Genomic DNA, 72,089 nt, shown 5'->3' with positions numbered 1-72,089 from the left:
AGGGCAGCTCTGGTGGCTCAGTGGTTTAGTGCTGCTTCAGCCCAGGGCCTGATCCTGGAGACGCAGGATCGAGTCCCATGTCAGGCTTCCTGCATGGAACCTGCTTCTCCCTCTGCCTGTGTCTCTGCCTCTCTCTCTCTGTGTCTCTCATGAATAAATAAAATCTTTAAAAAAAAAAAAAAACACAATGAGATACCACCTCACACCAGTGAGAATGGGGAAAATTAACAAGGCAGGAAACCACAAATGTTGGAGAGGATGCGGAGAAAAGGGAACCCTCTTGCACTGTTGGTGGGAATGTGAACTGGTGCAGCCACTCTGGAAAACTGTGTGGAGGTTCCTCAAAGAGTTAAAAATAGACCTGCCCTACGACCCAGCAATTGTACTGCTGGGGATTTACACCAAAGATGCAGATGCAATGAAACGCCGGGACACCTGCATCCCGATGTATATAGCAGCAATGTCCACAATAGCCAAACTGTGGAAGAAGCCTTGGTGTCCATCGAAAGACTTTATGTCTTAAACAACAGCAATTTGTTTTCTCACTTTTCTGGAAGCTGGAAGTCGGAGATCAGGATATTAGCATGGTTGGGTTTGATGAGAGTGATCTTCTTGGCTCACAGGTTACCACCATCTCACTATAGCATCATATGCCTTCCCCCGGTATTTGTGCACAGAAAAAGAAAGATAAGGACACAAATACCATCAGATTAGGACCCCACTTTATGTTATTTGCCCTTAATTACTTCCTAAAAGCACTACCACCAAATACAGTCACCTTGGGGGTTAGGGCTTCAAAATATGAATTTTGAGAGGGCATAATTCAGCCCATAGCACACTCTCTATCACCTTATGTCAACAGTCTTATACTTGCAAAAAAATTTATATCTCCTATAATCCCCATAACTTTGTTCCATTGTGATTTGCTCCATTTTACAAATTGAGAAACTGAGGCCCAGAGAAGTCAATCCATTGGCCTAAGTTCATACAGTAAGATGCAGTCCAGAATTGAGCACATCTTCTATTTGGATTCTAGAGCTTTTTCCCAGTGTCCAAATGACCAAAGGTCCAATGACCCTTTGTATTGTTTATCTGGTAGTAATTGTCCTTATAAAGCATCTACAGACATTGTGAAAACAAATGACTTCTAACAAGGTCCTTAGAGAGACCTGTGAAAGTCTGACATCATAATTCTTATACTTGACCATCTAACACATTAGTGACTTAAACCCCATAGAATGGAAACAGTTTAATATGTCATCTGTTCTCATGTGCACCAGGACTACGGCTTGAGAGAGGATTCAGCTGTTCCCACAGTAAGCCATCAATTTCTACCAAAAAAAAGAATCATAAAGAAAGGAATAAATGATTATTCACGGTGCCAAGAGCACATGTATTTTGAACAAGAAAACATTATGTTACAGAATGTGAGAGAAAAAACCTAATGCAGATTCATTCAATGAGCTTTTCAATGAAATTTCTACAATGAAACACAAGAAATGCCATAACATGATATCAAGGATATAAAAAACAAAACTATTGTCTGTTGACAATGATATGCAATTCTAGATGATTCTGGGTATAAACGTAAAAACTTAACATGTAAAATATTTTTATAATTACATAAAGTCAAAAAAACTTTCATCACTTATGTTTGCTAGTAAGAATTGTTCATTTTTATAGGTGTGATGCCACCAGTGTTATTGTGGAAGAAGAATTATTTTAGAGATTCAAATGGAAGTAAATATTGAGAAATGTACTGTGATGGGTTATGGGCCTATAATGAACTTTCAAATCAAAAAATGGAGCAAGTAATGTATTAAGTCTCATTTATGTGTATGGTAGTTCATTACACTATTCTTTGTACTTTTATCTCTAAAGATTTTATGTTTTGAGATATGTTGAAAAATTTACAATAAGAGTAAGAAGACATTTAGTGACCAAAATCTTAGAACCAAAATATTAATAGTGCATTATTTAATAGAATATGACTACTCAGTATTTCATGAATGGCCCACATAAGAGGAACACAAGAGAAAAGATGTTCAGAGAAACACAACACATTTTTCTAATTTCAGCTCCTAGGAGTACTCATTGATCAGTATATCTGAAGCAAACCATAACTATTTTTAGAATAAAAAAAATAAGAATTTCATTTTGAGTTGGGCAGTTTGATTTCAATAGCCAGCATTATTATCCATTCTGATCCACAATAAATACAAAGATGTGCCTTCAGGAGAACTTCATCCACATGTAACTAACACTAAAAGCAAAATTTGTAAGGAAAGCACACAAGAGCACAGACACATTCTCTTTAAGCTTCAGTTTGAAAGACTTCTTGAAAGGTTAGAAATGTTCCCCCCTGAGGGTATTCCAAAAGCCAGAAGTAGCTTTTTGTCACTTGCTCTGAGATTTTTTCCCCCTAAGATGAAATACAGGAAGCTAATTCAGAGTAGCTAGTAAATTCAGTCATTTTAAGGGCCTCATGCTTCCCCCTTCTCTCTCTCTCTTTCAATTCTCACTCCTCCTCAGAAGTATAGCAGCCACATAGCAAAGAGGACCTTAGGGGGTAAGTGGAGCCTCCAGCCTACCTGAAGAGCTTTTATTCAAATAAAAGCTTCCCATTTTACCTCTCCTGTGAATGGTGTGAGTGTGTTTGAGAGCAGGAGGTGAGTATGCCAGGAAAACAAATCTGGTCACACACCCGGATTCTCCTTACCCCTGTCCCGTCTCTGGAGAATACCATCTTGCCTCTGGAAGTTATTAGTCACCATCACCTCCCACTTTGCAGATACCACAATTAATTCATTATTTTATTTGACAAGTAATTCTGCAATTGACCTCACAAGATTAGAGAATTTGGAAACACACTGAGTTAGAAAAGAGGCTAAACCTCACCTCATCGGAGGAAGACAAATGAGGTGTGCATAAGTGCAAAGGCACATCTGTGAGCTCTCTCACAAATTATCCCTGGGAGTTTAGAGGAGTAAATGCTACCCCCCAAATACTGAGTGGCTGGAGACAAATAAGCAGTGTGATCAGTTGACTGTCTCCCAGTTTTAGGAAAAATTGAAATTGTATATATAATATTTTCCTATTAACAAAGAAATAATTGTTTCTTTAAAAAAAATATTCACCGCTAACCCCATCCCTAGGAAATTGTACACAATTAGCACCTTGATCCATGATGCTTAGAGAGGTTCTCCCTGACAAACCTAGCTTGAAAAATGACCCAATCCATCACTATCAACCCCACTGTGAAAACTTTAGGTGGCAAAGGTCAGAAAATCCAAATCAGCTGGTTTAGGTAGGAAGGGATGTTAATCCAGAAGCTCGAATGATGTCTCTCTGAAATCTGCCATCCGTCACAATGGCTTCATTTGCCGATGCCCTGTGATAGAAAGATGGCTACCAGCAGCAAGAGGCAATCTCTTCCCAGATGTAGATCCCTGAAGTCATAAGCTCTCCTGTCTACCGGTTGCTTTCACCAAAGACCAAGTACTGGTTCCAGTTGGATTGTGTGGTCATCCATGAACAGACTACTTTGGTCAGGGCAACACTAAATACTGAGAAGTGGAGAAATGAGGAAGAATGCCTTTTTTGTCTCTATGAAGACAACACTAATCAAGTAGTGTTGCTTATGCTACAGTGTTGCAGACCACGCAGAGTATTTTTTAAATTTTTACTCACAACCTCCTAAATATACCAGGCCAGGGAAGAGGAGAGTGGTCATCTCCTCTTCCCAACCAATGATCAAATTTTGTTACTGATGAACATCTTGACTGGTTCCTTCTTCCCTCAGGGCAATGGTTTCCCTGTGTGGCTTCTTGGTCGCGTGGGATATAGACACTTGGCATCTATATTCAGCGGACTTTCAAGTTAGAATCCCCCACTCTGTCACCAATCTGTCTATCTCACTTCCTGGCTCTTTCTGCTTCAAACATCTCAACTCTTCCTCTTTAGCACCATCCAATATTGTGTCTATTCAGAGGGCCTTTTGAAAGACAGCATTTGGTTGACTTTCAGATCACTGTTTTACATATATATAGTGGAGGACAAGAAACTAAAGAGAGAGATTTGACTCTACCTGGAAATATGTAATTACACAAGAGAACACAGAGATGATGGGTCAGATAGTACTGAGAACTGATGGGTAAGACTGGAACCTCACTCTGTCATCTTGTTGCCTCCTATGGGTGCTATGTCTTCAACAGGCAAAGGAGTTTTGTGGTAAATTATAAGTGGACCAGTTTCTAAAGCAATATCTGAAGGCCTACATGTCATAATGGCCACTGGGATGGCAGAGTCACCTTTGTCTCTATGGAGATAAAGACAGAATCATCAACGAAGGCAGGGAAGAGCATAGACTCTAGAGTCAGTTTGCTTGGGTCTAAATCCACCACTCTGCAACTGGCTAACTATATAACCTAGAATACACTCTTAAATTTGAAAACCTTAAATGAACATAACCTTTACCTCTCTGTGCTCCATTTCCTCATATATACAAAGGAGATACATTAAAGCCACCTACCTCATGGGATAATTCCGAGGATAAAACAGAATAACACACACATGAAGGGCTTACCACAGTGGCTGGTACGTAAGCCCTCCAGCAATGTTTGCTACTATAATTAGCATCACTACCATTACCACTACCAAAAATTACATGGTGATTTGGAGTCAGACAATGTACGTTCAAAACCAAAATTCCATCTCTGACTGTATTATCTGAGGCAAGTTACTTAGACTCTGTAAGACTTAGTTTGCTTACCCATAAAATATGAACTGTTAATACCTAACAGGCAGAAGTAAAGATTCAGTTAAATAAACATATCACTTGGCTCTCCGATGTTGTCTACCATTTTGTGAATATGGCATGACATTTGAAGGTTTCTGATAAGCCCTCTCCTCCATTCCTCCACAGAGAAAAAAAATACCCATAACTGCCATTTCTAACCCAGGCATCTGGAATCTTGGAATTGGAAAAGTATTCCCCCAGCTGAAAGGCAGTATTTGCTATTAAATGTAAATGCCCTGAGGTGGCTAGGGAGGAGGGGGTATTCAGGCAACAGCTCAGCAGTTCAGGCAGCTCAGCAATTACTCCCCAAGGTGACAATTTTAGTCAGAATGAGTGAAGGTAAGAACACTGGACAGAGGGGCCGTAGAGCAATGTCAACAACACCTGGGGGAGCCTGGAAGGGGAAGAATGGCCTCAGAAGTGGAGATGAGTGCTCTCAAAAATGTTATTGACCTTTTCAGTTTGGTCAAGGATTCATGTCAGACAGCCCATTAGGCTCAGGGCCCAATGCAGGCTAGAGAGGCCAGATTATTCTATAGGTTCTGGGCCACAGCATCTCCACAACAGAACAAGCCAACTTCCAGTTTTGCAAATGTTTTCTCTAGATTTTGGGAAAAGTGGAACTTTCTGAAGAAATGTTGAAGCTATGTGTAAACACTCTCTTACGGTCCCAGCCTTCTAGTCTTTCCAAACAGTATTTTGATGATGATACAATTCTCCTCCTCAGATGTGGAGAAAGTGGAGAACTGAATCATTTCATAAGACCACAAAAGCACAGAGGAGGCAACAACTGTCTCAAAATAATGGGATGAGCCTAACTCAAAGAAATCCTCAACTTATTAGCCAAGTTTTCCTCTGTGGAGAGAGCCTCCCAAAGGAAATCTGGGGCACTCTCTTCCTGAAGCATGTTTTAAAATTCAACCAGACTCAATGATAGAGACCACAGGAAACTATTCTGTCCTTGCCAGGTGGAAGAGCAGAGAGCCGGACTGGTCTTGTCCAGCTCTCATTTCTCTGATAAGTGATCCCAGCTAGCTGGGTTGCTGCGCCAGGAGTGGAGGCAGAGAGAGCTGGTTGTTCACATGGACTTTCACTTTTAATAGGAGCAAGTTTAATCGGTTCCTCAGCTCAGCCCTCCTTTCAAGTCTCTGGAAACATCTCAAGGGAGAAAATAACACTAAGCAACACAGAAATCTTTTCTCTTCTCTGCAGGCATTTGTCACAGTGCCAATTCCTAAGTGCACAAACTTTTGGCAGAGCGGATCACTTTGATATACTTTTCCCAGGGTTCACAAAGAAAAGATAAACAAAGAACTTGTGACTTCAGGGGGAGCAAAGGTAACCAGGAGTTTATGAGGTAGCTCATCTTCTTTACATTTCTGGCAAAGGGGAAGGGACTGTCAATGAAAAGAAATCACCTTGTTAGTGGTTTCTGAGACTGCAGGTTTGGTGCCTGAGGGCATTTTCTGGGCTGGCTCCCTGGGTTTGCTATTTTCCACAGGTAAAGCAGAGGGCAGCTTCTGTCAACAAAGGTTGATGCTCCAAGGTTGTGTTTTGGTTGGCCCCTTTTTTTAAGGAAGGAAAAGTATTACTCATTTAAAACTGGTTCTCCAAAGGTATATGGACTTCCTTTCATGGTATTTCTCAATGAATTCAGCCAAATAGGAAAGTCAAAAATAGTTGATATTTTCTTTAGATTTTTGAAAACAAACAGGATATCAAAAAAACAGGAAGTCTCTAATTAGGACTTCTTCTTATCTAGGCCCCAACAGCTTTGGCAGTTGGGTTTATTTCTTCTAGTGTAAGAATTTTTATAGCCACGTTAAGACTCAAAATGTTAAGTACCAAATGGCATGGAGAGGAGGATGAGTTGAAATTTTAGCGATATTTTTTATTATACGCTTTCACTTTCTATAGTTATCAGACATATTTCCTTAGCAGTCAGCCTTGTATCACCGCACTGAATAAGACAGACTTTAAACAAATATAGTGACTATGTTTTGATAGTGTTCGTCTCTGGATATTTGCCAAGAATTTGAGACGTGAGAAATAAAAATTCATCTTCAGCTTTTAATGGAATTGAATTAGAGCCAAGAAAATATAGCACAAATCAAGTGTCTTCTCCAATGACGTTGTCCAATGATGACATAATTGGACCTGAGACTAGGAAGCCTCACAGGATCTCAGTTGTTATACTCACTAATTCCTTAGTCCATAGAACTACTTTCTTCCCACTCTGCCAATTTATGAAGAATCAGAACATTGCCTAGCCCAGAGAGAGTGGGGTAAGATATATCTCTATAGATAGAGGGTGCAGGAAAGGGAGGCTTAATTTCCCTGATCTAGTCTCTAGTGGCAAGGGGAGCAAGGTTGAAGAGGTATGCAGCCTGTCCCAGGCTGACCTTGTTTGACTGCATCCTGAAAAGGTCCAGTGTAGACCATGCTAGGTCCAGCTCTGCCAAGTTACGTAGTTGTGTGTGTGTGTGTGTGTGTGTGTGTGTGTGTTTTCCTATTGACTCCAAGTGATGACTTCTAAAAACTGACATTAGCCAAATACCTATTAGACTGATTCAAAACATCAAAGTATTCATTCACAGTAATAAATGTAACTCCCAAAGGCTCAAAGTGGTTCTTGAGTGTGATCAGATCATTCTCACCTCCAGAGGAAAAGTTGCATGGGAATCTAAATTACATTTAAGAGATGGTTTAGTGAGTGCAGTGTTAATGTAATGCTAACAGGTACTATCAAGGAGTGATGACCTGTGCCACCCAACTTCATTTCCAGGAATACTTCTCAAAAAGGACAAGAGGGACAATCTTTTGGTCAGTGTTGGCACACGATAAAGTAGTCTCCCAATCTCTTTTCAATTCAGGTAAATCACCATCATCCCTAAATGATAGAGCAATATTCAGATTACGGCAACATTGCCTGGTAACAACAATAACAAAACACCCTGATGACTTTGCCGGGACTCAGAAAGGAAGTCCGGGGCCCTTGACTGAGTTTGTGAGATACCCTGTATCTTCTGGATGGCAATTTGGAAGCACATTAACTTCACTGGCAATGCACAATTAGACTCCAGTCAGAGGGTTTACTTTTGCAGATGAGCAAACAACACGTTCACTCATGATGTTTTCTCTTCTAATATTTGCCTTGAGAAGTGATATTTTCTGACTTTGCTGCCAAATTTTGGATTGCATCCTGCTGTACCTGACTGCTGTATTCCATGCTTCCATGATACCAGCTAAGTGGCAGAGGCAAGATACTCTGTAGTCACAAATGCTTTTGGTGCTCACAGAACATCTTTCCCATCAAAATAATTTTTCTTCAATAATAAAAGGAAAAGGATGTTAGGGAACCTTCCATGTCTGACAAAGTAAAAGAGGTATTCTAGCCCAGTATTTATTCAAAGGATGGTATAAAAGGAGTTACACCATTAGCCAACACATTAAGGATTATAAGTAAGATTTTCATTTCGGGAATAATTCATTAAAGTCACAAGCATCATTTTTTTAAAGATTTTATTTATTTATTCATGAGAGACATACAGAAAGAGGCAGAGACATAGGAAGTGGGAGAAGCAGGCTCCCTGCTGGGAGCCTGATGCAGGACTTGATCCCAGGACGTCAGGATCACAATCTGAGCCAAAGGTGGATGCTCAACCACTGAGCCACCCAGGTGCCCAAAGGCACAAGCATAATAATAGAAATTCCCCCAATTTCCTGATCCTCTTTTTTTAGTGCCTAAAAGAGACTAGGGAATGTGAACAAAGAAAGAATTATTTTTCTTTTACTCTTTGAATGCATAAATTTGATCATAGTACTTTTTTCTACTCAATAATTATGATAGTAACAACTAATATTTATGGAGCACTTACTATTTTGCCCAAGCTATTAGACCAAGAACTAAAATAAATCTTCACAACTATATCACGAGTTAAGTATTATTATTAACCTAGCAGGCATTAGGGAGAGAAAATTGGACAAGTTGCTTCACTTCTCCATGTCTCAGGTTCACAAAACCTTGGAAGTGGCCGGGTATTGCTAAGCCCAGGGAATCTGACCATAAAGCCTACCTCCTTAACTACTAAGCAATGTGCCTTCTTAAAATTTCAAACTATAAATACTTGTGTAATTTGGCCTAACCCATTATATCCATTAGTATTGACTCTATAAACTTGATTACTATGCAGAAGCTGTTTCTTATTCCTTTTTCCTTCATGAGAAATAAGGCAAATGTAAAATTAGAACAACCTCCTGTTCTGTTTCTCAGTGAATGACTTTATTATCATCTCAGCCAATATTGAAATCCACATTTTAAAAAAAAATCTCCACCACCCACATTACCTTCATTGTTAATATTTATAACATGTGGGGAAAGGGTTTAGAACTCGACTTCATTGTTCCAACAAAAATTCAAAATCTTCCAAATTGGCTAAGGGGTCCTACATCTAAAAGGTCTACTCCTCAAGTGTGGGCCTCTTGCCAATGTGTCTGACAAACTGAGTCTCAAAATTTGAGAGCTATCAGAGCATCTTTGGCAGGTTAAAGAGAGTTCCAATGTCAAATGGACTCCTAGAATGGTATCTCCAAAAAATATAATTCTTTCACATTTGTATATAAGAATTTAACCAGATGTTCATTATGAGGAAAAACAGCCAAGTTAACTAAGCAAGGACCTATTTATACTCTACTATGAAAATTACCAAGTTTAACATAACTCAGAGGAACTCCGTTTACTTTCCGAAATATTTAGCAATAATCCTCCAACATTAGTGTTTAACTTTCTGAACATGGACCCGAAAACTTGATTTTTTGCTTATAAAAGTATGGAAGTCAGTCCTTTCTGACTCTCTAACTTTTCTGGGATGTTTCATGACACTGAAAATGCATCGATGACAGAGGGGATTAATCATTGTCCAATCATCACATTACCATAGGAAGTATCCTAATCAGTCAGTAAAATCCTTTTCTGATCTGGTTTCTCTTAGTATCTCAAAGGAGAACATCAAAAGAGGGTCCAATTTCAGGCATAAAGGTCCTCCTTTACTTCCCCATTAATCTCTCAAGGCCTAGATGCCCAGGAAACATGGACTTCCTCCTTTCCTTCAATTTTCCAAAGCCACACACAAGAGTATCAAGCTGTCCTACAACATAACCTTAGAAGACAATTCTACCTTGATATCTTCTTGCTCAGTGTTTATTCATTCCCTTCAGTTCCCCCATTTTCCTATCTCATTAAATTTGTATTTATCCTCTTATTTTCAAGTAATGATCCTATACTTCAGATATCTTCCATCTGTTTCAACCTCAGTCCTAGAGGGAGACACAGCCCCTTTAGAACAGACAAAAAAAAAAAAAAAAAAAAAAAAAAGTACATTAAAACCATTTCCCAGAAATAATCCCAAGATATTGGTTGATAAGTGTGACATCAATGTTTACTTAATTACTAGAGATTAAAATCTATTCTCCTCTGGGTTTCCACTTGATATTTCTTAAACATTTCCTATTTGTGAGGCTAGGATGTTGTTATGGGTATCAGTGGAATCCAAAGAGGAAAATTCTTCTAGTCATATTATTGGAAATAAAAAGCAACTCAAATACTTCAGCTCACCCACATAAAGCATGAACTATTGCTGAGGAAAACCTGATTGAGAAGTATCCTCATCCGATTACAGCAATTTGTCTAGTCAATCTCTCTGAAGGCTAAATGTTTCAACATTAGCAACACTGTTAAAGTGTTCTTAATTTAGATTATTTGAATCCTCCCCACCAAAAAGTAACTAAAAAAAAAATCTAAGCAGAATGACTCAACTCTTTATTTTAATTGAACAATTATTAAGTATAAGGATATGGCCACTTACGTCACCAATTACCATATGAACTAATTCCTGAAATCCTCATGGGACCTTACAAAACCAAAGTATCAGCCACACTGGTACCAGTGGTCACATTACTGATGGAGATGGCGCCTTGATACGAATCCCAGGGCCTTCACCCCTGGGCATCTACAGGCCCATAGTCATCTCCAGTCATCACAGCCATCAACAGCAATGCTGCTTTCAGAGATCCTACTCAGTGTCACCAGAGAAAAGAGATGTCACCCGAGAGCAGACATGTCATCAGAGGAAGAATTAAAAAATAACCAGTGCCACACAGTGGCCAAACAGTCTGGTTCACAGATCATATGTTCCAGCCATCCCTTAGAGAAATTACATGGGAAGAAGATAAGGGGGGTGGAGCTACCACATGGTAGGTGAAAGGACAGCCAGTAATGCTGTGTTGAAATTGTGACTTTGATCAAATTTTTTACCTTCAGACAGGCATGGACTGGAAAATGCACTGACCCTCTGTTCAGTTACCTATTGCTGAATAACAATTTGCCCCAATACTTTATGGCATAATACACTAACTGCCTTGCTAATTCTTATGATCCTGGGAATTGACAGGGCTCACCTGTGTGGTACTTCTGCTCCATGTGGTGTTGACTGGGCTGCAGCTACCTGGGGCTCAGCTGGACTGGGATGCCCAAGGTGCTTCTCAGGATGGACAACTGATACAGGTTCTAGACCAGGAGCTTGGCTAAGAGTGTGGAACAAAATGCTGTGGATGCAGCCTCTCCATGTGACTTGGGCTTCTTGTCAGTGTGGTAATTGGGTTTTGAGAGGGAAAAACCCATAGTTAGTGTTGGAAGAAAGGAGAAGCATAAGGAACCAGTCTTTTCAAAGGTGTAGAGCAAGAACTGACACAGTATCACTTCTTTTTTAAAAAAATTTTTATTTATTTATTCATGAGAGACACAGAGAGAGAGAAGCAGAGACACAGGCAGAGGGAGAAGCAGGCTCCATGCAGGGAGCCCGACGTGGGACTCAATCCCAGTTTCTAAGATCATGCCCTGGGCTGAAGGCGACGCTAAACCGCTGAGCCACCCGGGCTGCTCCATCACTTCTGACATATCCTGTTTGTTAAAGCAGTAACAGGTTTAGTCTGGCTCTAGAGAGGACAGAAATAGGCTTCTCCTCCTGATTTTGTGGCCATCTTGCTTCTGCAGAAGCTCTGCCCTTTAATTTGATTTCAAGAGAGGGTAAAGCAGCTGACAGAGAACTGGGTTGTCAGCACAGACACCTGGGATGGTGGTGGGATGAGGGAATGAAACAAACATCCTACCCATGGCTGCTCCCAGGATTCCTTCACATGTCTGAAACTCCGCTTTCCAGATTGGGCCTCAACCGCTGCATTTATACCATCCTCTCCACTGCTTGACATTATACTGCTGAATAAGAAACACCTCTGTCTGGTCAGGAAACCACAAATCTTTTTTATCTGTTCCACTTTGCATTTGATGTTTTATACTCCCAAGTGGCAAGGCCAGAGGAACTAGGGCATGTGCAAGCCTCAGAAGTATCATCAGTCTTCACATCAGATTCACCTGGAGAAGGGATTTCTTTGCTTTTTTTGTTTCTTAATCCCAGGATAGACTCCAGATCCAGAGAATTAGTGTCATGTACACACATACACACACACACATACACACACACACACATACAGATACACGCTCTTCAAGTGACTCAGTTCCTATTTTGGGGACAGCCACTCTTAAAAATGGTCATGTTTATTTTTATTTTATTTTTATTTTTTTAAATGGTCATGTTTAAAAGTTAAGTTAGTGTTTTAAAATTCTTTGCAGAGGGAAGGCTCTTCCATGGAAAACTAATAAATGCACAATTTTCCTTATAACAGACTCATTCACACATTGGTCCTACCTATGCCCTTGTGATTAAAGCTAACTAAGTCCCATTCTAAGTGCCTTATCTTTGCCACAATCTACTTCAAATACCATTGGACTAATGGTGGTGGAAAACCAAGGCACAAAGCCGCTGTGCACAACTGAGACAGGACTGCAGATTCCCCTGTGTGTGGTGGCACTGTGTGCTCTGCAGAGTCCCAGGCTGGTTAGTGCAGTTACCCAGGACGTAATTGCCGTACATTAGGGTCCATATCTAAGCATGAAAACTCTCGCAATGGCATCCCATTGTGTGACCTGAGGAATCCCCACTCACGTGGCTGCTGAACCTAGCACAGCAGCCACCAAGTGAACACCTGGCCAGTGCTGTGTGTGCCAGAAGAAAGGAGGCCGAGGCCCAGAAGAGAAGGACAAATCCTCTTTCCCATAAAGAGTATCTGCCATGTCTGATCGACCGCCTGGCATACCGAATGTTGAGTTGCCTCCAGAATCATGGCTCCTAAGAGCTAATGTGACCATAACATTTCTGTGCCTCAGTTGGCCAAGGAGCAAAATAATATCTGAGTCCTTGATTCCTCCTGGCGATGCTGTGAGGCAATTAGTGATACAATGCCTATAAAATCCTGGGAGGACAGTTGCTCAGAGAGCCATATGAAAATAAGGCATATCCTTAAGACTCGGGCAGAGCAGACCAACTGATGAGTTTCAAAGCCGTGTTCCAACTCATTGGAAGGATATGAAGGAACACACCTAAGACAGCCTCTCCAACAGGACACGCCAAGTCTAAAGAGTAAGCTCACTCTAGATGTGGACAATTTAGTTAAAAAAAAAAAAAAACACAATCATTTCTGCTAATCGGACTCTGTACTTACTGGGCAGACTATATTTTCTTGGACAGAAAGGCAGCAGCCAGCAAGGCTTCTTCCCCAGGCTGACAGCCGTTTCTATAAAGCCATGTGTTTTTTCAGAGCAGCCTATGGTGACATAGCAACCCAGACATATGGTGTCATTATTCAGCCGACACAAATTTGACACTTAAGTGAATTTATTATATTTTGCTTTGCTCCTGGTGCCTGAAAGGCTTTGCCACTGTCTCTTCATAGAGCTTGTCACAGATGTTGATGTATTTTCCTCCTCCATGGCCAGGTTTTACTGTGGAAACTGATACAACTTCACGATAGAATTTCTAGATGAATTATTCACGCATTGCATGCTTTCTGCACACAGGAGCTTGGAAGAAATCCATACTATTCAGTAAATGGGCTCTCTAGTCCTCTTTAACAGAGCATTCTCTTCTGTTTTAAACTGTTTCTATTATCATCTTTGTAATCATAATGTTTTGGATAAAGTATTTCATAGTTGATAGTTTGGTTAAAACATTCACAATATTTCACATTAATGTACAACAAAATTGCCCAGGCACTGAGATAAGACTGATCCATTCTAGCAACAATAAAGCATATGAGCCAAATTCTCATCTATGCAACTTTTACTTTACACACACACACACACACACACAACTGAAACTCTTTAGTCAACTCTATTTCCAATGATTTATAGAGCAATTCTTGAAATATCTCAATATTTGTTATTTTAGACAGAATAGGCCTCTTCTAATGCTAATACCATCTGTAGAGATGAGTTTTTAATTGAAAAGAATTTTCAACTTGATGGAAAAGAGTCAGATGAACTCATCACTGGCCTCTGAGAAAAGATTAATGAAACAAAAACATATCAAGCTTCTTTAATACCTGGAGAAGCCATAAGGATACCTCGAGTGACATTATGGGCCATAGTATATGGGAGTGAATAACTTTAACATGACACAGTAAGCCTGTGGAAGAATTAAGAGCTATAATTACAGTTTTTAAAGTATAGTGACCTATTGACCTTTCAGATTTAAGACTTTGCCTTAGGGTCATGTCTTGGCCTAGTTTTTGTTTTGTTTTATTTTGTTTCTTTGGGTTTTTTTATTCCCAACTGAAACAATTTCTCAATTTTTTTTCTGCAAAATTCCAAGTGGTTGAAAAGTTAAATTCTTCCTATCTTTGCTTTATTTTTAATTTAGTTAAATGCTTGGGAAACACATATTTTTAAATAAGAAACGTCTCCTTTTAGAATTTGCTTTCCATTCTAAGAGCAAGGACATCCTGAATTTTTCCTAGAACAGATGGCAAAAGAATTGCACCAAAGCACAAAGGAAGATGAAATCCTAGCTAATGATTATTATTATTTGAGAAAATTTAGACTAAGCACAGTAGATTTCATTTACTAAGCTTTGAGGCCCATCCATGCATAACTTCCCCCATTTGTTGTCTATGGCACAACACTTTTCCCAGTCTCTCAAAACCTCAACACTGGAGTCATCTTTGGCTGTAACAATGTACATCCCCATTACCAACCCCCCAAGTTCTTTTTTTTTAAGATTTTATTTATTTATTCATGAGAGATACAGAGAAAGGTAGAGACATAGGTAAAGGGAGAAGCAGGCCCCCCTCCCTCCACCTCCCTGGGGAGCCTGATGCAGGACTTGATCTCAGGACCCCAGGATCATGCCCTGAACCAAAGGCAGACACTCAACCACTGAGCCACCCAGTGCCCCACCCCCCAAGTTCTAATAGCTCTTTCTTTCTTTGAAAAGTGTCCTCTGTTCAGATCTTAGTTTTTCTCCACTCTGCCCCAAGTGCTCACTGTCTTTGTCCAGATATTCATGAAACCTGTTCCCATCTCATCTCCAGCCTCCAGAAACTTCCCTCACTGGAGTCTGTCCTGTATATCATTAACAAGATGAACTTCCTCATACATTATCTCATTATATCATCCTCTGCTTAAGAACCCATAATAGTTTCTATTACCTACTGAATATTTTTTAATTTAATATATATACTAACGTGCCAGGCTTGTTTTAAGCACTTAAAGAGATCAACTCATTTAATTTCCCTAATAACCCTGTGAGGTAGGAACTATAACTTACTCCCTTTTTATAGATGCAGACACTGAGGTGGAGAGAAGATCAACAATTTGCGAAAGGTCACATAGCCAGAGAGTGATAGAGTCGTGACTTGAGCCCAGTCTATACATTTAACCAATATGCTATGCCGCCTCCCCTGAGAATAATTAGTGTATACATAATGTTTTATATTTTTTAAACAGCTTTCATTTCTCATTTGACCCAACCTTCAGGCAGATGCTATTTATTCTTAAATCCATCTAATTTGATCTCTTTCTAGTAAAAGGACCTGTATGTAAGTGGACCACTCTTATGTGTACATATTTGCACTTCTTATACCTTTGCCGCTGAGGATTTTCTTGCCTGGGTTCCCTTGCCATTTTTTTTTCTCTTTTTCATGCATATATTAAATAATAGAGATTTATATATCATTGTGATATATAAATTTCTTGAAGATGTAGCTCAGTCCTCAGAGGAGGCTTTCCGACCCCACAGGAATCTCTTCTTCATTGCCCTCTGTCAGTGTGTGTTCATACCCAACTTGGCTATACTTTTCTTTTGAGAACCTTCTCAAACTCCCATTCTTCTCTGAAATCTCCTTTTAGTTTTCACAGTGAGATTGTGTAGCTGTGGCAACAGCGTTCTCACGACAACTCAGATGGTTGGCTCATCCCTCAATTATCACCTCTCCTGCGAACCTCCCCCACACATATACTATCAGATTATGAGCTCCTCAGAGGCATGTGCTACAAAACCTCTGCCTAGATCAGAACACAGTAGGGAGTCAATGTGAATTTTTTAATATATTAACATGTAGTACCCTTTTGCTATTTGCTGTATGTGCATGGTGTATGTACACACACACAAACATGTATAAGTTTTATTTTGCAGCAATATTGTAAATCCAATGAAAAGAGATCCTGCTTCTACCTTCCTTGCATTTCTCATCAAATCAAGTATGGGACATTACCATCAATCCCCACTAAATGCTTGCTGTATGAATGGGTAAGTTATTAAAATTACCCCAGGAAATGAAGATCTTTGGCTTGAATTGCCAAGTGTTAAAAATGGCACCACTCAAGAATATACAGTCAACCACACATTAAAAAGTACTAAGAATAACTCAATATTTCTTATACGGAACAGTTGCATTTTCTTCTGAGAATCCATATGTTAAAATCTCTCTCTGTATTTCCCACAAGAGCACTTAAATCCAAAACTCACAGTGTACCTGGCTTCAAACCAAGTACATTAGTTATTTTGGAATTGCAGAATTAATAGTCATTCTCCCACTTGCAGATCTACCTCAAATAAAATTGTATTTCATTTGGATTAAGAGTTGTAACTCATAAATTTAGCTACAGCAAGCTGCACCAACACAACTCTTTAGTGCTTATCCTATTGCTATGCTTAAAAAATAATACTAGCAATTATAATTATTAGCTATTATAAATGAAGAAGAAAATTATCTCCTCTTGATGCATAGAATGTGGATATGGAACTACATATTTGATTTATACTAAGAACCAATATCATATGGTTACATTATGCTTTATAGGTCAAAGGTCAGAACCACATACAAATTGAGGAAACCATTCTGGCAATTCAAAAGTAACACCCAGATACTTGAGAACATAGTCATGATAATGTAGTTATCAAATATCTCATAACTGTTAAAAACAGAATCAAACAATAGACTCATTCGAGGTCACTTTTATAAATCAGTAAATATGCTGTATAGGAAATATTATCTAAATATTTTGTTTAATAATGTACTATTTATATATAATACTAATCTCCATTATATCAGAAATGAAAAAGGGGAGGAAGGAATCAATATTTCAAGGATTCAAGGAAGCTCAACCTCAAACAGTATGTCATGACAATGAATAGAAAATCACAGATGCTGAGGATGCTGGAAGGGAGGGAGAAAGAGAAGAAAGAAATATATCCTCAAGCAGTCTTATCACTTCAGTTAGGTATAAAAAGAAAAGTCAAATAGCAGCATTCCTTTAAATAACAGGTCTAGATGAGATTCAAATAAATAATGTCACATTTATACATCACAGAACAGTTGATTTCTCACTTGTTTTCAGCCACTCCTATGGCACACAAAATGTGAGAGCCTCCCATTGCTGTTTAGAATGGAAGATGCCAATGGAGATAGGAATACATAATATCCGAGCAATCTGGTCAATACTGAAGACTTGGGTTTAATTGCTATGGTTCCTCTTTAAGAGTTGTTTCACATTTTATTGAAATCAGAACCAATGGACTTTATTTTTTATGTTTTAATATTTTGTTTAAATTCAATTTGCCAACATATAGTATAACACCCAGTAGAGCTAATGGATTTTAGTGACTCCATATTAGTGCAGAACTGGTTCAGCCATTTAAAAAAAATGTTTCCTCTTGGAAATGAGTATATGTCCACATATAAATGAATTGTCATTTATAAAAGAATTGTGAGGACCAGGCATGTGCACGTTTACTGAGCACCTCTTATGTAATGAGTAGTAGTAAGATGTGGGAAAAGCACTATGGGTGCAGAGAAAATTATTGTCCTCAGTCTCTCAAGCCCATAGAGAAAACAGGCAAATCAGATCAATTTTAAAATGATAGATAAATGCCTCAAATTCAGTATGTATAGAACACAGAGAGAATGCATCCAGCCCAAAGTGAGGAGCCTGGAAAGATTTCCTGAAAAAGCTGACATTTGGTCCATACTTGTAGGACAAGGGGACAACTTCATTTCCTGCATATGATCACTTTCAAGGTCAAATAAAAGGATGTAGAGGGTGTGGTTTTAGAACATATGCCTTATCAGGAATTAAGACTCAGATTCATTGTAAGCAAGTATTTCAATACAAAAACAATGTTACAGTTGTCCACTCTGCTTGCCCTGTACTAAGCCCTGCAAAGCGTACATAGAATAAGTGACAATGTTTACCTTCAGGGAGTCTATAATTTAATTAGACAGTGAAAATCATACTTGTGATAGCTAAATAACAAGATAGAGCAGTATTGGGTTATGTGCTAGGATCTCTAGCTTTCCCAAAGCAGAGTATGAATCATGTTGTATTCTTACTCAATCTTCTTTCCCATAATTTTTCCTGTTAATGATGTGTTTGCACAAGAGACAATACCCATGTACAATTCTTATAAAGTTTTTCCATTTGTTTGTATATAGATAAACATAACAACAAGAACAAGGTAATTATCCTAATAGATGGACATAGCAAGAAACCAAACTTGGGTTCACATTTCTCCATGTTTGTGGTAAATCCCATGTAGTCTTGCTTCATAAAGAAACAGACCTCAATTAGAGGCCAAGTTCTTTCTCAGGACTGAAGTCATCTTCGTGCATTTATACAAAGTTAGATATGAGGATGAGTCAAGAGAATCAACCACTATTTGAAGATTTGCCAAATCAGAGAACTAGATGGATGATTCAGTCATGCGGCTGTTTCTCCACTGATTCACAGTTGCGATTTGCTTGACTCCCCCGAACCTCAACTTTGCTGTCTATCAGATGGGTAAAATGACACCTACCAATCATTCCAGGTGGTTACAGATTAGAGAGAGGGGACAACACACATCCATTCTGAGAATGGGTTAAATCCCTGATTTGAAAAGTAATCGTAAAATATAAATGAATAAATAAATAAATAGATAGATAAATAAATAATCTTTAAATAAATAAATAAATAAATAAATAAATAAATAAATAAATAAATAAATAAATAAAAAGAAAAGTAATCGTAGTAGAAATGAGGTGACCACACAGAACAGACATGTATGCATGGAATGGACACAGCTGCCTGAAATACTATCCATACAGCAGCCTGGAGACTCTCAACCATCCCTGCACCACCACCCTTTTGGATTTGGGCTCATCTTAGCCCTCAGGAAGAACACTAGTAGTCCACCCACTGGCATGGAAGAAATGTTGATGTTCTCTGACACTTAATGGCCAGTCAATAAATAGTGATAATTGTATTCTCTTGCGAGATTATAAGTTCTTGGTTTTTATTTCTGAAATATAAAATGATTATAATATAAAACATCTACTCTTCTAAAACCCATATGGGCTGGAAGGGTACAAGTAGTGGTAGGAGTCACAAAACACTTTCTTCTTTAGTTTTCATACTCTCTCCCTCAGTTCGATTTCCCAGCTACCAGTCTGGAGTCCCTGCTGGATATCTTCAGGGAATGCACACTCAACCCCTCCTAGATTCCACATGGCACCCTTCCTGCTACTGTTTTTCCTACTACTGGCATAAGCATCAGACTGTGCTTGAGGCAATTAACTCTCCAAAACCACTCCAACTTCTCAAGTTCTCCATGCCCCAAGGAACATATACTACATCAAAGCTGCATCCTGCCAAAATTGTGGCTTTCTCAAGAGCTCATGATGATGCACCTATACCAGTGGTCTCCCTTCTGAAGTGGAAAGAATACCTCCTCTGATGGCTCTTGCCTCTGAGTCAACATGTGATCTACCTCCATCCCAGAGCTATGCACCCTACACAACCTGCTCAGGTCATACAGAGGCCTGCCTTCCTCATACACTTTGCTACTGAATCACAAAATGGTGCCACGTTATACTCACTAGAATCTCAGACATTAGAGTGAAAAATCTCTTACTGGCTTCACTTCGAATCTTACACGTGGGATTTAGCCCAATCCCCAAGAAAAACAAGGATGCATGGAAAACAAAGATGAGCAACACACACACAAAACTACTCCCTCGTTCTTATAGATCTTTGTTCTTCAACCTTTTCCCTGTTTTAGGATGACTCTTCCTTAGAATGACTCACTCATTCTCAGGAGGCCACTTGGACTTTTTTCAAATAATCCCAGCACATGACAAGCCTACTAGATATGCTGGAATCTCAGAGAGTATATAGTTGGGGTTTTAGCTGAGGCCCTTGCTGCAGCCATAAGCTAAAGATTTATAACTTACAATTTCTTGATAAATTACTTTCATATGAAACACAGTATTTGGAAGTAGAAGAGTATCTATTTTCCTAAAACTCTGTATTCCTTCTCCTCACATCTAGAAAGTATATACACACCAATTTATACACTTAAATTTAGTCACCTTCTGATATCTTCACCCTAACCAAAATTAAAGTGTATATTGATATAAGACCTTTGTCTCAGAAATTCCAATATTCTATAAATATGCTTAAGTTAAATATTTCTAGCCTACAGAATTTTTGCTTACATTTTCCCATGAATAAAACTTTGTTAATCAGTTAATAAAATATTTTCATTGTATTTGTGAGAATAATATAGCCCATGAAGAAAAGTTAATTAATGCATGCTAATGTATGTTAATTATTAACTTTGAGGATAATTCTTGACAATACACTAAATTAATCTTCAGATTATCATGTAACTTTCACACTCCAGAAAGCTGTTGGCAAGACATATGGAATAAAGTCAGAATCTTGCAATGGTGAGAGAGTGTATATCAATATCTTTTAAGTCTAATAAGAAATGTATTTCTAAGTTAAAGTATAAGTAGTATTACAATATCATTTCCTGCATACATAAATTGCTTAAAGCAGCACTCCTAAAAGTGTTTAAAAATGGTCTTTAACAATTTTAACTGGTTCCTAGGAGTGGCTTCATTAATCATTACTTTACTGAGGCAATTTATTTTTCATGCTGCTCCAGCAAATTCTCCAGTTGTCTTTAATCTTTCCCGGCATCTTCCATGATTGCTCCAACTAGACCTTATCTCTGAGGCTGTTTTGTTACTCCTCCTGTCAGACACAAAGCAGCACACCAACTGAGTGATTTCAACAGCTGAAAGAACTACCTGGCGAGAGCACATGTGAGAAGAAAAGTAGAAATAATCCTTGAGAACAATGGAGAAATTCTCTTTTGAGGAGATTTAACATACTTTCTATGAGCTCAAATATACTTGGAACAGATAAAAATCTATGTATATGGCATGTGTGTGTGAGAAAGATTTCAAGTAAATGACCCCTAGAGGCATAACACACATTCTGCTATGGCTTCAACAATATTTTCCAATTTGACTCACTCCTGGTGAGCTTTGCCATGAATTTTAATTGAATCTTCTCAACTCACATTTTGCAGTTTTTCTTTTCACACATAGCTAATAGCACTGGAATCAGACAGTTAAATTTTTGCTTAACCTTCAGTCATTTTGAAAGTAATTATATCTTTCAGGTCTACAAGAGTCTATTTCACTGTCAAAACATAATTCAAGTAAAAACCAACATGGTTTATAAATTTGCTTTTTTTATACATCAGTCTATATTAAGGAAAAACAAAATGTCAATGATACTTTTGGCATCTCATAATTCAATGCTTTATTGTGAGACACTGATACTGAAAAACAAGGAAAAGTGATTATCTGAGTGGAGAGGAAGCTATGAAGAGAGCTTACATAATAGTTAAATTGAATTGTCAAGAGAAGGGGCTTGAGTTTACTAGTCATATACAAGTGACCTAGAGTCAACAGCAATTCTCTGTTGCAATTCTAGGTGTTCATGTTTCAGAGATGAAATAACACACCCTTCCTTGGTATCTGGTCACTGGAATATCAAAAATGCCCAGAGTTCCTTGGGCCCTGTTTCCAGGCACCTCTCTTCTCAATGCACAAGGATTTTTGCACATCTGACCAAGACTTGAGGTCAGTCTTTAACATCTGGTCTTTTAAAGACCTTGTAAACAAGTATGAAGTTTTATTCTTTTGAATATCTAATTCCAAAGAGGGACCTCTAATATCTACTACTTTTAACCCAGAAGTGGAAATTTTCAAGCACAGCTGCTCCAGATTCCCTTCCAAAGCTTGGGCTGCCTGGTATTAAGTCTTGGATTCTTCAATTTCCTCTGACCAGAATAGAAAAAAAAGAAAGTCTTTGTCTTCTTCTTTTGTATTGTTCCCTATAACTAGTGTCTAGTCTTCCACTCAGTCACACAATGTCAGGGCACCAGAAGAATCATGAATTTTCCACGAAGGATCCCAATTTGACTGCTTTTCACCCGAGTTCTGAACTCAATGCTCTACACCACTTGGTCATCCAGATCTCAAGAGTGCTAATGTGTGGAGCCTCAACAATACATCTTCTGCTCTAAATGGCTACTTTGAAATAGCTGGAAAAGTTGGGGAGGCAGAGTCACTCTACCAAATTTGCTCCCTAGTCCAATAAATAGGGTGCAGTTGAGTAAAGCACTCTCAATATCAGCTACTCTTAAAAAAGACACCTATTTAATCAGTATAGTCCTCAAGGAAGAAAGCAATAACATAAATCCCAGGGCTTTGCACCAGGAGACCCATTTGTCATATCTCACATCACAGACGACCTTGGGTTTAGACTTGGACTTGATCCCCAAGTGAAGATGTCCATATAAACACTGTACTGTATGTATAAAATGTGAATTTATTAAATGTACCCATTTAAAACCTACTAGAAGCTTCCTGTAACCCTATTTGGGTGTTTCAAAATGTAAAGGGAAGAAAAAGTAAACCGCACCTACTACATGCCAAGCACCATTGTAAGCACTCAGTGCGTATTCAATCCCTTCATCTTCACAGCCATCCTGAGGCAAAGACCATATTATCCCCATCTTACAGATGAGTAAACTAAAGCATAGACCCATCCAAGTTCACACAACCAGAAAGAGGTGGCCTCCAGGTTCTAATCTAAACTATCTAGGTCTGGACTCCACGCTCCAAACCAGTATATTTCCTCCTACAGAAGTAGTTCTGAGAGGTCTTGACAGCCACCTGTCTTCTGATGCTTCACCCTGGCCCCAAGGCAGGGTATTCTCATGGCTCAGGCATTTCCCCTTGATGGATGTGGCTGTGAACGATGGGATGTTAATGACCTTCCTCCAAGCATGGTTTGATTATTGCTGGGCCCTGTTTCTGGATTTTAGGGTAAGCTATCTCAAATAATCATCTGGACAAGCAGTGGCCAACACACACAGCAGCTGCTCCTCGATTTTGTGGCTCCATGGTGTCTCCTCAAGCTCCCTACTGCTTGGCTGCCCCAATGCCATGACATCAGATGTAGACACTTTTTATCACTGGCTTATTTTCTCTCAGACCTAAAGAAGTTAGAGCCTAATTAGCATTAGTTGCCTTGCTTTATCTTATTTAGGGAGATATATTATCGTAAATATATGGGAATTTAAAAATATGCTTGAGAGATATCTTTGACCAGTACTAAATTATCTCTGATTTATATTTTCAGCCAAAACACACTATCTAAACCTAAACATATTCTGTCTTCTACTTCTTCTTTCCCAAGGTGTGAAAGTTGTAACTTGTTCTTTGAAAAATTACCTAAACATAGGCTGACACTTGGTCTCCTTTTCCCTCTTTCCTCAAGGCAAAATAATTACAAACAGAACTTTAAGCAATCTTGTATGCACTGGGAACTTGGTCTTGCTTTTTGGTATCAGCTTATTCAGAGGTTATTCCCTTTGAGAATAGCTAGTGGTTCTCTTGATACCAGCAACTCCAAACCTTTTCCTTTATCCAGAGTATGACACTGTCATTGAGTATAGTTTTGGACCACCATGTCTGCAGGTCATTTTAAACTGTTTTTAACATATCCTGTGACTGATGAGGAGTCAAACTTCATATATCAAGCAGTATTAAAAATACAGCTATTTCCAGTTGACATGTATCAAGAGATTTTTCTATGTTCATACCCTTTGACCAAGTAATTCTGCTTTGGGGACTCTATCCTAGGGAAAGAACCTGAAATAACAGAAAAAAAAAAACTTTATGCACAAAGACAGTCACCCAATTACCTAAACATCCTCCAAATATGGGAATGGCTAATAAACTATTCACTTAAAGGAAGAATTTATAGCCCTTGAAATATAGTTATGAAAATTTTACGACATGGAATATTTTTCTCAGGTTAAATGGAAAAGTAAGACAAAAGTTATATATACAAGTTAATCACCCTTATGTAAAAATCAGGAACCCCACTGAGCAAAAAAATAAGGACATAAAACATTAACTCCCAAAGAAAGTGATTTGGAGACCAGCTTTAAAGACTAGCAGGACTCCACTAAAAGGCAAGAAATAAATGCACTAGTCCCAGGCCAAGGGGCTATGGAAGAGCCTTTGGTCTTTCACACTCTCTTATATAAATTGGGACTCAATAAATAATCAATAAATAATGAGGGCATACATGTTCACTATTACCTAATACAATGCAGTATATGAAACTGCCGATATCTAAGCCTTGTGGCCAATAAAAACAGCAATTTCTTGTGGTTCAATTAAATATAGCCAATGAGCCTCTACCACTACATGTTGCTCAAGATCAGGATGAAATAATCTGTACCTCCCAACAGTCCGTCCGTCCCTCCCTCCCTCCCTCCCTCCTTCCCTCCCTCCCTCCTTCTATCTCTCTCACTTTCCCTCCCTCCCTTCCAGCCTTTAGTGGTCAAACAACTAGCCTGAAGAAAAATCCAACTGGATATTTGACACAATATTGCCAAAAAATAAAAATACCTGTAGCCGAATTTTTCCCATGTTGCTGTCATCATGGAAACATATTTTAGGGCTTAAACAGGAGAAGCTCATGATTCTTAAGCTTTCTTTGTATATCATTACATGAGACCTAGCAATAATGGTCACTAGATATAAGTCACTTCTAACACCTAGCCACCTAAAGAGAAGACTACCATATGTTTTAAAATTATAGTGGCTTTTCTATCATAAATAACCTTCCTTTTCAATATCCTGAGATCATACATCATAATCTTCCATTTTATTTGCTTCCATATATATAGTGTGGGAAATGTTGAGTGGAAGCTCCCTATTTTGCAAATAGATCCTTATTATTTCTATCCCTTTTTCTCATCACAATCCCCTTCTTTGCTCCCAGGCAATTAACAAACAGCAAACACTATGGGTCACCTGGTCAGGGATGGGACAATTGATGTCAGGAGGCTTGGAACAGATTCAAAGCAGTTGAGGTGTATTTTCAATATTACAGGCAGTTCTTTGTCAACAGTCTACTGACAAATATTTTTTGGCAGGTAATCCACTTTTTCTTATTTCTTTTTTCCTTCTTTAGTCCCTTTACTACAAAGAATAAATAACTGTATTTAACACCTTCATAAAATCCTCACTTACACCTTGGCCCTCTACACAGTCACAGTTGCTAAAACTAGGATCCAGAAAGGGGGTCCTTGCCTCACTCACTTTTTTAGATAGGAACCAAACTAGGAAAATTATTCATGAGAACTGCAAAAATGTAAGTTTCCCTCTGTTTATGATAAGGTCTTATAACCGAAAAAGAATAACAAACAGAAAAAAATGATTAATCAGTTGATCTTAACCCAGGGTGAGGTCTCAGCACTACGGTCACAGTATATTCTATCCTATTTGCTATTAAGTTGACAAAGGTTAACTGGTAGGTTGTTCTGGTCTGATAGCATTCTGTTGAGGGAGCTCAGGAAAAATAAAAATCCTTAAAAACAATCCACTTCCAGGAGCACCTGTGTAGCTCAGTCAGTTAGGAGTCGGACTCTTGATTTCAGCTCAGGTTATGATCTCAGGGTCCTGGGATCAAGCCCATTGCCAGGCTGTAGGCTCAGTGGGGAGTCTGCTTGTCTGCCTCTGCCTCTGCCCCTTCCCTGACACATATGCACTCTCTTTCTCTCTCTCTCTCTCATAAATAAATCCTTTCAAAAACATAATAATTCACTTCCAAAAAAAGGAGAAAAGGTATAAACCCTTCACATGTAAATACATGCTTGCTTTCAGTGTCTATGAAAGCAACAGTATCAAATCTTTTTTGTGAAAATAAATAAATCTAATTTTTATCGACTTTAATGCACATTTATATGCCCCTGTTGTCCACAGATAGTTGTGAGCATTACTATGCTTTGTCCATATAAGGAGTCAAATTGAGCTTCACATCTATCCAGGAACTGAGTTCATTCTGTTGTTATTCCAGTGATTGTGTTGGGATTTAAAACTCAAGACAAATGAAAAAGTATACAAAGGGCATTAAGATTATTGCAATCACCTGAAGACTTGTCACTGTAAAGTCACCTTATGTTCCAACTCAAAATGTCTTACTTTATAATTCATTTTATAGCAAGAGGACTCACTAAATCTTGCCCAATGCTTTCCTAGGGACCTTATTCAAACCTATTAAAAGGCATTTTCTCAATTAGCAATTAAGTATCTATATTTTATCATTAATTTGATGATATCAAATCATCATCAAATCAAATCAAAAGTTGTTGAAAAATGTACTGGAACAGAAAACGTGATTCCCAAGAGCTAGTCCCTGTGATTCACCACAATGAATCTTTAGCCCTTCAAATAAAATGAAAGCATATTGTTACATGATTACTGTTTGCTTCTGCTTAACCCTGTAGTCATCTGACCTATTTAGACATCAGTTTTTTTTCTTATTAAAACCACAAAGAAAGAACAATTCTTTATTTATGAATTTCATAAAGGACTGAATGTGCAACTGACATCTGCTAGTGATGATCTGGTAATATACAATTTGTCCAGGAGCCGAACAGTTTGTTTTATTGTGTTTTCTAACTGTAAGAGATCATTAAAGGCAAAGCCTATATGACGCTATACACACACTCACACACACAAAAAAAAAAAAGTCACCGTGGGCCATACTACCAATGAAATGGTAGGTAAACAAATCTTTTTCTGGTCAAGAGAAAAAAAAATAGCACTCTGCATTTCATAAGATGAAAATTATGACAAAACCAAACGACTCATAAGTTGACTTCCAATGATATTTTTGTAACTACATTTTCATTTAGGGGCATTATTGATGCATAGCAATCTATAAGTTCTGAAAGATATGACATGACATCAGAGGTTAAGAATAGAATCAGGGGGTGCTTGGGTGGCTCAGTCAATTAAGCAACCGATTCTTGATTCATCTCAGTTCATGATCTCAGGGTCATGAGATTGAGCCCCAAGTCAGGCTCCACACTGGACATGGAGTCTGCTTAAGATTCTCTCTCTCCCGGGATCCCTGGGTGGCGCAGCGGGTTGGCGCCTGCCTTTGGCCCAGGGCATGATCCTGGAGACCCGGGATCGAATCTCACATCGGGCTCCTGGTGCATGGAGCCTGCTTCTCCCTCTGCCTGTGTCTCCGCCTCTCTCTCTCTCTGTAACTATCATAAATAAATAAAAATTAAAAAAAAAAAAGATTCTCTCTCTCCCTCTCCCTCTGCCCTTCCCTCCTCCACAGTCTCTAAAAAAAATAAAAGAATAGATTCAGAAAAAGTCTTTTGGAATTGACACTAAAATAAGACAAAACAGATACAATTCATCATCTATCTAGTAACTCATGCTGTGAGATAGTTTTCAAATGTGGTGTTCTGTTCCCTGGGTTATCAGTAACACAATGAGTATAAAGAATGTACTTTCATCTGACAGTCTGACAAAATTGTAGATTATCATAAGGTTGAACTATCTAGTGGCTAGAAAATAGTCAGAATTATTACGTTTACAGTACTTTCCAAGGAAGAGGATGCTCCAATTGTGAAAGCCAGTGACAGATATATAGAAAAATAAATTTAGATTCTACTAACATTCATTGAACACCAGCATGCCATCCATTATGACTGGATCTTTCATATGATAACTCATTTAGCCCCCACAAAACTCCATGAGATAATATTATCCCAATATTACAGCTAAGATTCATAGAAGTCCAGGGGCTGTTCCAGGTCACCCACCTGGAGTCTGACCTCTCTGACCTCAAATCCCAATTTTTTTTATTCTATTATATTTACTCTTCAATGAATAGAATAAAACAAGTTTTGTCTAACTACTTTGGACATGAAAAAAAATAAGTCCCCCTGGTTATAAGTTCATGCTTATAAACAACTTAATATATTCCTCAGTGTTGGAGTAATTGCAAATGATAATCCCCATGCACATATATGTATTTTTCAAATATCTGTCCCTATGGTTTTATATTATTTTGTCCATATAGATTATATGATTTGAAAGGTTATTCAAAAAAATAAAAAATAAAAAATAAAAAAATCCAAAAAATCAAAATAAATTCAAAAAAATTAAAAAAAGAAAAAAGAAATAAAGAAATAAATTTTTTAAAAAATGAAAGGTTATTCAAACAAATTACATTAAGTATTGAGTACTCTGTTACAAAATCTGAGTTTTACCTGAAGATGCAAATACAGCAAGTGCTCCTAGTAATATTATGAAATCATATAAATGACTAATATAGCTAATGATGCTATATTAATTGCTAATAAATAATTAATTTAAATAAGGAGTTAGACATTTAAGTACTGTTCACTGCTATCAGGCCCTTAATTTTGGCTACCACACTGTATCTTGTCAAAGTTGGTCAAATAATGGTATGTTTAAATCAGAAAGCAATATGTGGCTCTGCTAATAGTATTTACTATAGCAACTCTGCCTCAAAATTCCTAGAATTTCAGTATTAGAATGCTTCACTACTTACAAGTTTGACCAAAAGAAATGAAACTCATTATGCTTGTTAGCATCTTGCCTTTATTCTAGAACATATAAAATAAGTCAGACTTTTAGAAATACTTGACACAGCATATGGACCCTTTCTAACTTTTTAACTTTTTTTTTTTTTTTTGGACATCTAGACATCAAGTACAAAACCACTAAGCTAGTTATTTTAAAGTTAATACATTGGTATTCTGTCCAAAATTCACTATTCTGGTTTATAAGTCAGTCATGTGTATTTAATTAGCACCTGCTAGTTCTTTAAGGTACACATTGATGGTTTAACATTGACAGGCTCTCCTTAGACAATTCTTTGTGGGTAATAATAGTATTTCAATGTTTTAATATCTCCATATAAAAATGATTTGCAAGATTCTATGACTCAGCAATTCCATTTCCAGTATTTATTCTGAAAACTAGAATCACTAGAATGGAAAACTATCCAGTTGCCCAACGTGAGGAATTGTTTAAAATACAGTATATTTTTCAATAGTTGAGGGCTACTATGTGCTAGGTGATGAAGACTGAGCAGTGAACAAGACATATGGTCATTATATTTATGGAGTTGGAAAGATGTATGTTTCAGCCACTCTTGCTGCAAAACAAACTACTCCAATACTTTGTAGCTTAAAATAGCAACTATTTTATTATGCTTACAGATTCTACGGGTGAGAAATTTGGACAGGACATGAAGAAATGATGTATCTTTTCCTCATAATGTCTGGACCTCAGCTGGGAAGACCTGAAAGCTAAAGGTGACTCCACAACAGAAGGTTGGAATTACCTAGAGCCTCCCTCATTCATATGCCTGGGCTGGGATGAATCTGACTAAGATGGTCAGTCAGAGTGCCTACATGTAGCTTCTCCACCTGATTTGGCTTCCCCCAGCATGGTGGCCTCAGAGTAATCAGAGCTCTCATATGTCATCTCAGGGCTCCAAACATGAGTATTCTAGTAAGTGGCATCACTTTTTTATGACCATGCCTTGGAAGTCCCACTGTAATCTGTAAACCAAAGCAGTTAGTCTACCCATATTCAAGGAAAGAAGAACTAGACTCTCCTCTTGATGTGAGGAATAGCAAGATCACACTGTGGAAGAACAGGTGAGATGGGAAGTATTGTTATCTTTAGAAAATACCATGTACTGCGATGTGGTAGCATGCTACCATTAATAGTCTGAAATTATTTTTAACGGTGGCTAATAATGTTTGTTGAGTACTTATTATCAGTTCCAGGGACTATTCCAAGACTTTCACATAGGGACTCATTCAACCTTCAAAGTAGCCCTAGGAGGTAATATTATCATTGCTTTCTTACAAATAAAGAGTCACCACACAAAGAAATTATATAACTTGCCCACGTTTGCACTTGCAGTGGAAGAATCTGGATTTGAACCCAGACAATCTGATTACCTCATTCATAATGGTTATGAACAGCCACAAAATCCTAAGAAATAATATTATAGGTTATTTTTCTTGCTTTGGTTATTGATATTTCTAAAATGGTGGGGGGGAAATAAAGGAAAGTTTCCTTGAGGCTTTCTTATATGCTCATAGGTTTCTATATGAAGTTTTTCCCAGTGGCCAGATAAGAAGAACTGTCTGACACTCTTGTTAAAAAGACAGACTTGGCAATCGGAAAAGGACAAACATTATATGGTCTCATTCATTTGGGGAATATAAAAATTAGTGAAAGGGAATAAAGGGAAAGGAGAGAAAATGAGTGAAAATATCAATGAGGGTGACAAAACATGAGACACCTAACTCTGGGAAATGAACAAGGGGTAGTGGAAAGGGAGGTGGGTGGGGGGTTGGGGTGACTGGGTGATGGGCACTGCGGGGGCCACTTGGCGGGATGAGCACTGGGTGTTATGCTATATGTTGGCAAATTGAACCCCAATAAAAAATTTTTTTAAAGACAGACTTGGGGACGTCTGGGTGCCTCAGTGGTTGAGCGTCTGTCTGTCTGCCTTTGGCTCAGGTCGTGATCCCAGGGTTCTGAGATCGAGTCCTACATCAAGCTCCCTGCAAGGTCCCTGCTTCTCTCTGCCTATGTCTCTACCTGTCTCTGTGTGTCTCTTATGAAAACATAAATAAAATCCTTAAAAAAAAATAATAAATAGATTTGGATCCCACCACTCAGACCTGCTGATTTAGAATCTTCAGGGAAGGGGCCTAGGTAATTGTATTTTTAGTAAACACTTACAAAAGCAAAGTTAGGAATCAATATTGTATGGTATATTAATAGTTTGAGTTCTCTCAACTCCGTTTGGCTTTTCTTTTTCCTTCTCTTTGCTGCAGCTGTCAGGAACTACTCAAAAGAAACCACTCAACCGTATAACTAGTGATTTTATGTAATAAGGAAGTACTTGCTTCTTAAAGGCTGGTAAACATTTGATAGCTAAAGGATTCCTGGCAGCCCTAAAACATAATTCACCATCTTAGGGTCGTAGTAACTTCAGCAGTGTTTTCAGATAGGGTAGAACATGTGGGATGAGAGATGTTGTCATCTTTGGAAAAGACGATGTAGCAGTGATAACAGGCTGCAAGAGGCAAATATTCTCAACTGTATGGGTCAAAGGAAACAAATAATGACTAGGTATTTACTACTTAAAAAATACCTTTAAACAGGACCTAATGTCCAGAGTTGTGATGAAAAAAAATCAACTGGAAATGTCAATAGTTGTGTGATTTCATTTTCCAAACATTTTATAACATCTATTTTTATCTCGAAAGATAAAATCTATAACATTTTTACTGAGATTGGAAAAAATTGTGAAGGCCAGTCAACTGCCACTCGAGGATGTCATTTATCTCAAAATTGTCTTATTTAGAACAAGCATTTATATGTCCAATTGAATGTGTTCAATTCAATATTATCTAAATAACGTGTAGGACAATTTACTATATGCCAAGTACTATGCATCGCCTCATTCAGTTCTTATAACATTCTTAGGAGCTCTCTTCATCGTCTTACAGATGAGGGCACTGAGGCATGCAACAGCCATTTGCCCAGAGTTTCTAAGGCATTTCAGAGCTTGAATGTGAAACAGGTACAGCATTAAAAACTAAATGATACAACAGTGATCTTCATACTAGTAAAGGTCATGTATTCATTATGTTCTGCACATTCATATACATAGTATTTAATAGCCATGGAATTTGAGGTCAAAATGTATCTTTTTTAAGTAGGTGGATACTTTGTGTATGCTTAAGGGATATAGAACCATTATAAAAAAGACATTACTAAAAATTGTACAACATCATCAAAAAGACAAGAGATAAATGCTCGTGAGACTGTAAAGAAAAGGGAACCCTTATGCGCTGTTGGTGGGGTTGTAAGTTGGTGCAGCCACTATGGAAAACAGTATGGAATTTCCTCAGAAAATTAGAAATAGAAATACCATATGCTGCAGCAATTCCACTTCTGGGAATATATCCAAAGGAAATGAAAACATTAACTCAAAAAGGTATCTGCACCCCCATGTTCATAGCAGCCTTATTTACAACAACCAAGACATGGAAACGACCTAAGTGTCCATTGATGGATGAATAAAGAAGTTGTGATATGTGTGTGTGTGTGTGTGTGTGTGTATCAGTGTAATACGAATATTCCTCAGCCATAAAAAAACCAAGGAAATACTGACATTTATGACAAAATGGATCAACTCTGAAGGTATTATGCTAACTGAAATAAGTAAAACAGAGAAAGACAAATACTGCCCAATCTCACTTATTTTTTAAAAGATTTATTTGTTTATTTCAGAGAGAGAAAGAGAGAGAGCATGAAGGGAGGGCACAGAGGGAGAGGTAGAAGCAGACAGCCTGCTGATCAGGGAGCCCAGCATGGGACTCCATCTCATGACTCTGAGATCATGACATGAGTTGAAGTTGGGTGCTTAACGTATGGCCACCATGCACCCCCTGTATGATCTCACTTATATGTGAAATCTAAAAAAAAAAAAAAAAGAGAGAGAGAGAGAGAGAAGGAGAGAGACTTGTGATTACCAGAGCCAGAAGGTGGGAGAAGAGGGAACTGGAGGAAGTGGTAAAACAACACAAACTTCCAGATATAAGAGAAATAAGCACTACAGGTGTAATGTACATGATGACTATAGCTAATACTGCTGTACCATATATAGGGAAGTTGTTAAGAGAGTAAATCCTAAAAGTTATTGTATCTATACAAGAAGATTGATGTTAGCTAAACCTATGTGATAATTTCACAATATATGTAAACCAAATCATGTTCTATGCCTTAAACTTACACAGTGATGTATGTATGTCAATTATTTCTCAATAATAATGGTGAAAGATCATTTGCATAGAGACATGGAATATATAATAAGTATTTGTCAGAAAGGCACTCAGCAGTTTTGATACAAGTAATTTAATTCAATTAATTTTTATCATACAATTAGTATATATAGTATTTAGTCCCCATTTTTTAGAATTTATGATTTACCTTAGAAGGGCCAGACACATACAAATATCCAAATAATAAGAAGAGAAATAATTTATTACTCTTTATTTAGCTAACACGATCAAAGAGAAGAAATTGCTATTTTATCAAGAAAATAGGCATAGGGGATCCCTGGGTGGCTCAGCGGTTTAGCGCCTGCCTTCAGCCCAGGACCTGATCCTGAAGACCCGGGATAGAGTCCCACATCCGGCTCCCTGCATGGAGCCTGCTTCTCCCTCTGCCTGTGTCTCTGCCTCTCTCTCTCTCTCTCTCTGTCTGTCTCTCATGAATAAATAAATAAAATCTTTGAAAAGAGAAAAGAAAAGAAAAAAAAAAGAAAAGAAAGAAAGAAAAAAAAAGAAAAGAAAAGAAAAGAAAAAATAGGCATAGCTTTAATATCAGGCTATGATTGTAACATTTTTCTATTAAATTAGGAAGGTTGGGACTTTATCCAAAGGGGGTCAAGATTTCACCTATAAAGTCATTCTAAAGCATGAACTTCAAAAACTGTGTTATAACAAGGATTCTATGTATTTAGAACCCAAACTCTTTAAAAAATTACTTGGGGATCATTAAAATATTTGTTGAGTTCTCTTTCCTTTTCATCTCCACCTATTCGCACAAGAGTCAGATGCCGAAATTGCCTCTTTGCCTTTACTGTGCATTCCCATGCTAATCTTTTTTTTTTTTTAATTTTTTTTTTTTTTTTTTTGATAGTCACAGAGAGAGAGAGAGGCAGAGACACAGGCAGAGGGAGAAGCAGGCTCCATGCACCGGGAGCCCAATGTGGGATTCGATCCCGGGTCTCCAGGATCGCGCCCTGGGCCAAAGGCAGGCGCCAAACCGCTGCGCCACCCAGGGATCCCTCCCATGCTAATCTTAAACTACATTTTCAAGTAGATTGATAATTCTATCATTGAATTCCCAATTTTGGAAAAATGAACCACCAGCTTAGTCAAAGGCCTAAACAGCCTAATGCTTCAGGTTAAAGATTTCCAAATCTTCACCTGTTCAAACTTCCTGAGACCACACCATGAGGCTCCTGTGGTGAAAGTACTGGAATGGACATTGAACTGTAAGACCACTCTCACTACATTTTCAAGCAAATTCTCTTGGATGCTGGTTTCCTCAACTTTGAATTGAGGGTATTACCAGCCCTCCTCAGCAGTCAGGGTAGCTGTGAGGATCATGCAACACAATGGATGTGAGAATACACACTCTGACCTGGAGAGTGCTCTGTGGAAGTTAGAGATTATTGCTGTACTTGAAACAAAATCCTCTCCTTCCCCAGAAAAATCTAGGAAATCCAAGATGGTTTACCCATTTTTCTTCATCAGTCTATCAAGAATGCACCACTACTCAAGATGCTGTGTATGCAGCCTGTCCTGCCAACATTTTTAAGTCTGCAGAACAAATATAAATGGATACATGGAGGGATTCCTGGCCTCCATCCTATATAAATACAAATGCATTCTATTCATGATGATTTATATATAACCAAAACATCCTACACATTTCCTTATAAAAAGGGTTAATTGTAGACTATTAAAGATACACAAATGATCAACTAGTCTGCATCAGTCTACTACTATGGGGTTGAAGAGAGCTCCACAAAGTCACATTTGGCAATGTTGATTTAACACCTCATAAAAAAATCCAGCTGAAAGAAGAGCACTCTGGTCCTCAGACTCAGGACACAGTGAGAAGAGTTTAAAATAGGTCATTTAGCCAACTTTTTTAAAATCTAAAAGCTTGTCCAGAGCATGATACAACAGACTTTTAAATGTTCAAAGAGAATTATGAGTACTTTGTCAGTGCACCAAAATGATGAGTGACTTTTTTCAACAAAATATGTTTTAGTTCCATAATCTTTTATTTATATGTTTTATACAGAAGAATGGGGTCATGTTTTCAATTGCTGGGTTTCCTTAACTAAAACTTTTTAAATATGCTTGCCATGAAAGTAGAATAATGCTTTTATAATGTCTTTACTCTATTGGCAATCTTATATTTTCAAAATAGTTTTCTATTATTAAGACAAATCCAAAATACCATTTATGTCTAAAGAGACTCTAGAACATGGTATTACATTAAAAAATTATACCCTCCACTTTGGATTACACATTTTGGCAAGCCAGAAAACTGAGTTTCATTTATTGACAAGTAAATAGAACTCACACTGAATGCAATTGGTATTCTGCAAATTTCTTCAAAATTAATTTCCTTAAAAAAATTAATTTCCTTGAGTACACTTACAAAGATCACATGAACCAAAAAGTAGCTGAAATGTTTGCCCCATTAAATCTTATCCCTGGCTATTTAAGAATAATAAGTATGTAGCAATAGTAAATATGTCAAAGTAACTGAATATTTCACATTAGAAACCTGATTTTCTTTAAAGAAATCTTTTTGTATTTCCCAATCATTAGAAGAAAGACCAAATTTTATCTGAGCCCCTGGAACCATAAGAACCTGTTCCTCCTGCCACTAAATAGTTCATCTGGTGATCTGAAGACCAATGGGAAGGCAACGGCCTTGGTGGGGAGAATTATGTAAGGAGGTACCCTACAGGATTATGCATTAATGGATATCTTGAAAGTCATGGTTGCCTAGATACAAGGATGATGCTCTAATACTGTCATAAGTCTTTCTAATTCCTCTCTCTCTATTTCTCTCTCCCAACTCTTGAATATATCCTTATTCTCTGCAAACAGAGCTCTAACACCAGTTCTATCAATTGTTAGTTGCATAGGGTTAGATATATTAACTCCCTTGATTCTTAAATGCTTTGTCTTTAAAAAGAGACCTAATTCTTCCCACCTCTGACATCCATAGCTATAGCTATCTCAGGGAGCTCCAAATCCAAGAACATAGTACCTATGTGAGATTTTCTAAATAGTGCTTTAAGACCATCCCACCCCAAATATACTCATGTCATAGAAAGTATTAAACATTCAAGAATCTCCAGTGGAATAAGAAAATCAGAGGATCAAATAAAGAATGTTGATGGTTGAGCCATAAAGATGGCCTCTCCTTGATTACCTTAAGAACCATGAAAAAAAAAAAAAAAAAAAAGAACCATGATACACACTCTCAATTCTACTGATCCCAATAACAACAACAACAAAAAATCCAGCTATAGATTTCTTAGGTTGACTCATATAAAACCATATTTAACCATTTTGATATACAATAATAATTTTAAACAATATAAAACCCCAAACATAAGAATATTCAGGTTTAATACAAGATTTTGAGCTAATAAACTATTCCTTTACCACTAAGTAAATTTTCTAAATTTTTTAAATGAAAAATAGTATTAAAAAGACATTTTCAATGATGTTATACATTTCTTTCATTTCTTGTTCTTATAGTAAGAGCGACAGTGACAATTTTGAGTGGCTCTTTTTGATAGAATTTCCTGTATCTTACTGTCAGTGTTACAAAATCACAGGGAAATTCTTAAATTTCACATAAGTCACATACCACAGAACAGGCAGATTTTCATAACACTCAAACTATCACTACCAAAGGGAGAGGCAGATCACACTTAGAACAACAAATATCATAAAAGGAAAATAAAAGCCTCTTTGCTAGTGGTAAAACAGGTTAAGGAAACATCACTTATGTAATTGTTTATTTGGTGCTCAGAAAGAGGTAGTTTGCTGCATGCAGCCAAACACCTCCAACATGTTTGTGCAATTCTATTTCCTGTGCCAGTAGCACATTGTTCTCCCACTTCTGCTGCATTCCCAGAACACACTGTTACATGCTTCCTTCCACTATGACACTTGTCACACTAGTGATTTATTTCCTTCTGTTTTTTTTTAAGATTTTATTTATTTATTCATGAAAGACACAGAGAGAGAGGCAGAGACATAGGCAGAGGGAGAAGTAGGCTCCCCAGGGGGAGCCTGATGTAGGACTCAATCCCGGGACTCTGGAATCATGCCCTGAGCCAAAAGCAGACTCTCAACCACTAAGCCACCCATGTGTCCCCTTTCTATCCCTTCTCTTAAGTTGGAGGGCAGCCTTATCTACTTTGTGTCCTTTGCCCAGTGCCTGACACATAGTAGGTACTAATTTTGGATGAAAGGTCTCAATGATTACCATAGGAATAGACTTAGAAAATACTGATTTCAAAAAGCTTTTAGAAATCAGAATCAATGGGACATCTGGGTGGCTCAGCGGTTGAGCATCTGCCTTCAGCTCAGAGTGTGATCCCAGAGTCCCAGGATCATGTCCCACATTGGGCTCCCTGCATGGAGCCTGCTTCTCCCTCTCCCTCTGCCTGTGTCTCTGCCTCTCTCTCTCTCCCTCTCTCTCTGTGTCTCTCATGAATAAATAAGTAAAATCTTAAAAAAAAAAAAAAAAAAGTAAAATCAACAAGACTTGGCAGACCCTTGGAAGCAGGGAATAAGGTACAAAGAAAAGCCAAAGATAACTCAGATTTCTAGTTTGGTAAGGCATAAATGTGAGAAGAGTTTGAAGGCAGGGACATAGTTTGGACACATTATGTTTGAAACATTGGTAGGCCAACCAGAAGAAAAATAACTAACAGGGAGATGGAAAAATAGGTCTGGTGCTTGAAGAGGAGTCAAGACTACACAGATCAGACTTCTGGCATCTGCTATGCAGAAGTGACTGTTGAGGGCATGAATGAAAAGATCACCAAGGGTGAGAACAGAGGATAAGAGGAGAGGCCTAAGAACAAGAACCTAAGGCAATGCATGTGTTTGAGCCAGGCTGAGTCACTGTACCAGACAGGAGAGGTAGGAGAAACTGAAGGTAAGGAATGACACAGCATAATGAATATGAAGGCTGGCTTGGGGGAGCAAGATCAAACATGATGAAGAAGGCAGGAGACATAAAAGGACCAAGAAAAGACAGAGTTAACTTAAGAGAGAGGACTGGTGATGTTTAAAGGACTTATTGCAGTAAAAAGAGCAAAAAGGCACATTGCAACAGATTAAAGAATGGGAATGATTTTTCAGAAGTCCAGCTTAAAAGTAAGGCCTTTTCGATGTGAGCACCCTGCGGGGAAGCTGGGGCCAACAGGAGGCTCTCTTTCATGAAGGAGACTTGCATTTGCTTGTGAGGCTGATGAGAAGACAACAGAGGAAGACCAAGTCTTTAATTTTGATTTTGAATGTCTAGTTTGTTTTTTTTGCAGTAACACACATGGTGCGTCATTGAATGGATAATAAAAACAGCTTTTAACTTAGAAAACTTTTTAAAAAACACTTAAGAACACTTGCAAAGGAACATTCAAGTACACATTTTCTTAGTTTTAAGGTGTCATGAGTGTTGAGAGGATGAAAATTTCCCAATTTTAGCTAGTTGATGAAGTTGTTGGTCTAGCAATAGAGCAAAATAATCAAACAGTTATGCAGTTACCATTCACCAGTGAACTGGGAGCCAGCCCTTTGATAGCTCTTGTCTATTTTAGAGCTGACTGACAAGCTGGTGCATTTCCTCCCTAGACAGTATCTGCGTTGAGTGTAGTGGTTAATACAAGAGCTCTGGAATCAGTCTGCCTGCATAACTTGGGGGAAAATTGATTAAGGTCTCTTTGTCTCAATTTCCTTATAAATAAAATAGGGCTACTGAAGGTACCTACTTCATAGGACTCTTATGAAGCTTAAAAAAGTTAATACATATAAAAAGTTTGGAACTGGGGATCCCTGGGTGGCTCAGCAGTTTAGCGCCTGCCTTCAGCCCAGGGCATGGCCCTGGAGTCCAGGATCAAGTCCCATATGGGGCTCCCTGTGTGGAGCCTGCTTCTCCTTCTGCCTGTGTCTCTGCCTCTCTCTCTCTCTCTCTCTGTGTCTCTCATGAATAAATGAATAAAATCTTTAAAAAAAAAAAAAGTTTGGAACATTAGCAGATAGGTAGAAAATGCTCAAGAAAACCAGCTCTTGTTTTCCATACATTTCATTACACACATAGAAATTTGATTTTTAAATAACCATCTTGGGTTCCACTCTCTCCCATTTGTATAAGCCACCTTAACTAAAATGATGTTTGTTGACAGAGGCGATACTACTGAATTAATTCATCACAGCTCATGAGCTTTAAATTATTTTTCCAGGAACAGTAAAAACTTGTCCCTGAGCCCCATCCTCTCTCGAGTGGTTCTCCTTTGAACATAGCTATTGTTGGGAAATCAAGAAGCTAGGCAGTGTTAGCCTTCAAAACAACCTGGGCATATGGGAATTGAACCTTGGCCTCATTAGTGCCATGTTTCCAACCAGCTCAGCTAACTAAGCCATGCAGGCAGCACCTTGCAGATTTTGAACTCTCTGAAAAATGTCAACTTGTCAAATCACTGTGAAAGGGTGTTAAGAAATACTGAACGTCACCATTCTTTCCATTAGTCCACGAATTAGACAAAGGCAGGTACTGAGAAACCTAGTCCTAACTTAAAACTTTATCTTAGGTTTATACTGGCACATGGTTGGTATTCAATAAATGCCCTCTGAGTTGGCTGATCGCTGAAGCTAAATTCCTAAGCATGTATAATAAAAATAGTAACCTGCCTAAAGATCAAAATAACAGTAAGTAGAAGGTATGTCAGTATTTTATACGACTTTGCCTGGCCAGTTAAGAACCAGGTGCTCAAAGCTTTAACTATTACTCTATATACAGTTCAGGACAGATTTTTATATATGCTTCCCTGAAGGTAAAGCACTTAGCCTTCTGAGTCAACTTTATAGCCCCTTTCTGCTTTCACCTTAATGGATAACATCCGTCCACAAATTTGTAACGTCAGTGAGCTCTAATAATGACTAGTGAGAATTCCACTCCTATCCGAAGGTTAAGACATTTTAAACTTCATTTCAGAGTGTGGCTTAATTTAAAAGTTAATCAACCTCAACCTTAGAGATTTAACAAAAACATAAAAAAAAAATAAAATAGCTCTGAGACCAACCTGTGTTCTTCTAAAGACTCTAAGGGAAAGTGAAGAGGTTGATCTCTTTATTGGATCCAGCACCGAGAGTCAGCGCCTCAGCCAGCCTGCAGGTGTGAACCTCCGCCAGCCGCACCAGGGAGGAAAAGTTTCTCAGGCGTCCTCCTCTATAGCTTGTGAAGGAATAAGGACAGAAATCCTGAACGTTCTGGTCTTCCTGACAGCTCTAGATCAGTCCTTTCAGTAAACCTTAGATTTCCTTACTGGTCTGGTTCAAGCTCTTTTTCCTGCTTTGACTCTTGAACAAAGACAATGGTGAATTATTTCCAAATATTTCACTAAAATTCTACAGATCTCAGGTCTCATAATCAATCAGATTCTTATGTGTGCCATCTATAGAATTCTTTATTGATAGCACCTCAAGGTATAGATAGTAATTTAATGAGGATAGAAGGCATTTCTCACTTGTATCTCAGGTAGAAAAAAAATTTATGTATATATTTACATTATATATATTTTCATTTTTAGAAAGTAGGTGCAAAGGGATAGCATTGGGTAGCTTTGCCAAAATAATTTAACTATTCAACAAACTTGAAGTCCTCCAATTACCACCGAACACTGAGACAACAGGTATGATGAACCCCTTCCTCTTTGGTGGTAGCATTGCTATGTGGAATATAGCTGTGAATCACATATTTGAATGGCATTCAGCTTTTTCACTGCCTTTTTGTTCCTGAACCATTTGACAGGGCCATTTAATTTTATCTTGTGTTTACGTGGGTATGTTTTTTTTGGAAAACATGATCTGAAACTTAGATATTTTTCCAAGAAAGTTTTTTTTTTTAAGATTTTATTTATTTATTCATGAAAGACACAGAGAGAGAGACAGCCAGAGACACAGGCAGAGGGAGAAGCCGGCTCCATGCAGGGAGCCCAACATGGGACTTGATCCCAGGTCTCCAGGATCACGTCCTAGTCTGAAGGCAGCTCTAAACCGCTGAGCCACCCGGGCTGCCCCCAAGAAAGTTTTTTAGGATTAACATCTCCTACCTAAATTTCATTCATAAAAAGGCTAATTTGCATCATCTTTTTCATCTCTTTTCTCCTGTTCTTATTGCCTAACAAATGCTTTTTCATCCTTGTTCATTTGAGCTGATTTTTATACCTTTACTGCCTTGCTCATTTTCAAACACTGATTACATATTCTGTGCCAAGCATTGTGCCAGAGCTGGGAAATCAAGTCTTTTCTGCCATGATTTCTGCCTCCATAAAACTCATTTCTACTACTCGGACAATGTGTTGTCCTCATTATTTATAACCTGGCTTACTCCATGTACTTATTTTACACCTCTAGAAGCTCCCACAGAATCTCCACTAGATATCCATTTCAGAATTTGCTCCTCCCTGTCAAAAATTCTTTGACTCTCAAACAATTTTAGGACAGGTATCTGATGTCTGTAATACATCACATCTTCCTGTTGGAGAGCCATTTCTCCCCAAAATGGGCATCATTTGGGCATCAGCTTCTTTTCTCCAAACTTTACATTGCTTAGGAATTTTATAAAGACCATCCTTATGCCAATATTCTAATATACTTCAGCTTTCATACGTGAGTACTTATGCTGATTTTTTCCTTTATAAAAACCTTTGCTCTTCTCCCCTACTTCCCATGCTATACTTCTTTCTGTTCCTAATTGTCCTTCCCTTCTAGATAAAAGAAATTGCCACAAGAAAACTTAAACTTTGATGGGGTTTTTATCCATTCCCATCACAAAATATGATGATCAGAGTGGGGAAAAATGTATTACGATTTCAATTACATTGAAAGCAAAATGGATTTAAAAAAATAATAACCTGTGACTTCTCAAAACTGAATGCATATTTAGTTCACACAGTCAATACCATAACCATGCATCCACCCAACCAAAATCAAACCATGCTGAAGAGAACTTTTGGAAAACAAAATCAAAGCTCCCATTATCTGAATGACAAGGCCTCATCAGCAAAAGACACTTCAGTTCATTGTCAAATCATATCGCTACCAAGTCAAGGCAGATATACCTGCTCACTCAGGAGGCCTTCCCACTACCTCTTCTTTGGGAGCATCTGGTCCAGACCCAAGTTACCCTGAAATCCAAGGGATATGCTGGGGAGTCTCTCCATTCTGATCCTTCAGGAATCAAAGGTATCACGTGGTGTTTCTGAGCTACCTACTAAACTAGCACTACCCCCTCAGAGCTGAGTTTACTTTCTGAACATTTCAGAGCCTGCATTCTGGCTTATTACCTGTTGGTGTGAGAGGTGTTCTTCATGCTCCTCTCCCCATCCCACCTTGCTCTCAATCCCCAAGTTCCCTCAGACTTGATGAGCTTGACTAATATCAAGAGAATCCAAAGAATTCAAACAAAAAAACAGAACAGCATTGCAAGTGGAATAAATGTTCTATTGTAAACTGGTTAGCAATTCAAAATATGAGCACCAGAAGATATATTTAGATGTGTTTACCTGAAAGGGACACATATATTATTGATCGCCATGCAATCCCCATTATTTCTGCATATTTTATGGGACCCATAAAAGGCACACCTACTCCATACCATTCATTCTTCAGGCTGACCATTCCTATTCCCAAGCATCCACCTAAACTGAAATGCCAAAATTCCACATAAAACACTTACTAAAAGGCCATATGTAAGGCCACACAAATTATGCTGATAGTCTCCTGATAGTTTGTTGGATCACTCATAAACTGAGTTATTCCAGCATAATGCTGAGCCCAGCAGCACAAACCTATAACACAAAGTTATTCATTAGTCACAAAGCTCTCCCAGAATTGTATGTCTAAAAATTAAGAGGTCTCATTAAGTAAAAGTTAGACATTTAGGAGTTGAACAGATATATGCTTTTTCCTAAGGAAACTGAGACTGCTGGCATTAATTTTATCTATACCCATCTTTAGTTTTCAAGACTTTCCCAGCCAATGGTTGTATGACAAGAAAACAAAGAACATATGACCAATGAATGCTAGGGCATGTAATAGATGTTGGACCTCAACCTTCCCCCTAAATTCCCTGTTTAATTGTTAATGCCATTATGAAATTTATTACTACTGGTGGAAATGACCTCCATAACTTACTTGAGGCTCGACTAATTGAAATATATGACTGGGGTATCATACCTGTAATGTATTTGATTCAAGAAGGGTAACTGTGTTTTGTATCAAACTGAATTTGGCAGTGCACCTAGGGCTTACAAATCTCTGGTGTCAGAGTTGTGCTAAAGCGCCATTTGTTTAGGGAAGATTTGAAGAACACAAGTGAGTAGGAAAGAGTAGGTCCAGATGTTCTGCCTAAACCCAGGTGTGGCTCAGTTGGTCTGTTTTGTGATGAGGGATTTTCCAGAGCACAGGAAGCAGCACCTGTATGAGATTACACACAGATTTAAACCCTTTACCAAGTTGACTGCCCTTCTGTCTGATGTCTTCCTAATTGTAGTGACTTAGACAGATCTCAGGTGGAATTGTCCAAACGTACGGACTTTGTTTGCTACTACATACATTGAAAATATATAAAAAGAGCTCAGCTGCAGTTGGCTTTCCTGAAATAAAGACGATCTACTGCCAGCACGATGGAATCAAAGTTGAGGGCACTGAAAAGATTGAAGCTCAACACATCAATAATTAAGCCAGGGCTTTTTATTGTTATTGTATCCTTTTCCTCAAAAAAAAAAAAAAAAAGAAAAGAAAAGAAAGAAAGAAAGAAAAGAAAAGAAAAGAAAAGAAAAGAAAAGAAAAGAAAAGAAAAGAAAAGAAAAGAAAAAAAAGAAAAGAAAAGAGAAAAGAAAGAAAGAAAATGATCCTATACAAATCCAATCCCAAACCAGGGAAATACTTGGGTGGGGGTGGGGGAAGCAATGGATTGCTAAGCATCCATGATGCCATGTTGCTATTCAACAGGTTCGGGCTGTAAATTGGTTTGGTATGTGTAGATGACTTTTGGCTGCCTTATTAAAGGAAAATTCTTCTAGTAAAAATACACAGCACTCTTTTTTATATAGTAAACAGATGTCAGCCTTTCATTGTAAAGTATTTTTGATTCCCTAGATGTCAAATATTACTTTAACAGACAGTTCCTGTCTACAAAGAATACTTAACATTTGTAAGAGAAAATAGTGACTCCAAAGACTTTTTTTAACAGCTGATGAGGCACCATTAAAACAAACGCCTTTGAAAATCTGCTCTTACACTTTAATTGGAAGATGACCTCTGTGAATTAAAGTTTCTCTTGTGGGTGACTTTGCAGTGATAAAAACCTTGCATTTAAAGGTGTTTACCCAACAAAGCCTCCCGCCCTGAAGTCTGCGTGCCTTCATTACCTGCTGATTAGTTTTCTCTATGTAGAGTGATTTTCTGAGGTTAAGAGTATGTGCCAAAGACTGAAAAAAGAAATAGGCTTGGCCTTATCTAACATCTTATCATTAGATGTTCTTTGATAGATTGCCTGTCTATATACATTACAAAGAAATCCTCCTAATTCAAAGTTATTTGCTTCATACCAAAAGTGTTTAATTTGAGTGGTATAATACAAACCTGGATGGTTTCATGGACTTAAAAGGCTCCTGAAAAAAAAAAAAAAAAGGCTCCTGGATGGCTCAATTGATTAAGTGGCTGCCTTAGGCTCAGGTCATGATCTCAGGCTCCCTGCTCAGCAGGGAGTCTGCTTCTCCCTCTTCCCCTCTCCCTGCTCATACTCTCTCAAATAAATAAAATCTTAACTTTAAAAAAAGGCATCTTGGTAGTGTGTCCCTCCAAAAAGTGAACTATGCAAGTTTTCACATCTCTCTACCAGCATCAAACTCCTTTGCGTATGTTTGCAAACCCACTCCTCAGTTTGCACAGTGAGTCACATGGCATTTTAACCTCCTACCATCCAAAGTGATACGCTCCTATGACAGAGGAAGGAGCTGAGCCTGGGCCAGAGGACAGACCAGCCTGCAACTGGTAAATAGTGGACCAGGTCTCAAACCCAGGGTTTTTTTAATGTAGGGAAATGCCAACATCTTTCCTAGTCTCTGACCAGAAATATCCTGAAGCCATTCTACATCTTAAAAATTACTAGTGTATTTAAACATTTGCTGTATCTTACTGTTGTCAAGCATAATCTTTCTTCAAAGTAGCCTACTTAGACAGAATTATTGTAATGGATTGAATGGTGGCCCCCCCAAAGGATATATTCATGTCCTAACCCCTGGAAACTGTGAATGTGACCTTACTTGGAAAAACGGTCTTTGCACACATAATTCAATTAAGGTCCTTGAGAGGAGATCATCCTGGATTATCCAAGTGGGCCTAAAATCCAATGACAAAGGTCCTTATGAGAGATAGAAATACACACACACACATACACACATATACAGAAAGGCCATAGGAAAACAAGGCAGAGATTGGAGTCCCATAGCCACAAGCCAGGAATGCCTAGAGCCACCAGAAGCTAGAAGAGGCGAGGAAAGATTCTTCCTGGAGCCTTTGGGGGGAGCATGGTCCTGGTAACTTTTTTTTTTAAGATTTTATTTACTTGTTCATGAGAGACACATAGAGATAGAGAGGCAGAGACATGGGCAGAGAGAGAAGCAAGTTCCACGCAGGAAGCCCGACGTGGGACTTGATCCCAGAACTCCAGGATCGTGCCTTGGCTTCCAGAATGGTGAGAAAATAAATTTCCATTGTTACCAGCCCCCTAGTTTGTGACTATTTCATATTACAGTATGTTCACATTTAAAAATGTGAACTAAAATGCTTTGTGAGTTAGTTCACCCAAGAAGATAGTTAGGCTTCTTTTTGGATAAGGTTCTAGATGAACCTCCAGGGGAAAAGATGTTTTTCTCATTATGCCTAGGAGATTGACATAGATTGTGCTGCTAATGGACTTGTGAAAACTCCAGAGTCATGGAATCACCCAGAGCTTAAATTCACAGCAAAGCTTGACAGGCAGGAGAGAGAACGGATGCAAGGGGTGCAGCAAGGACAGAGAAGAGCCAAGCTTCAGCCCTAGAAAACAATGCAAAGCTCAGTCTGGCTCATGGTGGGGTAATCACGTCATACTGACCACACAGGCGGGCAGCACATTCTAATAAAGTATAAAACACTAAGAAATTCAGATCTTCCTCTTAATCATGAGGTAGCTGAGTTTAGAGAGTACATCAAAATCACTGCATACATGTAGTTGGCTCAAGAGAGTCTTGATCTAGTCCGTCCAAACACAACAGGGGCTCTGACCCCCGCCATAGCAGTGACATTTAGTGGCCATTCCCGTCACTGCACCAGGAGGAGCAAGCGCATTTTTTAGGAAATAAAAGTGGCTGGTATTTTTTAACACATTGATGCAGCTGTGGTGATCCAGACATTCCACTAGCTCCTGCCAACTATTTTTTGCTGGATGTCTTTTTTTAAGGCTCCCTTATGATCCACTTCTGCCCAGCAGCAATCCTGAAGCCTTCTTGGGAAACCAGGACAAGCTTGGGAAGAACCTGTAGGAATTCTGGAGACTCTCTACTGTCCACAGGGCAATCCTGGTTTCTGTCCCACTATGGGGTCATCTGAGAGCTCCATGCCACACCATTATGATACCCAGTCTCCTCCAAATACTATCAGATCACCGCAGGGGGAAAGGTGACATGCAGCCTGGAAAATTAAAGGAACCTGATTCAAAATCTTCAACAATGTTCCTAAACCTCATCTACACAAGCCATCCACCTGCACTGGGATACACTTGCATTTGCCCTGTGGAGACCCCACACTGGCCCGGAACCTTCAGTTTCATTCATGCCACCTCCTCTATTCTTCTAGATGCCTACCTCCACAAATTAACTGTGTCCTCCTTTTCCTTACTACCTATTTAGCTTCTCCTCATTCTTCAAAGACCAGCTTAAGATTTGCTCCAGCTATTCGAACTTCAACCTCTCATCCTGTCCTCACAGTATACACTTTGCAACAAAGGGCATCTCACACCCCCACCTCTACCCTTCTCCTAAAGAGGAGAGTGAGATTGGATGCAAGCAAACACTAGAATAAAATTGGTTCACTGTATTTTTTTTAAGTAAGTGCAACACCCGATGTGGGGCTTCAACTCATGACCCCAAGGTCAAGAGTCTTACGCTTTACTGACGGAGCCAGCCAGGTGCCTTGGTTCATTGGAGTAAGGCCTGGAGTTTCAGTGGCAGGAATATGGTATGACTGTATTGTAAATGTCATCTTTTTCTCCTATGAAATTTTTCCATCTCTCCTCAGGTTTTTTCTCCCCATCAGTCTACACTTTGATAATTCAGTATAGCAGTTAAACACTCCAGTTCGGAATATTGACTCCTTGAGCCCTAAATCATGGGTAAATCACTTGGTTTCTCTGTGTCTCATTTACTTCACCTGAACCACTGGGGGTTTGGGGGGATAGTATTGACCTCAAAGAGGAGTTTTGTGAGAGCTAAATGAGAAAACTCATTAAGGGATTCCTACAATCCCTGGCACACCACAAGAACTCAATAAAAGTTAGTTGTTGATATAGGACCTAAAGGGCGGAACTAAGGTAAGAGCTCAATAGGTCATTCAGCCTGTTTTTAGGGTAAACAGATACAAAAGCAGTGTTTGTGATTCAGCCAGGGTGCGCCTCAGCAAATCATGGCTGGAATTTCAACAAAACAGTTTGGAGCAAGGCCTTATGGTAGTAAACAGTATGCCCTTCCATTAAATGTCCCTCCCCTCCCCTTCCTTGGGAACCTTTATTAGTAGGACACAGCTGATAAAGGATTAGAAGACTCTAGCCATTTCACTTTCTACCTACCCTCCTGCTCAAGCTTTTTTCTCACTCTATCTCCAGCTTCCAATCTCGCTTTCTATCCATCCCTTTATCTTTGCTTCTTATATGTGACTCACTGCAGAACTTGCATGAAGCTATAAAGTCCTTGAGGGCAGGATTTAAGCCTTGACACATCAGCTGAAGCCCCCACACAGCCCCCAGCAGAGTGCTGAGTGCAGGACAGCAACACAATACTAATTATACTTAATAATAATTCAATTTCTTATCGCTAATTAAGAATATTTTTGTTTTCTTTATACAACTATCACCAATGTAAAAGGAGAACAAGGTAGGGCAGGACACCTTCAAAGGATAGAAGCAAGTATATGTGAAACCACAACCCAAATTTTGTATGAAGTCCTCACCAAAAAGCTTTGAGATGTAAAAACTATACTGCTACCCAGCTGTGAAATGTGTAAGAGAATTTTATCTGATAAAATTTAATCCAAATTAGATTTTTGCATCATGTTAGCAAACTTAGTTCTCCCCATAATGCTGGTTACGTGGTTACCCATGATGAGGCATGCCAAACAAGTTGAGTCTTAGCTTTATTTCTGCCTTCCAGAGTTCCAGCTAAAGGATAAAACATAAACAATACACATTCATTCTTATAAGGGACACAACAGCAATTTTTGATGTCACTTCTACAAGCTGACATAATGAAATTCCATCTTTATATCAACCAAGCAGTAAAACTTCATATCATTTTGTGAAAAAAAATCACTTCTGTTTCCCTCTAAACTCTCCAAAAGACAAACTGGATGTATGAATAGAATGAAATAATCAAGAGTCTCTCTGAGCTTTTAAGATTTTTTTTTTTTTGGTCTTTTTCTGATTATACCAATAATAAAATTCAACAGTGTTGGAACACAGAGTAAATTAAACCTGAAGCATGAGAGAGGCCTTGTAGACATCCATGGAGTAGGGGCTGTTACTGTGCATTTATAAGCAATTGTCAAGCTCCCATCGTGTCTAGGGGAAATGGTGGTGCAAAAATTATGCCCCTGCTCTCGGGGAATGAAAATCACATAGTCTCCTATAAATCATATTTTGCTCGTCTAAGTGGATCAGACGAGGCAGAAGGAGAGGGGGCTCTCCATGGCAAGGAGCTTTGATCATTTTGATCAAACACAGACCACCTCTCAGCCTTCCAAGTACCACCATGCGTCATACACATTTTCAATATTGTGTCATAATAGCTACCAGTCATTGTCGTTGAGATAAAAAAGGGATTGTAATTAAACATATGATTGGATCCAGACATTTTAATCATGCCCTCCCTCTATTTTGCAAAGCAGGCCTGCTGTCTTTTCAGCAGTCCCCTGGAACGGCGCTAGGATGACAATTTGCATGCTAACTGAAGTCATGTACCGTGCAGATTACACGAGGACATCTGTTGCTGATTGTTTGGGTCCTCTGCTTTTCAAACTCCAATATGAAAATACAGAAAGTAAAAGGCAAATTATGGAGCCTGGGGCAAGAGAGCAGACTGAGTGTTTGATTTTTCCTTCTCTCTCACGATGCCTCTAGAGGAGACAATTACAGAAACTAAAATTGTCTCCCACTTGCAGACCCCCGGCCTTTCAATAAAATCAGTGCCCATGAAATGATGCAGTCACCCAGCTGCTTCTTGTCTTAATCTTGCTCATGTTGGCCAGACAGGGACCCCATTCGCAGCTCGAAGGTCTCCGGATGCAAGAGAGGAATACAAGGGGAAGGGCACCCGCACTTCAGAACAGAGGAGAAAGAGACAGTGCCCAAAACATCTTATATCGCATAGAGAAGCTGATCAGTCGGCATGGCAAATATCCTTCCCAACCCAGTAAAGACTGGAGAATATGAAGTACCTAAGGGCAAAGGAATTTTATCACATAAACACATAAAGAGTCATTGCAGACAAGGCTTTCTCAAAAGGGCCCACATTAGCAAAGCCTGCAGAGGTGGGATAACTTCCCGGGCTTTCTTCAGGGCAAGGGATAGGTATAGAATTGAGATGCAGAAAACATTTCTTATTGGCTGGCATGTGCCTGGCACCATTAGGGACATTTCTACTACATTTTTCCCCAATTTTCACAATACCAAGAGGTGGAGAATTAACCCCCTTTGGAAATGAAGAACATACAATTCAGAAAGATTCAGTCACTTGCTAAGGTTACTCAGCTGGGTTAGAGACCAGTGCTGACTCAACTCCAGGTCTTTTCCCTCCGAGCGCCTGATGCTTTTCATAATGCCACACTACTTCCCTTCTTGCTCAAGCTGTATTATCTATTTTTCTATCCTCTGCCCTGCACAAAATTTATAACTTGGAGAAAACCTATCCCTTTTGTCTTTTGAGGGATATACTTAGCTTTTGCTTCCATAGAAGATAGGCAAAATATTTGCTTCATTGTTCAAATAAGTCCAAATTGAGAATTTACCTTTCCAGGTAACTTCAGGCTGTCTGGATGCCAGAGGGGAATGTTCCAACCACAAGAGCTGCCTGAGCAGGCCAGGGTCACTTCAAGAGGGAAGGGGGCTGCTGCCGTCTTTCCCTATCTACTCAGCTCCCCATTTAAATCCAAATTCAAGGACAGTGTTTTGAGCACTGACTTTATGTCAGGCATACACACTTCTATTAATTTGCTTTGCAGCCTGCCAGCTACTCCATGGGATGGGTGGCTACAGCCCTACCAACACCATCACCTATGCCTGAAGTGAAGCTTAGAGCCAGGAGAGAGATTGCTGCTGGTGACCCAGATGAGGTCAAATGTGGTATTGACTATAGGTCATTCCCCATCCCACACCTGGCCCCATCACCCTCGCACCTGTTTCTTATTCTGCCTATCAGAAGCCTATCTTTCATACCATTGATGAGCTCAAAGTCTCATCTACCTACCATCCTCTCCCCCAGCATCAAAGCTCCTTTACTCTGCCCCCAAGCCTCTCATTTAACTTCTTGATACCCCTACAGCAAGGGTTCACAATCTTGTGCTTGAAAATCACCTGAAGGGTTTGTTTAGTCTCCTCTGACCACCTCCAGATACTCCAATTCAGTAGGTCAGGATGGGACTTGAGACTCTGCTTTTCTGACAGGCTCACAGATGATGCCAATGCTGCTGGTCTGGAGGCCATCCTTTGAGAACCACCATCAACCTGACTTCCAGCTCTCTGCTACTCTCCTACTACCAGAGGCCCCCCACCGCACTGGTAGGCAAAGGGCTGGGTCACTGGGGCCCTATCAGCCTAACCCTCGTGCTCACCAGGACTGCCAGGCAGATGTGTTCCGATCCCCTATATCCTGGCTTGGTGTCACTCCATCATCACGGGCTTCCTCTCTACTTTAGAAAGGAACATGGCACAGCCCCGCTTACAAGCATTTCCTCAGGAAGCGTGGCATGGAAGAAGTTTTACAGATCTTAGAGTCACACTTCTATTACTGGATGTAGCCCTGAGCAAATTCTATACCTCTCTCTGCCTCTGATCCCTCAGTCTCAAAACTGGCATTAAAATGTTTACCTTCTAAGACCTGGTCAAGACCAAAAGAAAGAGCCTAGTAATACCCCTCATGCAGAATAGATGATTCCTGATCCAGAATAGAGGCCCAATACAAATGCATTTTATTATCCCTCCTTTCTTCTCTTGGGTTGTGCACAGTTCAGTGTCTGAGTCCACATGCTGCAGCGGCAGTTGAGCGCAGACACAAACCTGCCAAGACAATGAATAAGATAGACAGCAAACTCCTAACGGCCCTGTTCAAGGCATTTTTCAGAAACTCGGAGTCTGCCCTCCCTCCTGATTGCTTTATCACTTGGGTACGGAGTGAGGGGAATTTGATTCTGCCACACAATTTGCTGGATATTTTTAGAGGAGCGCAGGAGGCAGGACCCTTAGTGTGAGGTGAGCTGGAGAAGCCAGAGATTTGCTCTTTGTCCTTGGACCTCCTTCCTGGAGACATGCGGGGACCTCAAGCTGAGGGGGGTGCCCCAGCTTAGCCCCTAAAAAGAGCATTGAATGCAAGAATTCCTTAGGCCTTTTAATTTTTTTCCTTTTTAAAAATCCCTTAGTCTCTGAAATTTTGTAAATATTTATATATGTTAGTATATTTTTTAATCCTTTAATTTCTGCTTTGTACTGTTTTGTGGAATATTTATTTTCTCTGCTTATTTACTCTGTCTTATTTTTTACCATGTAGACTAATATAACTACTCTTTCCTTCTTTACTGCCTGCTCATTTTAATTTCATGTATCCCATGGGCAGTTTTTATAATTTTTAATTAGATACACAATATAAGATAATATCAGAGAGGAGCGACTGGGTGGTTCAGTCAGTTAAGAGTTTGCCTTTGACCCAGGTCATGATCTCAGGATCCTGGGATTGATCCCTGCATTAGGCTCCCTGCTCAGCAGGGAGTCTGCTTCTCCTTCTTCCTCTACCCCTCCCCCCACTTGTGTGCGCTCGTGCTTTCTCTCTCTTTCTCCCTTCCTCTCTCTTGCTCTCACTCTCTCTCTTAAATAAATAATTAAAATAATTTTAAAAAATAAGATAGTATAGAAATCACATATTACAAACAAGCAAAATGAATACTTTTAAAAAATCATACTCCCACACACCTAAAGATGTGTGTGTGTGTGTGTATATATATATATATATATATATATATATATATATATATATTTATATATATATTTCCAGACTATTTTCCTGGTAAAATATTCTAAATTTCCTCTTAGTTTGTCTACTTTTATCCTTTTTTAACTGTGTATATTTTTATTTTGTCATTTTTCTAATTCTCTGGCTTAGCTTTCTCACCTTTGACTTCTTAGTTTCATTGCTACACTGTATTTTGGTTTTCCTTAGCCTGATACTTGGTTAGCTTTCTAATAGTTTCTCATATTATTTATGTTCATAACAGCTTTTAAGCATAGTCCTTGTTATTATTTTAAGTAAGCTTTTCATTTACTTTGCTTATTTTTATTTAGAGGATTTTATTTTCAATTTTTTTCATTTTGCATCTATGAGTAACCCACAGAAAGATCACTCACACAGGGTTCACACCACAGCAGTCCCTCAAGCTCTTCACAATAGAGGTCGTATCCCCCCTCAATGCTGAATCACTATAAATCATTAAAATTTATTTGAATCAAGTAAGGAAACCCAGGATTATAATAATTTTACCCAGATAGGCAGCACACTTGGGCCACTGGAGCTATGTAACTTCGTCCACATCTTCTCCAACCCCACATAATGGGAGTGATATGACCCAACATATATTAAATACATATGGCATATATAATCACAGACATCCAGAAAGAATTGGTTGCATCACAACATGATGCAGAGAGCAGGAGGCTCCATTCAGGGTAGACTCAGGGTAAAGCCTCTCTGATTTGAACAAGGACTCTGTTGATATAAAACTTTCCAATAAAACTCCATGAACAGATTCATTTTTACTGGCTCCTCAACCAAGATTTTGGAATCCTATATCCACTTGTCTCTAAACTATTATCAACAATATGACCCATCATTTATTTAAGCAGAGTTCCCAGAGAACCCTCTTAGTATCTGAGTTTCCCTAATTCTACCCCTTTATTAAAAAAATCAAAGATACGTTAATGTGAGCATGAATGCCCCTTGCATGGTTTAGAGGTTACAACAATGACTGCTTCAGGGTTTGTTATTTTGTTTAATTTTGTTTTCAAGTAGGCTCCACACTAGGACTTGAACTCACAACCCTGAGATTAAGACATGGGCCAAGACTGAGAGTTGTATACCCAAACAATTGAGTCACCCAGGCACCCTTGTTTCATATATATATATATATACACATACATATGAATGAATTCATCCATTCATATAATCATATATATATACATATGAATGAATTCATCCATTCATATAATCATATATATATACATATGAATGAATTCATCCATTCATATAATCATATATATATATATATATATATATATATATATACATGATTTCCACCCCAAAAGCCTTCAAGATACAGAGAATTGGATCAAACATTTTCTTACCATAGAGCTAGATGCCATTTTCAACTGGCTTGGATCCCTGAAAAATAGCCTCATTAGTCTGATTCCCTTGATTTAATATTTCTTTCACTTTTTATACTTCATATGTAGGCCAGTTGGAGGCCTATTCAAGAGAGGAATTCACTCTTTTAGGTGTAATTGTCTCAATGACATCCGCATCTACCAACCAGTACTCTACCACCATAGTGCCTACCCCACCCTTTGTCCTGCTAAGGATTTGAGTTCCTAAGACATACCTCTTTTTGCATTAATTGTCCTTAGACATTTCATGTTTTACTTAGTCATTATTTCTTCCTCCCCGTTAGGTTAATTATTTGGTCTGAAAAGCCTAAAAACTCTCAAATCAAAAAGAACATAGCCATTCCATGCCTTTATCTGAGTAAATTAGACTATTCATTTCAAATGATGTCATGCATCTAACAAAACCTAAGATGTGTTATTCCAAACTCACTAGAGTCTCTGAAAAGTCCCTTCATATAAACAACATTTTTCTTGTGGAATGTGGCTAAATAAAATCCTAAATGTAAAGATCCAAAACTGACACCTTTTCATATGGTGGTTAGGAAGGACACCATCTGGATAGTTCTTTAAAAAAAAAAAAAAAAAAGATTTTATTTATTTATTCATGAAAGACACAGAGAGAGAAAGGCAGAGACATAGGCAGAGGGAGAAGCAGGCTCCAGGGAGGGAGCCTGATGTGGGACTCAATCCTGAGACCGCGGATCATGCCCTGAGCCAGGGGCAGGTGCTCAACCGCTGAGCCTCCGAGGCATCCCATCATTTGGATAGTCCTAAAGAGAAATTATCCTCACAACAATGAGGATGGACTGGTCTACCAATCTCAGGCCCTGGTAGACCTCAGAAAGCTAAACGCTTTGATTTGTGGAATGAGGGCCACTTCCTTCCCATCTTGATTTTCTAATAAGGCATATAATAAGGCATATACATGGCATTTTCCCATCTATGCCTTGATGTTCATATTCAGTTGGAAGCCAGAATTCCCCCACCTGTTTATTTGAAAACTCCCCATATTTTCCACACCTAGATATAGATGAGAATTTTTTTGAAGTTCATGAAATCATAAATAATACCACTTACTTTAGAAATCATCTAGGTCAATCCTTCTGTTTTACAGATAAGGAAACTGAGGCCAGAAAAATGAAACGAATCTTTCAAAACCACAGGTTTACTCTTTCTTTTCTTTTTTTTTTTAATTTTTTTATTTATTTATGATAGTCATACAGAGAGAGAGAGAAAGAGGCAGACACAGGCAGAGGGAGAAGCAGGCTCCATGCACCGGGAGCCCGACGTGGGATTCGATCCCGGGTCTCCAGGATCGTGCCCTGGGCCAAAGGCAGGCGCCAAACCGCTGCGCCACCCAGGGATCCCAAAACCACAGGTTTAAAAGCAAAGTCAAGAATCCAGGCCTTGGTCTTTTGAGGTCAGAGATTTTCCCCACTGAAGACACAATCCTTCCCACATGAAGTGAGCATTGACCACCTGCCTACCCTGGCCAGAGTGCCAGGTACTGCCTGTAGCTTACTAAATGCAGCTGCCCATTCGCTGCCAACTTACTTGGATCAAGGTTCACAACAGCTTCTGTGGCAGATTTAGAAATAGCCACCTACATCCTATTAAAGAAAGGAGACAACACAGAGATAAGGTTCTCCCATACTGTTGTACTTATTTCTCCCCCCAGCATCTGGTAAGGAGCTGCTTACAAGTGTATCTCCCGACTAAGCCAGAAGCCTCTCAAAGATAGCACCTCTGTCTTCATTTATAATTGTCTTTCCACTTTAGTCATCTTTATATCCCCAACACCCAACATTGTCTCACACATTATTAAAAGAATGTCCTTTACATCACCTACTTTCTCTCTGTGGAGGCAAGTGACCTGCTAATAAGTTCCCTGTGTGTGGCCATGTTATTTATTCTCATTAACCGGCATACTGAAGTCCACTGGCCATCTGCCTCTCAGAGAGGCAGCACATTCCCAGTTCTCTTAGGGATTACACAGAAATACCAATATCCGATTCTATCCCCTTGCTGCCAACAACTTTTCTACAACTTCCTTCCTAGTACCTTAAGGAAGTTCACAGTGGATAGCATGGTCCTTCACAGGCCAACACTACTGGCCTGATTCCCTGTTCACCCTTTCCTGCCTCTCCCCCTCCCCCAAGAGCCAAGTTCATTTGTGCCAGGTCTCCTTTGCAATGCATTGTTTTCTCTACCCATGATGCCCTTCCTCGTTGTCATCCAGTAAACTCACTAGACTTCAACATCATGTTAAATAACTTCTCCTCCATACACACTTCATGCTTCCTTCTCTCAGTTCCCATAAGGTTTGGTAATATTATTATTTGTTCACAAATTTTGTCTCTGAAGAACCACCTCTGAGGGTACTAAATTTTTTTTAAAGATTTCACTTATTTATTCATGAGAGAGACAGAGAGAGAGGCAGAGACACAGGCAGAGGGAGAAGCAGGCTCCATGCAGGGAGCCCGACGTGGGATTCGATCTCGGGTCTCCAGGATCAGGTCCTGCCCCAAAGACGGCACTAAACTGCTGAGCCACCCGGGCTGCCCTAATTTTTTTTTTTTAATGAGGGTATTAATTCTTGAAAGGCCAGAGGCTTAATAAGCTAGTTATTGTACCAAATCTGTGGGTCTTCAGAAATGCAAATCACCAACTTTAGGTGAAGTTGATACCTTTGTTCTCCCTGGCTATATCTTCAATGTAGACAGAAGACACATATGTATTCATTTACTCAACCAGTATGTATCAAGTGCCTCACATGTGCCAGCCACTGCTCCAGGTGCTGGGGATATAGCCATGAGCCAGGGGCCCGTGGCCTCAAAGAGGAAATAACAAACAGCCTTTATAGGAGAGTCCCCTCAGCAAAACATTGGCGGGGATTGGTTAGGTCTCAGCCCCATTACTGTACCAGAGAATTTGCAGAAAAGTGACCCACAAATAAGCTTTGGGTTGAAAAAAAAGAACCTAAGCCAATCTTAACCAGGAAAATACTGTACTCTCATTCTCTAGCTCTGCCCCACTTGGTTAAATGACATGTGTCATGGTTAGAGTTAAAGGAGGAACTGTTGAAGAATTGTTCACTCTTTCATGGGACTTTTTTCTTTGTAAGCATTTGCCTTTGAAGCTTCCTGCTGTGAGACCTTTATGTTATACAGGAGAATATCAGACCAATGACTTCTAAAGCTGGGATGAAAACGCCCACCATTTTATAGAGTTTCTGAGCATTGACTCCCTTAATGACTGAAAATAAGCCTTGAGTGAAAGAGATCTCATTCAAAACACAGCAATGCTTTTCGAAGCACCAGACAAGACTTGAGTGTGATGTGCTCACTAACTTGGAAATTGCTGAACAGATTTGCTTTGAAGTATGTTGCTGAGCACGGCACATGGATGCCAAATGTCATCCCCTCACAGCTGACAGAACTGGTGCCAAAGGGAGACCCTCGCCCCATGAGACCCTCTGCTTTGGACAGCCTAACACAGTCCTAAATGCAGAATTCATCTCCTGCCGCCCAGGGAGGAAGAGCTTCATTGGACCAAATGCAAAGATGTTTCCATGCACCTGAGTAATGTAGCAGTCCAATCAGACACCTCACTCAGGGCTTTCTTCTAGTTTCTACTTCCATGCCTGCATGCCTTCCAGTTCAGGACCTGGAGCTGTACATCATTATCAATCTCTCAAAGTGTGAGCTTCAGCATTCTCACTTATGTGTGAGAGAATGCTAAGGTAGTGATGTTTAGGGGTGATAAAGCTCCATCCCCCTGCTCATGTAAAGGCCAGTATGTTTTTCTTTTTTTACTGCAGTTACACTCATATCAAGAAGAAATAATAAAAAGGGAGACCATATAAAATAGAAGTTGCCTATTCAGTGCAGATGCTTTGCCTTTTATTTTAGTCCATTTCACATAAATTTACTCGAAGATACGACAAACAGAATTAGAAAGCTAATTTTGTACAGTGTTAGTAGAGGGATGGAACATACTGAAAACAAAAATAAATACAATTCAAAATATTTTTAAAAGGCCAAAACCTTACCAGAACTTTAGCCCTTTAGACATCAAATTAAAATCATCTATAACGAACTTGTACTGAGTCTAATCACCCCATTCCTCATGAAACTATCGGCAACCACAATCTCCCTGGCATTGGCATGGCAGTGTGACCACTGACACAGCCCATCAGGGCATGACTAGAACTTACTGAAATGACAGGGAATTCCTTATGTGGTATCCCAATGACCAGAAGAGTCATGGAATTTTAGGACCTCACGGTATCCAGTATTCAACTAAAGAATGTGATTGGTGTTGTCATATCGATATTTTCTTAAGCATTTGAAATGCTCTGCTAAATATTTTTACATTTGATAGTTAAACATGGAAACCCAAACTAACCCAGATTTTTAAAACTGATCTCATGTATTTCTGAACACCAATTCAAAAACTGCTGAGTGGGGTACCTGGGTGGTTCAGTGGTTGAGCGTCTGCCTTTGGCTCAGGTCATGATCCTGGGTTCTGGGATCGAGTCCCATATTGGGCTCCCTGTAGGGATACTGCTTCTGCCTCTATGTCTCTGCCTCTCACTCTGTGTCTCTCATGAATAAATAAATCTTTTTTTAAAAAAGTGCTGAGAGTTTGCTTGTTATCTGGAACATTCAGAACCACAGATAAGATATGTGGTTAATTCTTTAAGTTTTTCTGGAATGCCCTTCTTTTGTGACATTAAGACATAGAGGCAGAAATGAGTGAGCTGCCATAATAGAGATGCCTCTGTGGCTCAGCAGTTGAGTGTCTGCCTTTGGCTCAGGGCATATCCTAGGGTCTGGGATCGGGTCCCACATCAGACTCCCTGTGGGGAGCCTGCTTTTCCCTCTGCGTCTCTCTCTGTCTCTCATGAATAAATAAATAAAATCTTAAAAAAAAAAACAATAACCATAATACCACACATTTGCTTACCACTTTACAAATTACAAAGTAAAAAAAAAAAATTACAAAGTAGTTTTATATACATCATATTTTTTCCACTAGGCTATATATTCCACCAAGGCAGGACCAAGTTGTCTTATTTGAGGCTGTATCTCTTATTGCTAGTGTAGTTAAAAGCTAACTAACTTTATTTTTATATAATGATTAATATCATTCAAGTAGGCACACCAGGGGTAAATATTCTTATTCTAAAGGGCAGAAGAGTTAAATGATAAGTACACAGAAGTAAAATCAAGCTGGTATCAGAGCCAGGCTTTCTGGTCCCAGGCCCATTTCTCTTGCCATTGACAACACTATGTTATCATGCATAATATATTTTTAAGTAGTGGTTAATCCACAAACTGTGAGGTTTTTTATGGTATCACTTGATCCATGTAAAGAGAGTGCATGGTATATAGATGTTCCATTTTGTTGATGTGCATGAGATTCAGTAGGGTTCCAGACACCCCACTACTAAGCAGCAGAGGTGGCAATGAAGCTGAGATCTTCAGAGTCTGTCTCCAGGGCCCTTCTCTCTCTGATTTCACATTACTCTTACTAACCCTCCAAGAGGCAGCTCACTCATTTCTGCATTTAATGGTACTGCCTCTAGCTTCCAAGGGCTCATCTTCCAGTGACAGGTTCAGACATGTGTACCGCTGACCATATGATAACCCCGATCTCAACAAACACAAAAATGGGACACAAAGAGGCCAGAAAGTTCTGTCACAACAAAAAACTAAGGCATTTAGGGACACAAAGTACAATTTTGACTGATTCCAGTTTACTTTCTAATCATGAATAAAACATCTACTTTTAATTTCTTAGCCTATAAAAAAAAGAAAAAAATGTACAGGAGGGTGAATTGTATTTAATCCAGTCTTTTTTTCTTCTTTAGAATCTATCCTTTCCAGCTTAAATTTAAATAAGTTAAAAGTTATTTAGTTTCTAAATAGATGCTGCTTAGATTTAATGTGGTGATCATTTTGCCATATATACATACCAAATCATTATGTGCTACACCTGAAACTAATATAATGGTGCATGTCAATTATGCCTCAATTAAAAAATATATATTTTCCAACTTTTAGTCAGACCTGTGTCTTTGTAACACAGGCCCACTTCATCTAACCCCCATTAACAGAATCCTCAACTTGTCCAGAGGCAATGCGCTCATTTACTTGCAGCCTCCTATTTGTCTAAGTGGTAGTCTCTGTGTGGTTATGCATTAGAATCACCTTGGTGCTTTTAAAAAATACTTAACGCCTTGTCCCTGCCCAGACCAGTTATATTAAAACTCTATTTTTTTTTCTCAACAGAATGAGACAGCTGTGTTTATTTCATTTAATAATGATAAATAATTTTATCTCTATAACTTTCTTACAGTGAATTAAGTCATTTCAATTTTCCCTATCTAGAGTCAATCAACAACTATTTATAGAGAATTTTTTTTCTATAGAGAATTTTTAATTGAATGTGAAATAACCTGAAATTTCCTCCCTACTTTTTAGGTGAATAAACTGAACATAAAATTCCATGAATACTAAAAATAAAATTAATGTCACCTTTTTTCTTGGAAAAGAGTTAGTGAAAAAGAATTAGATAAATTGGTTTACTTTAATAGATGATTATTTTTAATAGAAAAAAATGCCATGTTCTAGGAAAACTGAAATGCTTCTTAGCAGCTACCAATATAACTACTGCAGTGAAATGTATATTTTGTAAAATATATAATAGGAAATGAATGTAGTGGCTATTTTTAAAACATGTTTTTTTGGAGTTGTGGTGCTACTTCCTAAAAAGAAGAAGCACTGGAGTTTGAAACTGACCACTTTGTCTCTAAATTACTTTGACAGTTTCAATGGACTGAATTTGTAAATGACATGAAACAGCTACTACAAGAACAAAATTGTCTGATTCCTGTTACTTTGTGGTTGCTCCGTCTTTCAGTGACAAAGGCATTTTCTAGAAATCACTGAGAATCATGTATGAACACATTAAGTTGTTTTCCACAATGAAAAACAGATCAAAAGGACTCCCTGAAGCCATGTCTGTCCTTTATTTCTGCTAGTATAATTACTAATCTACTTGGTGGAATACTGGCATTTTACTTTTTTCTAGGTTCATGATTATATTACTTTTTTTTAATCCTCCTGTCTAAAATGCCAGCAGTAGGCTAGAAGAGCTCAGTGACTTTGGTCATAATAAAAATTTAAAATTAAGAATGACATACAGATCTCATGGTATGGTAGAAACAAGAAAAGGACTGGGAGTTGGCTCATTTATGTATGAGCTACAGAAAGTTGCAAACAACTTTACTGGGCTGTGGTATCTGTGAATAAGGAAATAAAAGAAAAGGTGATCTTATGGAAGAGAACATGTAATAGAAGGAAATAAAATCATGTAGACCTTGCTCTGAAAAAAAGAAAAAGTGATCTTTGGGGGAAACCCTTAAAATAAAAAAAAAAAAAAAGTTTCTCATTCTGACACAATTGAATGTAGTCTATTTTATCAAGATGATATTGTTGTATCAATATCTACCATTTTTGTGCGTACTCACTAACCATTATGCATTCCCAACACAGAAATGCAGAGCAGTGGGGAGAAAGTTTCACCAACAGCTATATTCGTGGTATTACACATGGGAATGGCCATGATCTTTTCAAATGCCATCCAAGTGACGCTTGTCCCACAAGTAAGCTGTCCTTTTGCTCAAAACACCTGCATGTGAATTCCTTGGGGGTGCTTGTTAAACACACAAATTACTGAGCTCCTCTCCACACTGAAGGAATCACAATCATTGTAGGCAGGGTCCAGAAATCTGTACTTAACACACTCTTCAGACAATTCTTATTCACAGGAAAATCTGAGAATAAGTGGACTCAAAACGGACCCAAAGTCATTCATATTGTTTCTAGTCCTTTAAAAAAAAAAATAAGGTGCTTACATCTGACTCTGACCCAGGAACTAAATGTTGATATACATCTTAAGCTCCATAGGAAAGTATCCATTTTCCATTTCAGATAGAAAACATTATGAAGTGGGGACAGGGTGGCAAACCATCAGTACAATTGGAGAACTTAAAAGCAGAGTCCCTGTACTCCCTGAGACAGTTGGAGTCATTACTGCTAATCACTGAGAGGAAGCACATTCACCAAAGAGCATGCTAAATGCCTGCAGGTCTGTAGAAGTCCCTCAATTGAGACATGCTTCATGTAGAAATGGATAATTAGAGAGTGCATGTTCAATTAAATTTGAGGATCTATGAGGTACTAAGAAATATACAGAGTGCTAAAAGGCTGTGCACAGAAACATTTGTTATTGCTAAGTATGAAAAAAAGAACCCTTTTGAAGTCTAAAGCCTAGAGTGCATCTTTAATGCTATTTCAATAGAGGTAGCATCTTGGATTTGGTAACTGTTTTTTAATCTAGCATTTTTTTAAATAAAAATAACTCACAAATAATATAGGTTCTTAACATGAATTTAATAGTGGTGGGAGAGGTGAGATTACTGCTCACTAAATGAATTAAAATATATTTCCTAAATTCCATTTTTGGTTTGACAATCTCAACCAACCATCCATCCACAATGCACACATTCAAAGGTACCAACTCTGGAAAGCTGTGACATTGTATTGTATTTGTTTCTGATGGGGGAGGCATATAGAAGCAGTGTACAATATTGAGTGATAAACTCTCAGGCAATTAAAATTTGCTCAACTAATCTAAAAATAAATATCAAACTTTCATGTCCTAATTATTTTTCTTAAACTTCCAACAAAGATAGCCCATATACTTCATATCTTAATTTCACATCTGAAAGGAAGGAATCTACCCTATTGCTACAACTTGTGCAAATATTCTTTAATGTCTTCTCAGGAGAATGAATACATAAAGAGACATTCTACTATGACATAATTTTTATAACACTGCCAATAGTTTTAGGATGAACTATAGAATATACTAAAGAAGGAAAAATAATTCATTCAATGATTTTTTTACATGACTACTATGTTTCTAGATGATGTTTTCTACATACTTGACATACTTCAATGGATGGCAAAGAGAGACAAAAATTGTCCACACTACTTGGGAAAAAACAATAAAAAACAATTTTAACAGTAAATTATACAGTATATAAGATTGTGATTAGTGCTGTGGGGAAAATAGCAGAATAAGAGGGTTTGGGGGTGAGAGGGTGGGAGGCAAGCTACAATGTAAATAAGATTATCAGTATAGTCCGGAATAAGAACATGAAGATTTGAGCACAGACTTGAAGGAGGTGAGGTTGTTATAAAACAGATATTTATGGGAAAGAGTGCTCCATGCAGAAGGAAAGGCTAGTTGGCATGAAGAACACAAAAGAGGCCAATGCAGAAGTGGCAGGAGCTGAGGGCAAATGGTAAGATATTAGATCAAAGAGTCATAGGGAGGGAGTAGATCCTTACAGTCCATTTCAAAGACTAGGCTTATCCTTCAAGAAAGATGAGAAGCCACCGAAGAGGTTTTTGGTTTTTGTTTGTTTGTTTTCGAGTGGGGGCGGGGGGAGAATGCACATGTGGGCGCATCTGCTCACATACATGTGTTGGGGGAGGGGGAGCAGAGGAAGAGGGAGAGAGAATCACAAGCAGGCTCCACACTCAGCAAGGAGCCTCAAGCAGGGCTCAGTCTCACAACCCTGAGATCATGACTTGAGCTAAAATCAAGAGTTTGGTCACTTAACCAACTGAACCATCCAGGTACCTCACCACTGAAGAGTTTTGAACAGAAATTATAGAACTATGCATATAGCTAGTCCTATGACCCTAAAGCAGTACAGCCTAGAGTTTAGGGACATGAGCTTTAGAGTCAAATGGATGTGAATTTGGATTTTTGCTCCACCTCTAACCAGCTGCATAACTCTTACTCAATTTTCTCATCTACAGAAAGGGGTAATCCTTGCTTCAAAGGGTGGTTGTAAATATTTATTTAGGTAATATTTAAACTGCCTGTCTCAGAGATTGTGTTTTTCAAGATGGTAGCAAAAAGGGTTTTCTGTCCTTTCTTCTTTTAAAACTTATAGCCAGGTGACATAACAAATAAGGGAAATCTCTTCCACATTATGAAGATCAAAGGCAGACAGAGGGAAAAAATGTAGATGGAAAAATGATAAATAACTAAGAGAAAGGACACAGTTCAGACATAAGAATCTATAAAGGGAGATTGTTCCCATTATCATGCTAGCCGACACCACACTATTATACCCCTACCTGTGTCTGCTCCTAGATATTAAGAAATGAATATTAATGCAAAACCCCCTGATCATTCTTACCACAACCATCACTGTGGTTTAATAGTGGATTTCCCTTATATTTATTTTTTAATTGACCATTATCTATACCCCAAAATAAACCTGGACTAACTCTCACTTTTGCTTATTCTTCTGGGGAAATCCAGCCAAATATACCATCCTCATCTTCATCTTCCAAAACCCAGCCTTGAACAGTACATCTCTTGGTCAAACATGTTAAAGGACTTTATTTTGCCTGCAGGAAGAAACCTACACTCCTTAAGTAGGCCCACTGGTGACCTCCAGGGATATGTCCTTATGAGAGTTTTGTGACAGCCAAACTATTTGTTCTTCAAACATGCTTATTCCTATGCCTAAATCTATATTGGTCCTTTTGTCCAGAATTCCATCACTGACCATTGCCACTTATCAAACCCCTACTATTCCTTCTAGAACCAAGTCACATTTTATATCCTCCACCAATACTTTCTCACCAGCCCTCTGCAGTCACTCCATCTTCAGAACTATATAACACTCTTGCGTGTGCCATTCATTTATATTGAGTACTGCTACCTTCTACTTTTATCTTTGTATACACATTTCCTTACTCCCCGGTTTCACTATAAATCCCACAGGTTTAAAAATCTGGGAATGTCCAGAACTACTCCTGCAGTAACCAGTTTTGCCAAGAGCCCAAGAAATCAAGCAGAGTTCAAAAGCACCAAGATTCAGAAACCTCAGAAAAGAGCAATAAAAAAATTAAGGATTCAGAAAGTAGTGCCATTAAAAGTTTAGAAAACTTGTCATTATTTAGCTTAGAGAAGAAAAAGCTGGGAAAGACCTAAAAGTCTCTGTCAACTGTGAAAGGATATTTGGTTTATGGCTATTCTCAATGTCAACTAAGAAAAAGACAATCTAAAGCAATGTGATTTAAAGACTTAGCAAGATATTAAGAACTTTCTGTGAAGATTCTGAAACTGAAATGTACATTATCATGGTAAAAAGTTTTTCTTGAATTTCTTCAGTTTTTAAAAATAATGATTCTGCTACAGATCTGATATGTAAGGACCTTGGAAGTTGTCACATTTGTCCTTACTACAAGAAAAAAATAAACAAACTGAAAATCAACTTTTTTTTTTTTTTTTTTTTTACCCACCAAAGAACTGAGGTCACAGGATAAAGAACCACCTTAAAATATGGAGGGACAGGTAAGTTCAGAGCACTAAAGCCTAGATCTGTTTACCTGAAGCAATAGTAATTTTGACAAACTAGGGAGAGCAGAGTATATACTACAATAAAAATGAGAAATTCCTTGGGAGCAGCAATCTTGTCCCCCACCAACTTTTGTGGGATTTACCTCCAGAATGCCATCAAGTTCCCAGTCAGAAGTTTATAAAGATTACCTGTGGCTCTGGCACAGGTTGGGGAAGTGTAATCACTAAATACTCACAGAAGGTTCTCTACAACAAATGGCTACTCTCCAGGGGAAAGACTTTATCAGAGCTTTACTCCACCTAGGAGAAAGGCTTTTTTCCTACCCCAGCCCCTTCTATCCTTCTCATCTAACCTAAGAGGATGAGGGAAGGCTAAGAAACACTTGTGAAGGTCACAGATTCACTAAAGACAAACATTTAATCGTAAGATTATAGAATGCTTTTCCTCTCTTACACCTTAACCACCACACCAACAGGGTCCCCATATAATAACAGTGGATTATAGCTGAAAAATATCCAAGATGCAGACTTTATCTGACAAGGAGCACCCAGGGAAACCCAGAGTCAAAGAGGCCACAAAGATAAGAGCACTAAAAGAACATGAAGCCTCTGTCACCTACAGCTACAACAAAAATTAACTACATAGCCCAATTCCTAACTAGACTAACATACAGCCTCACCCCACAGGTCTATCTACTTCAGTTCCTATTACAAAATCAAATGTTATAAATTACAAACACTGTAAATGAAAAACGACTTTGATGGGCTCATTGGTAAAATAAATACAGAAGAGAATAAATGAGATTCTTTAAGAAAATAGCAAAAATAGCTCATCGGAAGCACTATTCAAAATAGCCAAAATGTGGAAACAATCCCTCTCTCTATCAGCAGATAAATAGGTAAAAAAAATGTGGTCTATACTTAAAATGAAATATTGCTCAGCCACAAAAAGGAGTAGAGTACTGACACTTGCTATAAGTGGAATGAATCTCAAAAGTATGTTAAGTGAAAGAAGCCAGATACAAAAGGTCACACATTTTATGATTCTACTTATATGAATTATCCAGAACAGATAAGTGCAAATAGACAGAATGTAAACTAGTAGTTACCCACAGCTTATAGCAGAGGTATGTGGGGAATAACTGCTTACTAAATAAGTAGTCTTCTTTTGAGGTGATAGAAATAGTTTGGAACTAGCTACAGATGGTGTTTGCACAATACTGTAAATGAACTAAATGTCACTAAATTGTGCCCTTTATTTTTTTTAAAGATTTTATTTATTTATTCATGAGAGATACAGAAAGAGAGGCAGAGACATAGGCAGAGGGAGAAGCAGACTTCTCTAGGGAATCCCGATGTGGGACTTGACCCCAGAACTCCGGAACCGTGCCTAAGCCAAAGGCAGATGCTCAACCACTGAGCCATCCAGGCATCCCCGAATTGTGCCCTTTAAAATGGTTAATTTTATGCTTTTGAACTTTACCTAAATTTAAAAAAAAAGGCTACATCACTAGAAAATTCCCAAATTAAAATGCAAAGAGAAAAACAAAATGAAAAAAGAAAAGTACAGAATATCATCTAAGAACTGTGAGATAACTTCAAAAGGTCTAGCATATATATATATATACACACACATATATATATTTATATAAAGATGGCAATGAAGCAACTGAATTTTAAATACATTTTAACATATTTAGGGTTTGGACTCCTTGGCTGCGGGCATCTAAATATGACTCTGGCTAATCAGGGAATTTGGGGAAGAATATCAAAGAAATCACGGGCTTGATGAAGGCTAGAAAGCCAACCTTGGCAACAGGATTCCTCAAGGGAGCTCCAGACAGCAAGGAAATAGGAACAGCCTCACAACAAAAAGAGTAAAGTCAATTTTTCCCTGCTGTGATGAACATACTCCCAACTATTATTTATTTTCAGCCTTCTCAAAATCCAAAACCTCCAATAAAAAGTGTCTGCCTCTGCTTAGTTCATGGACACTCACTGGCTGTGAGGGGAAGAAGTAGGACAGTCTGGACTTCTAAGGTTTCTGACCTTTATGGGGAGGCAGGCACTGGTCCTCTCTGCCCAGCTGCTGGTGGTCTCAAGAGCTCAAATGAAAGGCTTGCAAATGTAGACTCAGAATTCTGAGGAGGGAGCATTCCTGCCAGGGCCCCCTGGTATGCCTAAGCCCAGCTCAAGAAGTGCTGCAAGAAGCTGCACAGCAGAACAAACAGCAGCTGCAGGGGTGAAACGCCATTCCTGGGGCACTGAAGACAAGAAGAGCAAATAAGCCTCCTGTCTCCACCTAGTGCCCTCTATAAACGGGAAGTCAGCTAGCAAGGGAGACACGAGAATCGGCATAATCCCAGCCCCAATGTCACGAGCCAGGTATAGCAGTGTGAATGAGAGCTGACAGACAATTGCTTCATCACTGGTACGTCATTCCACCAAGACCAACACATGGAATGAAGGAACTGTCCAGACGAAATTGGGTTGCCTGGAAAAAAGCAAGATGTTTTGGTTGCCCAGCAACCAAACATGGGAACATGAGAACTCCAGAAGACTAGGAAGAGCCACCTTCTAAGTATCTAATAAAAGATAGCTACTTCTCACAGTTTCTAAAAAGGTGGCAAAAATACTCTGATTTTTGAATTTAAGAGGTTGGCTCAGTAATGGCTTTTGGGAGAAAATCTAAAAATGATATAATGCTTTACCCACTCAATGTATGGCTCCAGGTATATGGAACACAGAGGTCAAAGAGCAAGCATAAATTTGAGAATTAAATGCTAATAGAGTTCATTCCAAAGTAACTGGTGATGGGCATTTTCGGAGCACATGATAGTAAAGGAAAATCTCCTTAGAAATAGTCACTGAAGGGGGCACATGGGTGGCTCAGTCAGTTAAAGCATCTGACTCTTGATTTCAGCTCAGGTCATGTTGTAAGATCAAAGAAAGAAAAGAGAAAGAAAGAAAGGGTCATTGGAATTCTGTATTTTTAAAGTGGCTTTGGAGCAATTATAGACTGAAGTACCAAGACTCCTCTGTAATCAATGTTAAAGTTCTGAAAAAGGACACAGCAAATGCAGGTCAGACAGGGACATGAGAACTGTGACACATGGAAAAGTTGACAAGTGACAGAGACAACCAAATCTAACAAGGACAGAAGTAGCTCCTCTACATCAAGCTAAGCATTCTACCCATCACTAGGAGAAGAATCCAAAGTTAATATCAAACTCAAAAAAATAAAATACACATATTAAACTAAAAAAAACTTAGTATCAAAACCTCGTAGTATATTAGTGGCAGTTGTTAATATTTGCTTAAATTAAATATATTGCCATGGCTCCCAAGCTAGTGTCGGACAAATGTGGTTTGGAGAGGCGCATATGGCTGTAAGATGTACTCCATGAAAGGTAAAGTATTCTGTGGTCTGCTGGGAGCTTTAGGATTCACACTGGCAAATTAAAGAGCCTGAGAGTCTTGCCATAAAGAGAAATGCTTACCTTTAACTCAGTGCATCCTCCATTTATTTCAACTGAAAAGCCTGGTTTCAATAAACATCTCCCTGAATGTTTTTTTTTTTTTTCCAGAACATTTTCCCCAAATTCCAAAATTGGTGACCATTCAGGGAAAAAAAAATAGGGAAAAATAAGGATTTACTAAATCAGAATTTTTATTCTGATAACCTAAACCAACCTAAATATAATTTGGCTAAAATAAAAAAATGGACTTCTTCTAAGAAGATGAAATACCTACTGATGTATTACGTAATTAGATAAGCACATCTCTCATTGATTAAAATCTACAATTTTAACATATTCCAAGGTAATTTTATTCTACCTGATTGTTTGAGGAAAAGAAGGGCCTCTCTATATACCTATTTTGAAAGCAAAGCATAAAATGACCCCAAGTTTCTGAAAGTTCTCAGATGGTGCTTTGTAAATGCATAAAATATACATGCTTGTTCTCTCTGCCTCCCTCCTTCCCTCTTTTCTTCCTTCTCTCTCTCTCTCTCTCCCCCCCCCAAAAAAAAACTTACTCTTGGCTATTATCACCTTCTGTTAAAGGGTTGGAAAGCAAACTCACAATTTGGGTTAAAATGGAATGTAGTTTCATAGATCTGAACTAAAGTGGCAAACTTTTAGGAAATACTAAATGGCAGAATAACATTTCAAAAATTTTGAAAGCCCAGATTAGTTAAGAATGACAAATAAAACTCTGCTTTTATGGAATGCAGGCAAGTTAAACTTCATTTCAAAAAGGTACAAATTCTTTCTTTTTTGAAAAGCTGTATTAAAATAAATGAATTCCAGTTTCATATTTTAGTTTCCAGATGCTGCCTCCAGCTCCAGACATCATTGGAAGGCTGATCACCCTGTTTTCGTGTCATGGGAGAAGCACTACGTGATGTGAGAATTTAAGTCCAAGAGAACAAGATCTCTGCTTAAGAAATGTGTAAAGGAGGGCACCTGGGTGGCTCAGTTGGTTGAGTGACTCTCGACTTCAGCTCAAGTCATGATCTCAGGTTCATGATCTCAGGGTTCTGAGATCAAGACATCATCTGGCTCTGCACTGAGTGCAGAGTCTGCTAGTCCCCTCTCTTTCACCTCTCCTCACAATGCACACCTGTGTGTGTGTGTGCACGCGCGCACGTGCGCACCCAAGCATGCACTCTCTCAAATAAATAAATAAATAAATAAAATCTTCTAAAGAGAGAAATATGTAAAGGAGAGTTGTTAATATTAGAGTAACTGGCAATTAATATATTAATATAGCAATTTATAGTTTATAAAATATTTTAAGTGGTATTATTTCACTTGGTTATCCAAAGAGCCCATGAAAGAAGTTAAGCAGGTGCTATTACTATCTTCTCTGTTTTGCACTGAAGAGACTGAGTGAGGTTACATGGCTTATCCTGGAATACACAGGGATAAGAGGCAAGAATGACCTAAATCTAACTCCAGATCCTGTGTTCTTTTCTCATTCATCCACTGTCCCACCTGGGGGACATCTGAGCTATGGCTCAGATTCACAGCCAACTATTCACAGCCATCAACTCAGTAAGTAAAGTCTTAACTACACACTTAGAAAAAGAAATCATGTCACTTTTAAGACTAAAGAATCATAAAATTGCATTTATATGCTGAAGAAATTTTTTAAAGATTTTATTTATTTATTCATGAGAGACACAGAGAGAAGCAGAGACATAGGCAAAGGGAGAAGCAGGCTCCCTGCGGGGAGCCGGATACAGGACTGGATTCCAGGACTCCAGGATCACGACTTGAACTACTCAGGTGCTCTTATGCTGAAAATTTTTGGTAAAGAATTTTATTATATTAAAAAATCTTAAAAACATTAAAGACTCCTTGAATAACAAACTTAAATACATTCATAAAATTAATTTATCTTTTAAAAAGAGCAAACAATATAAATGATATCTCAATTAGTTGGCTTTTTAAAATAGTAAACATTAATGTTGGATTCCTTTATATGTATAAATTTATCATATAATTTATGTAAATAATTTGAGGAGTTCCATGCTTTCTTCTTATACTCTTCTACTACTATCAACAGAATGCTAGTTTCTATATAAAATCTTCTAAATTCTGACTGTTAGCTATCGTCCAAAAGTGTGTATCAATCGTTTGCCACTTTCAACACAGATTTGAGGTTTTAACAATATTCAGTGGCAGAAAGTCACCAAGCATGCAACAAAATAGTTTCAACAGTCATAATCTATAAATTCACTAAAGTGTCTAGATACTAGCTAATTTCTGTCAGCTACAAAACCCCATGAAACACTGAGACAAGCTTGTATCATTAGGAGAGAGAAAGAATAGATGGTTCTTTAATTATCTCTGCCTATTTAGGAACACACAATTCATTTATTCCTTTACTTGATAAATATCTATTATGTTGACTGTTAAAGATGCTAGTGAAAACACAAGGTTTAAATAATAGAAACAATGCAAAGGCATGTTTACTAGGCAGATTTTATATATGACACTAAAAATATGTGAGTAAAACCATTCCTTTCTTTATGGAGATGGCAGTCTGGCAAAAGACAGAATAATTGTCACAGAAACTTAGATATAGAAGCTACTTAAGGTAAGTTTAAAACCCAGTTCAGGTGTCAAGATTTAGAGATCATTACCTGTAAACTAGAAAGAACATGTAAGTCATGGCTAGAGAAGGTGTTGAAATCCAGCTCAAGACAGGCACATTCAAGATTTGTACTTGTACAAATAGTCAGTGCCCAATACAGTCTGTAATCCATCAAGCAAGATCAAGTACATCAAGGCTGTCTGTGGGCAACAAACTAGGAATAGAAGGAAACCACCTCAACATAATAAGAGCC

The 72,089-nt window shown here is 38.5% G+C and overlaps 1 long non-coding RNA gene across 1 annotated transcript; it reads right to left on the bottom strand.

The window, feature by feature from the left end:
- Positions 1 to 13,569: 13,569 nt before the first annotated feature.
- On the bottom strand, positions 13,570 to 68,218 carry LOC111093222. Its single transcript, XR_005380866.1, has 3 exons — positions 67,784 to 68,218; positions 40,395 to 40,546; positions 13,570 to 13,772 (listed from the first exon to the last, which is right to left on the bottom strand). It is a non-coding gene; the product is annotated as an uncharacterized LOC111093222 (long non-coding RNA).
- Positions 68,219 to 72,089: the final 3,871 nt, after the last annotated feature.

The sequence above is a fragment of the Canis lupus genome, chromosome 29, assembly GCF_011100685.1.
Source record: "Canis lupus familiaris isolate Mischka breed German Shepherd chromosome 29, alternate assembly UU_Cfam_GSD_1.0, whole genome shotgun sequence".
NCBI lineage: Eukaryota > Metazoa > Chordata > Mammalia > Carnivora > Canidae > Canis > Canis lupus.
This window is presented reverse-complemented; position numbering and strand designations above follow the sequence as displayed.